This window comes from Helianthus annuus, chromosome 3 (assembly GCF_002127325.2).
Source record: "Helianthus annuus cultivar XRQ/B chromosome 3, HanXRQr2.0-SUNRISE, whole genome shotgun sequence".
Taxonomy (NCBI): domain Eukaryota; kingdom Viridiplantae; phylum Streptophyta; class Magnoliopsida; order Asterales; family Asteraceae; genus Helianthus; species Helianthus annuus.
Window position 1 is genome coordinate 106287226 of NC_035435.2, and position 72089 is coordinate 106359314.

At 38.5% G+C, this 72089-nt stretch overlaps 2 protein-coding genes and 1 long non-coding RNA gene across 3 annotated transcripts; 1 reads left to right on the top strand and 2 right to left on the bottom strand.

The window, feature by feature from the left end:
• Positions 1 to 14739: 14739 nt before the first annotated feature.
• On the bottom strand, positions 14740 to 16209 carry LOC110881790 (F-box protein CPR1). The gene is made up of 2 exons (XM_022129943.2): positions 15101 to 16209; positions 14740 to 15008 (listed from the first exon to the last, which is right to left on the bottom strand). Exons 1-2 carry the CDS (start codon positions 16173 to 16175, stop codon positions 14980 to 14982), a joined length of 1104 nt encoding a protein of 367 aa, XP_021985635.2. The 5' UTR covers positions 16176 to 16209; the 3' UTR covers positions 14740 to 14979.
• Positions 16210 to 33441: 17232 nt separating this feature from the next.
• On the bottom strand, positions 33442 to 36109 carry LOC110881868. Its single transcript, XR_002559916.2, has 6 exons — positions 35740 to 36109; positions 35380 to 35660; positions 34238 to 34357; positions 34064 to 34160; positions 33727 to 33880; positions 33442 to 33640 (listed from the first exon to the last, which is right to left on the bottom strand). It is a non-coding gene; the product is annotated as an uncharacterized LOC110881868 (long non-coding RNA).
• Positions 36110 to 39187: 3078 nt separating this feature from the next.
• LOC110881788 lies at positions 39188 to 41837 on the top strand. The gene is made up of 3 exons (XM_022129942.1): positions 39188 to 40857; positions 40938 to 41004; positions 41088 to 41837. The coding sequence occupies exons 1-3, from the start codon at positions 39188 to 39190 to the stop codon at positions 41835 to 41837; spliced, it is 2487 nt and encodes an 828-aa protein (XP_021985634.1).
• Positions 41838 to 72089: the final 30252 nt, after the last annotated feature.

The following is a 72089-nucleotide window of genomic DNA, read 5'->3' on the forward strand; positions in this document are numbered from 1 at the left end:
AAAGATCGTGCTGGATCTTTCTTGTTGCTGGATTCCCTTCTCCTCTAGCTACCAAGACATCCCACAAATTCTTTGTAGTTGTACAATACGCGAATTGATGATAAATATCTCTATGAAGCGCTTGAGTAAGAATGGCAAAGGCTTTCTTCTCAAGATCATAAGCCTTCTTATCACTTTAACCCATTTCCGCCAAGGTAAGTGGATTTGAACCTGCTTCTTCGAGAGCTTCACTGTACGGTGTAGTAAAGCATGTCCACAACTCGGTATTTTGCCCTAGAACGTATGTATGAAAATAACTTTTCCATGATGGATAATTTTTCATGTGATTTAGCTTTGGTGGAAGATTATTGATTCCCATACTCTCGCTTAAGAGAAGATTTTGAATGCTCTGATTTTGATTAGCAACACATGCCTATTGAGTAGCGGTAATCTCTTGTTTAGGCATTAACCCCTTGATCCATTGTGAAGGATCTTGGCTTGTACTCGAGCTATCACTCCAATCCCAAGGATTTGTACTCATTTTTTATTGTTGTTTTAGGATAATTACTTGAAAATCTAAAATAAACAACTATGACTGAAATACAAAGCTTCTGTGAAAAATTTTCAAACTATTAAACCCACCAAGAATCTTGACCATGAAAGACTATCTACGAACTACCTATTTCAACGAAGAATCTGGTTCTTCGTTGACTTCAGATTTTCGCAAAAGGGTTTTTCGTGGGTGATTAAATCAACAAAGAACTCAGGTTTTTCGTTGACTTCAGTTCTTCGCCAATTTAAGGTTTTTCGTTGGTACAGGTTCTTCTTAAAAAGTTAGGTGAAAAGTTTCCTAAAAAGACAGAATCTTATCTCTGAAACTAAGAAAGTTTGTAGGTGAATCACCAGATATAGTTATTAGACTAACATTCGAAAAATTCAATTTTTGAAAAAGTACAAGAATATCCTTCAACAAAAGGAATATTCCGGTGACTTCTTCGGTCAAACACTTCACCGGAAAAGTTGTCGAGCTAAAGATTTTCAAGAAATTTCAATAAAAAGCGTATTTTAACATGTCTCCATGTATTTTAACAAGGTTTTTGTAAAAATTTTCAGCAAAACAACAAGATTTCCTAAGTTTTTAAGCCATTTTCTTATAAAAACTCAAATATCTTGTTTTAAGCTCAAGAACACTTCCATGATGCTTCACAACTTGCTCAAACACCTCACTATGCTTGGTTTTAAACAAGGAAGAGAGCCAAAGCTCTGATACCACTTGTAGGTCCACTTGGAGGATCAAGAAACCTACTTCCTTGTTGTTAGAACACACTTACGAGTGCGGAATCCACGTAAGAATGCAAACCGAAGCAAAGTAAACACAAACACGTAACCAAATATTCACTATCTTGATTAAATGGAAGAGAACAATTACAAACACATACACACAATGTTTACAGACTCTCACAAAGCTCTCTTAATTGTTCTGTATAACATATGCTGCTATATAAAGGCCCCTGACCCAGTAACATTACGAAGAATGTTACTTGGCTCACGAAAGACTGAAGCCCACGAAGAACTGGGTTCTTTGTGGATCAAACCAACGAAACATCAATACCAGGCAAAGAACATCTTTCGTGATGATGATATCCCACGAAGAACCATTCTTCGTGGGGAGGCTGCATGCAGACATAAATGACAGATGACAGAAACAATAAGAATGCATAACCAAACAACAAACTGCAAACTGCACATACTTGCAGCTGCTTTACATACATAACATTGACAATGTCGTACAAAGTTAAGATAGGAGGATATCTTGACTTGGATGACTCGACCAAAACATTACAGACTCGATAAACAAAAGACCGTACATTACAGACGTAATAAGAATGAGCGACAGACACAAAAACTGCACCAACAGATACAAGAGAAACAAATGAGGTGAATAATTGAGTAATGAAACCCTAACTCAGCCTTTTATATGTCCAGTCTTCAAACAATCCAACTAGCCCTTCACCTTTTACAAAGTTTAATCTTTGGACCCCTCGCTTTAACAAAGTTTCTGTACACTTAACACCCTAATTAATAAAAAACATATGTAACAACTTATAAAAGTAGTTACAAGTATAGTTATAAGTTTATAAGTGTATAAAACCTCCTCTTAGTATACCTTTGCTACGTGAATTAGAATTATACTTTAAACATTATTTTCAACAAATAGTAATTAAAGAGAAAAGAAGTAAAATATATTGGTTAAAACAAATACAACAATAAATTGATAAAACACCCATTTTGGTAAGTATGTTTTTAATCACCCATTTTGGTGAATATGCTTTTTCATCAACACCTTTTTGGATAAAAACTCATCAGGCGATTTCTTGGGGTTCATGTAACTTGTAAGACTATCTCCAATGCTAAGTATGTCCTTAGTCGCCCGTAGCTACCACGTCATCTACCACATAATATCCTTACATATTAGACCGAGATTTTATACTATATTTAAGTTAATGATTGTTTCTATTATTAGATTGTATTGTCCTATATACAGGACCTCCTTTGTACACAATATTCATTCAATACAATAAACAATTACAATACAAATCATATGGTATCAGAGCTATACGCTCTTGGAATACCGAAACCCTAATCAGCCGTCACTATTCGACTTTACTGTTCACCTTTTGCTGTTTCTTTCTTTTTCTGTCGCTCTTTCTCCCATCACACGAGCAGCCATGGTTATTGTTTCTTTTACCACAGCAGACAAAACTGCTCACAATTCTCACAAATTCGGCTTCAAACTAAGCCCCACCAAACATGGATACTGGAAAACCATGATCAAACCCTTTCTTATCACTAATGACATGTACGTTTATATTGATGGCTCCCTTCCCTGTCCACCCCAGACCATTTTTGTTCCCGCCTCCTCGTCTGACAAAGACCCATTACCATCCACACAACAACCAAACCCTGACCACTCGACATGGGTTTCCAATGACGTCCATGTCCGCATGCTTCTGCTGTCCACAATCTCTGAAGCTTCTTTCAAACATGTTCACGGTGAAACCTCTCGTGATCTATGGGAATCCCTGGAACGTGCCAACGCACCACACACATCTTCCCGGGAATACACACTAAGAACTCAACTTCTCAAGATAGAGATGCAATCTGATGAAACATCCGCTACCTATATTACAAGAGCCCAAGAATATAATGATGCACTAGCAAACATAGGTGCAGCCATGCCAGAAAAGGATGTTGTGATGTTGATTATTTCAGGTCTTCGGGAAGAATATAACATCTTGAAACCCACCCTTGTTGCATGACACCCTCCAGTAACTCTCCTGGAATTACCTGGACTACTGTTTTACCATTTTGTAATTCGTGTCCTATGGGAAAATCCTCGAAATTGCATTTATCTTCTTCAAATTATAAAAGTACTAATGTGTTGGATTTAGTATTTTGTGACGTTTGGGGACCGGCTTCCGTTGCTTCCTTTTATGGTCATCATTATTTTTTACTTTGTGTTGATCATCATACTAGATACATGTGGATATTTCCCATCAAACAAAAATCTGATGTATTTGCCATTTTTAAACAATTTCACACAATGGCTGAACGACAATTCAAAACACAACTTAAATCAGTTCAAACAAATTGGGGAGGGGAATTTCGAAACCTATCCTCTTTCTTTGCAAACCTTGGAATTCTAAATCGCCTATCTTGTCCTCATATAAGCGAACAAAATGGCTTTGTTGAGAGGCGCCACCGTCATGTGGTCGAAACCGGTCTCACCCTTCTAGCTCAATCTGGTGTTCTAATGCGTTTTTGGAACTTTGCCTTTGAAACCGCCACATACTTGATAAATCGCATGCCATCACGTACCTCATCCCATGTCTCTCCCTTTGAACATCTTCTCAAACGTAAACCCGATCTTTCTTTTTTACGTGTCTTCGTGTGTCAATGCTTCCCTCATCTTCGTCCCTATAATCCACACAAAATGGATTTCCGCTCATCACCATGTATCTTTCTCGGGTATAGTCCCTCACATCACGGTTACCAATGTCTTGATCTTACCTCGAATCGCATTTACATCGCCCGACATGTACGGTTTAATGAAACATACTTTCCTTTCCTTCATTCATCTTCCCCTACACCTACACCTACCCCACCCTCTCCTGAGCCTTATTTTTCATCCTATCCTTCACCACTTGAACAACCATTTCCTTCCAATCCAACTGAACCGTCTACACCCTTGGCCCAAACCCAATCGATCCAACCATCCTCACCATCGGCCCAAACCAATCCGGCCAAACCACCTTCCGCCCACATCCATCATGTCCAACAATTAACCAAATCTGTTCAACCACCCAACCCACACTACGTCAAAATATGCCTATGGCCACACAAGAAAAGTGTGGCTATAGGCCTTTCGCCACACTTATTTTTTTCAAGTCAAGTGTGACCAAAGGTCGAGTCATCATAGGTATCATATGGCCACACACGCTTTTTAGTGACCGTAGCATCATAAAAGTGTGGCTAAATGGTACCAACATTTTTTTGATGAAATCAAGCTTTCCCGTGGCTAACAAATAGCAACAGCCACATGAATTTACTTTAAGTGTGACTATTTCTATTATATAGTCACATGAATTTACTAAAATGTTTGTTTTAGCCACACAAATTAAAGAAAAGTGTGGCGAAAAGGATTGTTCTAATCAAACATTGTGTCCATTACGTGTGGCTAAAGGGTAGTAACGGCCACATTTATTTATTGTAAGTGTGATCATTTCTAATATATAGTCACATAAATTTATTGTATGTGTAGCTAAAAACGTGTACTAAACACACAAAAAACTTGCAATTTTAAGTGTGTCTAATGTCTAACCTTTAGTCACACATATTTGTTATTCCTATGACATTTGTTATTATTCCGTCACACAAATAAAGTGACTATGGTGTGGCTATTGGTTATTTATAGCCACACGAAATTTTGTAATTTTAAGTGTGGCTATTATCTAATCTTTAGTGACACCTAATGGTTATCTATAGCCACATGAAATTTTGTAATTTTAAGTATGTCTATTGTCTAACATTTGGTCACACATAATTGTTTTTCCTATGACGTTTGGTATCATTGCGTCACACAAACAAAAGCAAAATGATTATGGTGTAGCTAATGGTTATCTATAGCCACATGAATTTTTGTAATTTTTAGTGTGACTATTGTCTAATCTTTGGTCACACATAATGGTTATTTACAGCCACATGAAATCTTGTAATTTTAAGTATATCGATTGTCTAACCTTTAGTCACACATAAATTTTTTTCTTATGACATCTATCATTGCGTCACACAAACCAAATGACTATGGCGTGGCTAATGGTCATCTATAACCACATGAAATTTTGTAATTTTAGATGTGGCTATTGTCCAACCTTTGGTCACACATAAATATTTATTTTTGTAAAGTAATTAAAAAATGTATAAGAAAACTTAAAAACATATAATATTAGCAATAATAAACATAAATCCATACATAATGTAAATAATAAACATATAATATTAGCAATAACCACATACGGTCACTTATAAACGCCGCTCAGCTACAGACACTCACCCCACCCTCCCAGCCTATCAAACCTACCAAAACACTTCACCACCAAACACATCCTCCACCATACCCATTCCACCACCTTCTAACCACACCCAATCCAATTCTACAACCACCAACACCAACATCCAACCTCGCCCTCGCCCTCCAAACCTTCGACAAATCCCTAAGCAAAGGGCTTCTTACAATGCTTCCGCTTTCCAAACCTCCATTGAACCTTCCTCAACCGAACCCTCCACCTTTGCCATTGCTAACAAAAGCCCTCAATGGCGCGCTGCCTTGACAGAGGAGTACAAAGCCTTGATGAGAAACGGTACCTGGACTTTAGTACCACCAGTTCCTAATGCTAATGTTGTTGATTGTAAGTGGGTATACAGGTTGAAACATGATGAAAACGGGAATATCAAACGTCACAAAGCTCGTTTAGTGGCCAAAGGTTTCAACCAACAGCCGGGAATTGATTATCATGAGACATTTAGTCCTGTGGTGAAATCCACCACGGTTCGTGTAGTTTTTTCTCTTGCTGTTACAAGACAATGGCCACTTCGCCAATTAGATGTTCAGAACGCCTTCCTTCACGGAGATCTCAAGGAAACTGTGTACTTGCGACAACCACAAGGCTTCGTTGATTCACAAAAGCCAGATCATGTTTATCTACTCCACAAGTCCTTATATGGCCTCAAACAAGCCCCAAGAGCCTGGTTCAATCGCCTCTCCAGTACCTTATTACAACTTGGGTTTCACGGATCCAGAACATATATGTTTATTTATTCTCGTAATGGTCACTTATTATACACGCTTGTTAATGTGGATGACATAATCCTCACTGGCAATAATTCTCGGCTCATTGATCACATCATTCAACAGTTGGGTACCACTTTTGCAATCCAAGATATGGGTCGTTTGTCATATTTTTTGGGCATTGAGGTAATTTTTCAGGGCCATGACTTGCTTCTCTCACAAAGGAAATACATTGCTGACATTATTCAGAAAGTAGGTCTCTCCCAATCAAAATCGGTTGACTCTCCTATGGCTCCTAACTCTGAATTGGCTCTTGGAGACAGTCCTCTATTTGACAATCCAGTGCAATTCAGACAAACAGTTGGGGCTTTACAATACCTAAATCTTACCAGACCGGACATCACATTTGCGGTCAACAAAGTCTGTCAATTTATGCACTCGCCTACCGAAAATCACTGGTCAGCAGTCAAAAGAATTCTTCGGTATCTTCAAGGAACATCCAGTCTCGGGTTGCTAATCAACAAAAATCAGCCCCAGTAATTCATGCTTACACTGATTCTCATAATCACTCTCTCACTGCCTTTACTGATGCAGATTGGGCTGGTTCTCTCGATGACCGGCGATCCACGGGGGGTTTTGCCATCTATCTTGGCTCCAATCTTATTTCATGGCGTGCTCGTAAACAACGCACTGTCTCTCGGTCATCTAGAGAATCAGAATACAAAGCCCTAGCCGACACTGTTGCTGAGTTAACATGGCTTGAAGCACCTCTAAAGGAGCTTCACGTTTCTATGGCATTGTCACCTATCCTATGGTGTGATAACCTAGGTGCCACTTACTTATCAGCCAACCCTGTTTTTCATGCACGTACAAAGCACGTGGAAATTGATTTTCACTTTGTCAGAGAAAGGGTGGCTCGGAAACAACTCTTCATACAATTTATCAAGACGGATGATCAAATTGCAGATGTGTTCACAAAACCCCTTGCCTCAAAACGATTTCTATTTCTTAGGTCCAAGCTAAAAGTTGCTCACCGGCATTAGCTTGAGGGGGGATATTAGTTCGAGATTTTATACTCTATTTAAGTTAATGATTGTTTCTATTATTAGATTGTATTGTCCTATTTACAGGACCTTCTTTGTACACAATATTCATTCAATACAATAAACAATTACAATACAAATCATATTACAAATCCTTAAAAGCCTCACTTTCATCTCCAACTATGCAGTTAATAGCGGCGCTATAGCGGTTAGCGGACACCTGAGCTTGTAGCGGTCCAAATAGCGGTTGGCTATATCGGAACCGCTATTAGCGGCGCTATAGCCCGCTATTTGGCCGCTATTCGAAGACCTGTATAGCGCCTACTGGACCGATTTTTATCGGTCAGCCCAAATTTAATGTAAAGCCCACTTTTATTAATTAAACCCATAACAATAAAAGGCCCAAATGTTTTATCAAACCTAGATACGACCAATTAAACAATGTTCTGGAGTGCACACTTGTTTGAGGTCGCTGGAAGCACTTCTTCATCATGAAGCTTGTTCATAATCCGAATCGAAGCTAAATTTTTCAATTGGAATGATAAAACTATGAATTTTGATATTACTATTAATATTTTCAAAGACAAGTATATATATATATATATATATATATATATATATATATATATATATATACCTAGATACGACCAATTAAACCTAAATTAATGATGTACGGCGACCAATGTTCTAGAGTGCACACTGGTTTGAGGTCGCTGGAAGCACTTCTTCATCATGAAGCTTGTTCATAATCCAAATCGAAGCTAAATCTTTCAATTGGAATGATAAAACTATGAATTTTGATATTACTATTAATATTTTCAAGGACATATATATATATATATATATATATATATATATATATATATATATATATATATATATATATATATAGGGAAAGGTTCTATGCAGAACACAAAATATTGCGAGAACACGCAGAACACAATAAATCACCTATTTTTTCAATCCTAAAACTAAAAACCTAAAAAGTAAATGAAAATGTTGCAAATGTAAGACTTATTGTTACTTACACTAGAATTCAAAACAAAATATGGAAAATTCTCACTTTTTGTATAACCTACACATATGTAGGTTATGTGTAGGTTAAATTACCAACATGTATGTAAGCTACATGTAGGTAAAAAAATATGGTTTTTTATGTATATGTAATATACATATGAATGTAAGAAACATAAAATTTTAAAAAACATGAAACCTAAATCCCAAAATTTAGTGTTTTTGTTGTGGACTGAAACCATTGCAAGGTATGGGAGTTGTCCCACATCGGTTGTATGGGCAACCAATGTGGGGTTTATATACCAAATGGGTTCTCTCACCCACCAGACTAGTCTTTTGGGTTGTGTTCTCCTGTTTGGTTTGTAACATTGGTATCAGAGCCAAACTCGGAGTGGTGGCCCACGGAGTGGTGGCCTGGAGAAAGCCAGCCGTGACCAACGTGGCCGTGACCAACGAGGACGTTGGCCTTTAAGGAGGGTCGATTGTTATGGACTGAAACCATTGCAAGGTATGGGACTTGTCCCACATCGGTTGTATGGGCAACCAATGTGGGGTTTATATACCAAATGGGTTCTCTCACCCACCAGACTAGTCTTTTGGGTTGTGTTCTCCTGTTTGGTATGTAACATTGGTACCAATGTTATATACCAATGTTATATACCAAACAGGAGAACACAACCCAAAAGACTATTCTGGTGGGTGAGAGAGCCCATTTGGTATATAAACCCCACATTGGTTGTATGGACAACCGATGTGGGACAAGTCCCATACCTTGCAATGGTATTAGTCCATAACAATCGACCCTCCTTAAGGGCCAACGTCCTCGTTGGTCACGGCCATGTTGGTCACGGCTGGCTCTTTCCAGGCCACCACTCCATGGGCCACAACTCCGAGCCTCGTTGGTCACGGCTGGCTCTCTCCAGGCCACCACTCCGAGTTCTGGCTCTGATACCAATGTTATATACCAAATAGGAGAACACAACCCAAAAGACTAGTCTGGTGGGTGAGAGAGCCCATTTGGTATATAAACCCCACATCGGTTGTATGGACAACCGATGTGGGACAAGTCCCATACCTTGCAATGGTATTAGTCCATAACAATCGGACATATACCATTGCAAGGTATGGGACTTGTCCCACATCGGTTGTATGGGCAACTGATGTGGGGTTTATATACCAAATGGGCTCTCTCACCCACCAGACTAGTCTTTTGGGTTGTGTTCTCCTGTTTGGTATGTAACATTGGTATCAGAGCCAGAACTCGGAGTGGTGGCCCACGGAGTCGTGGCCTGGAGAGAGCCAGCCGTGACCAACGTGGCTGTGACCAACGAGGCTCGGAGTGGTGGCCCATGGAGTGGTGGCCTGGAAAGAGCCAGCCGTGACCAACATGGTCGTGACCAACGAGGAAGTTGGCCCTTAAGGAGGGTCGATTGTTATGGACTAATACCATTGCAAGGTATGGGACTTGTCCCACATCGGTTGTATGGGCAACTGATGTGGGGTTTATATACCAAATGGGCTCTCTCACCCACCAGACTAGTCTTTTGGGTTGTGTTCTCCTGTTTGGTATGTAACAGTTTTAGAGTTGTTCTTTTTGTTGTCGCAATAGTTAGTGTTCTATAATAATCTCCATCCTATATATATATATATATATATATATATATATATATATGAGTAGGGTTCCTACGGAAAGTGTGTTTTTCCTAGAAAGTCTAGGAAGCGATCTTGTCCATCCGATTGGTGTGTTTAAGGGTTAAGATTAAATCAATGGCAATCTTGTAACAATTAACTATATTTAATAGATTATTTTAAATGAGTAGGGGCAATTTCGTTCTTATGTGTGTTTTAAACCAATCAAAAATAATCGTCAGAGATATCACATCTCCTTAATACACGCCAATTTCCATCTCTCTCTCTTTCTCGCTCTAAACCCAAATTCGGAAACCCCCAAAATTATACCAAAAATACCTAAAATCATGGATGAAGATAAGAGATTTTCCTTGTTCCATATACGTAAGATCAAGCTTTCATTGTACTGCGTGTTTTACAAAGCGATTACGGGTGATTCTTGTTTGTAATTGACGGTATTTTGCTGATTGCAGGGAAGAGATTCAAAAAGCAGGAAACTTTGGAAATGATAGATAGCAGCGGAACAGTTAACGGAAGCCGATCGAAAGCTGGGGCGAAATCTGCTAATGTAAAACACATTTTTATGAATCTGCTTGCTGTTAAAACACAGCTGTATGAATCTGAATTGCTGTTAAAACACAGCTGTATGAATCTGAATGATAAAACACATTTGTGTGAATCTGCTTGCTGTTAAAACACAGCTGTATGAATCTGAATGATAAAACACATTTGTATGAATCTGCTTGCTGTTAAAACACAGTTGTATGAATCTGAATGCTAAAACACAACTGTATGAATATGCTTGTTGTTAAAACACATTTGTATGAATCTGCTTGCTATTAAAACACACCTGTATGAATCTGAATGCTAAAACACAATTGTATGAATCTGCTTGCTGTTAAAACACAACTGTATGAATCTGAATGCTAAAACACAACTGTATGCATCTGCTTGCTGTTAAAACACAACTGTTTGAATCTAAATGCTAAAACACAACTGTATGAATCTGCTTGCTGTTAAAACACAGCTGTATGAATATGAATGCTAAAACACAACTGTATGAATCTGCTTGCTGTTAAAACACAACTGTATGAATCTGAATAATAAAACACAGCTGTATGAATCTGCTTGCTGTTAAAACACATCACCAAGAACAAACTGTTAAAACACAGTACCAAGAACATGCTGATAGATTCCAGCAAGAAAACGAAGGAATGATTGATATTACGCGAGATCAGAAATCGAAAACAAAAAATTTCGAAATTTATGTATAGTTAGTTATTGAAGATAATTTCCTTAAATAAAAATAGATTGTGAAAGTACATAAATGCCCTTTTAGATAAAATCCTTCAATGCCACATGTCGGGTTCTTATTGCTTCCTAGACTTTCTAGGAAAAACACACTTTCCACCCAACTCTTACTCTCTCTCTCTCTCTCTCTCTCTCTCTCTCTATATATATATATATATATATATATATATAGGGAGAAGACCATGCGAGAACCACCTCTTATTGCGAGAACCGCGAAAACCAATGTGAACACAATCAAAAATGCCTAAAAATAGCTAAAAATCACACAAATTTTTTTTTTATTTTTTTATATTTTTTATATAAAAATCGCTACTTTTCGGTTGTGTTCACATTGGGGGGGGGGTTAGGTTTTTTAGGTTTTTTTAGCTATTTTAGGTTGTGTTCACATTGGTTCTCGCGGTTCTCGCATTAAATAGACTTCTCGCATGAGCCCCTCCCTATATGTATATATATATATATATATATATATATATATAAGTACATAAGTTATGCATGGTATATACCGCTATATCACTGCTATAACACCGCTATAACCTATATATCGTATAGCGGACCTTGACCGCTATCCACTATTTTACCGCTTTAACTGCTTAGATCTCCAACCCTACAAATATTCTTAACCTTTTTAATTTTCACTTCATTACCTACCCATTACACACAATATTTAAATAAAACTTTTCTTTTTTCACTTTGGACCCACCATATTGCATGAACCGAGGCAAAGTCATGCCCTTGTGTAAGGGTATCTAACCTAAGGGCTTATTGAGATGGATGAGTTCCAATAGTAAGGGCTTCTAAAGGTCTCTTAGGGCTTATTCTCTAAGGTCTCATTGGAAATAGTCTAAGAAATCATTAGATTGGACAAACATTGGGTTCTTGCAAGCCATACCATACCACCACTAGGGTCATTAGTAAATATAAACTAAATAACTCGTTACTTGAAATTGTATTTGTAATCGTTGAATGTGAAAGAGTAAAAACTTTGTGCCCATATTGAATGGCATTTTGTTTTTTTTTCAAAACGGCTGAATAGCATTATAAGAAATCTCAGAATACGTGATACTGGAGTACTAGTTAGTATGTGATTAGATCGATTGAAATGTGCCAAGAGTTGATGGTAATATTCATCTCTTACCAAAAACAAGTGATAAAGCATTGATTCAATAAACGGAAGCATGATTCTTCAGGAGTACGAAAAGAGAAGAGAGTTTTATTGGAAAAAAATTAAGGGAGCGGTTGAGGAGCGTGTAGGAGAAGGAAGAAAAGAAAAACGCAACTGAACTGAGATGAGATGTTCGCATCTTATATTGGAGGAGAAGACCCTCCTCTACGTAGATTTAGGGACGTGGGAGAGAATCGCTTAACTGATGCACCTCAAAAAAAAAACTACCAAATTTTGGGGGGTTATTCTGACTGAGATTTATCCTCAGGAATAACTTCCAAGATTAAACGGTCAGGATCATCCCAAAAGGATTTTTTTTTTTGTCTAAAATGGAAGTTAACGAGCGGCGAACAATTTATTAATAATTGAGTTTATATGCGTTAAAGATTTATGATGCAGAAGGATGAATATTATACCACTTAACTATCATTGTGGAAAATGAAGTAAATAAGCTATTTCTAGTATGCTACTATATATCATATGCAGGGGTGGACCCACACTATGTGGGAAGGGTCACCGAACCTTAATGTTTTTTAAAAAGTTAATAGAGACAATATGTTAAAATTGGTGCGGACCCCATAAGAAAAAAATTAGATAAAACCATTGTAACAAGTTGAAGTCTTGTGTGTAGTAAATCCTTTGTCTTATATCTTAAAAGGAAACAGGTTCGATTCTCAATATTTCAATATTTCTGTTTTTACTCAGCCTTATTGCATTCGTCAGATTCAGAGCACAACATCCTTTGGTTAACTGCCTTATGTTTTCTTTTTGCAAGCTTATAAGGTGAATCAAGTTTAGAATACTATAAAAAAGTAATAAATTGAATTATTTTGTATGAAAAAAATCAAAAGTAAAACTAAAATTTATAAGTTTTTTAAATATATTACACCAATCCAATATCAAGTTACCCGAGTTGATCGTTTCTGTTTATTTGAATTTTATATTTTTGAAGCTTAATTTGAACTTATTTGGATATGTCATCTGACCAGACCCACATAGCTACCACGGTGCTTCAGTTACATTACTGTATTATATATATATATATATATATATATATATATATATATATATATATATATATATATATATATATATATATATATATATATATAGAGGGGCTCATGCGAGAACCACCCTTATTGTGAGAACCTTGAGAACCAATGTGAACACAACCTAAAATAGCTAAAAAACCTAAAAAAACCTAACCGCCACCCCCCCCCCAAAAAAAAAAAAAACCTAAACCCCCCCACCCCCAAAGCTACCCCCCCACCCCCGCAAAACTAAATGCTAAAAACTAAAACCCCAAAAAAAAAAAAAAAACTAATTAAACCCCCTCCCCCCTCCCAAAAAAAAAAAAACTAATTAAACCCCCCTCCCCCACCCCCCAAAAACCTAACCCCCCCCCCCAAGCTAAAATACTAAAAAACTAAACCCCCAAAGAACCTAAACAAATCAAAAAAAAATCTAAATTTTTTTTTAATATTTTTTATGCTCAAATCGCTACTTTTAGTGGTAAAAAAAATATTTTTTTTTTAAAATTTTTTTTTTTTGGCCTCGAAAAGTAGTGATTTTTATATAAAAAATATTTAAAAAAATTTTTTTTTTGTGTGATTTTTAGCTATTTTTAGGCATTTTTGGTGTGTTCACATCGGTTCTCGCGGTTCTCACAATAAGAGGTGGTTCTCGCATAATCTTCTCCCTATATATATATATATATATATATATATGGAGAAGATCATGCGAGAACCACCTATTATTGCGAGAACCGCGAGAACCAATATGAACACAACCAAAAATGCCTAAAAATAGTTAAAAATCACACAAAAATTTTTTTTTTAATATTTTTTATATAAAAATCGCTATTTTTCGAAGCCAAAAAAAAAATTTATAAAAGATTTTTTTTTTTTGCCACTAAAAGTAGCGATTTGAGCATAAAAAATATTAAAAAAAAAAATTAGATTTTTTTTTTGATTTTTTTAGATTTTCTTAGCTTTTTTGGGGGTTTGGTTTTTAGTATTTTAGCTTGGGGGGGTAGGTTTTTTAGGTTGTGTTCACATTGGTTCTCGCGGTTCTCGCAATAAATGGAGTTCTCGCATAAGCCCCTCCCTATATATATATATATATATATATCTTTAGGTTTTATATAATATGCGTTACAAATTGGTTGGGGCGACTAGATCAAAAGCAAACAAACGTAGGCAGTAAAATTCCACTCTTAACAAATGCTGCTCATAGTAGGACGAGGGCAAACATTTGAAGCAGAAAGTTATTTCTCTTGTATGTGAGTTTTTCCAAGTGTGTGTTTGAAGCTTGAACCCCAACAAAGCCAAATAAAAACATAGTTAATGTTGTCTGAACACAAAAAGCAACTCATAGAGTAGTACTAGCTTCAAACTCAGAGACAATATCTTAAACATAAACTAGCAAAACTTCCCTGTGTTTTGGTTCAAGCCTTAAGGCAGATGAGTTGTGACCTACGAAACCATCTTTCCTTAACTCCTCAGCGGATGGGAAATCACTACTACATAAATAAACAAAGTTATAAGTTTAAGGACGATCATTTGAAAGAAATAATTAAAAGCAACAATGTCAATAGGTCGAATGGTTACTTACACTGTAGTTGTACACCGCGTGAACTCACTCTTATCCAATTAGTTATGAGCTTAACAAAGCTAGGACAATAAGTCATTATATAGCTTATCCTATATAGGCAGCCCGGCCATTCTAGGTGTAGAATCGTATTTGTGTTAAGACAGTACGCCACGAATTGGTTTGTTTCTTTATCAAGGAGCATCAATACACTAGTACCATTTAAACCATCCATGAGACACAAGGGTTCTGATTTAGGAGTAAGACTTATAATTTCCTGAATTATAGCTATCTCCTTATACCAAGAATCCCCCTTCATCACCCACAGGTCTAATGCTAATGAACACCAACAAATTCGACTTAACCTACCTTTCAGGACTCCCAACATTTTCTTCGATTCAAGTTTTTCCCAGCCTGGAGGGGGTGGAAATAACTCAGATGTTTCTGTAGTCAAGTCAAAATCGTAGATTTGGCCATAAATTCCTAGCCAATACACATGACTATTTAAAAATACACCAGGACCACACCTCATTTTGTTAAGGTCGTCAAGGGTTTGTCCCAGAACTCTCCATTGGTCCGTGCCAAGGGTGTAGACGTCGACTTCATATTCATAAGGCATATAATCGGGTTTCCTCCTCCCGCGAAGTATCACTTTGTATTCCCCATCCATTGAGACTCCGAAACCATAACTCATAGATCCTTCAATCTTCAATTCTGGTTTAGGAAGGAGCATATTTTCTTCCAAGACAGGATTGAATACGTGGATGGAATTATCATATGGGACACAACAGCAGATCAGACCATTGACCGAACCCACCGGGAAACTATCACGATCAAGGGTCTTCACTGGGTCAAGGTTGTCGTGTTCGATCTCTACCCACTGTAAACGTTCTTGCAAATCTACAGTCTTGCCCTCATGAATCATTAGGCACTGACGCGATCTCGAGAGATGAAGTTGAACAAAGTAAGGATCAGAAACAAGATCACGCCACTTTTTGCACACGCACTTGCAGCGGATTATTGTTTTCACCGGAAGTCTTGATAAAATGTCCAGGATGAGATTTTCAGGTAATACTTCTTCCATCGATGGAGAAAACATAACTAGGGTTTTGGTGTTTGTGCAATGCAGAATATATAAGTATTTTAGGGCTAGGCCCAATAATGTATTTTGAGCTTTTAAAAATTTATGTAAATACTTTGGGAGCAAGTTATTTCTACGTTGATCTTGGAGGGTTAAATGTTACTTTGGGAGCAAGTTATTTATTAAATAATTTGGTGGTTACATATGGCTTGGTGATGAGACGTGATTAGTGGGTAGGTATGTAAAGTCCTAAGTTTTCGATGGAGGTGCGTGATGATTATTAGAGATGGTGTTAGAACACCGTAGTTGGGTTTTTTAGACGTTTTTTCTAAAAAAGAAGGACTCTAAAACGTTGCACACCCGCCCTGGGCGCTTTTTTTTTCAAAAAAAAGGCATAAGGCGTCCTTTTTTCCATGCCGGTGTTCTAATTCTTTGGCCAATGATCGTGCATCCCTTTTTATTTGGCCAATATCAATTTTTGATGGGTTTTTTTATTTAAATTCTATTACACTTCTTTTAACATAATACTCCACAATGCCCAAATCCCCAGTACACTCATTTTAGAAAAACGCTTCATAACGCCCTATTGCTGACTGGACTGCCACACGGCGCAAAACCCCTAAGGGTGGGGGCATTATTTGTGTCTTCCACTACACATGGTCTTAGTAAAGGGCATAGGAGGAGGACGGTTGTGTTGATGTTGGCGTTTGGTGGCGGTGATGGTGTCTCGGTTGCGTATGTTTTGTAATGGTAAATGGTTCTGACCGGTGAAGTCGCATGGTGGGTGCGAAGGGGCTCGGTGAGGATGATGGGTGTGGCTGACGTGGTGAGGTTGAAGGTGTACGACTAAGGTGGGCGGTGTTGGTTACAATGATGATAGCAAGCGGTGGCTATTGATGACGGTAGTAGCGGCCGTGGCGGAGACGGTTGGTAGTGATGGTAAGGTACGGCGCGGCATAGATGTCGTTCAAGTAGTGCTGATGCATTTTTTGTGTGTCTGTTACTAGTCTTGTAATTATGTGTATTTTGTACGGTCTTTATCAGTCATCGAGTCTGTATTCGCAGTCGGCCAAGTCGGATATCCTCCTATCCGCTTGTGTCTGACTTGTTTGTCTCCTAGTTTATGTATTGGTCGTAAAACTATGCATGTTGCATGTTAAGGGCATATCTGTCTTTATGCTTGTGTGTGTTTGTGCCTTCTGTTTCTGCAATCTGTTATGCAGAAACAGTCATCTGTTTGCAGCCCTTGACGAAACACTCTGTTTCGTCAAATACTTGTCGACGAAACAGGCTTGGTGTTAACTGTTTCTGTTTCGTCAAGGTGGTCAACGAATCACATGTGATTCGTTGACTGTAGGGCTTGGTTGTTGGGATTTATTGTGTTTCGTCGGCCCAGGTTGTGTTTCGTCAAGCTGTTCAGCCCATCTGCTATAAAAGGCACATATAGTTCACAGTTTAGTTTTAGAGATGAGAGAATACCCTGAAGGTTACTTTGTGTAAACTGTGTTTGTATCAGTTGTGCATTCTCATCCCGTTAATCAAACGATTGTGTTTCTTTGGTTAACCACTGTCTTCTCTTTGTTCTATGTTTGATTTGGCTTAGTTAAGTGGATTCCGCACACTTAACTTTGTTTGTTATAAACAAGGATTTTGTGGTGAAAATCGATCCTCCGATTTAGGGACCTACAAGTGGTATCAGAGCCGTGGCTCTTATCCTTGTTTAAAATCAAACATAGTTCGATTTGGTTGTCTTGTGTTTGTGTTTTGCTCAAAAAGTGTTCTTGAAAACTTTATATTTTCTGAAAAAGAAACCTTAAAATTAGTAGATATTGTTTGCTTGTTAAGAGTTTTGCCAAAAACCATACTAGTTTGAGTGTACACATATAAACTGTTGGTTTTGGTTGAAAGTCTTAAACAAAAATCTGTGTTCGGAAAGTATAAAATTCACCGGTTGTTCTTGTGTTCTTCATATATTCATAAGAAATTCATAGTGTTCTTGGTAAAGTTGCTTTTTAATCCAAGTGATAAGACTTTTGTGTTTTGAAAAGTGTTAAAACATACTCTATTACCCACCATACTTCTAAGTTGGTAGAAAAGCATGGGTTGACATTCGTGTGACTTGACAGACAGTGTATAAACAATTCACCAACTTTCACCAACCTCTGACAACCTTTTTGACGAATCAGTCTTTGACGAATCAAGAAGTCAACGAATCAGAAAAGTGTTTCGCCAAAGTTCCCTTCGACGAATCAAAAGTGTTTCGCCAAAGTTCCCTTCGGCGAATCACAAGTGTTTCGCCAAAGGTTCCTTTGACGAATCAAACATCTGTTTCGACAAACTTCTTTGACGAAACAAAATCTGTTTCGTCACCAGTCGTTTCGTCAAAAAAAACATTCTGTTTCGTAAAAGGTGTTTCGTCGAGAAAGTTGTCAATTTTCAACAGAAGGTTTGCATATTCATCATAACAGTGTGTTTTCAAGTGTTTGTTCAGGTTTTCCACTAGTAGTCATCAAAAATGAGTTGTACAAGTCCTTGGGACTGGAGTACAGACCCACAACCCGGTCAAGATCAAACTTCCGCGGCAGCATGGGCGAGAAGTATGTTTCCACAACCAGCGATCAGTGCAAGTCAATGGGCGTTGGTATCCAATCAAAGTCAAAGTATTCAAAATCTTCTGCTTAGCGAAAGTGAAACGGGCAGCAACAATCGTCCACCAAAGTTGAACCATATGAACGATTTTCCATCATGGAAAAGCCGCTTTCACACATATGTTCAAGGGCAAAGCACCGAACTTTGGACGTGTTTCATCAATGCATTCAATCCTAATATGGAAGTTGCAGCATCCCCTTCGGCGGGTTATGCTAATATGCTTGAAGATGAAAAGAAAGCCTATGACTTGGAGAAAAAGGCTTTTGCAATTCTTACGCAAGCGCTCACCAAAGAAATTTATCATCAGTTCTCTTACTGCAAAGACACGAAAACTTTATGGGAGGCTTTAGTAGCAAGAGGAGAAGGCAATGCAGCTGCTCGAAAATCTCGCCATGATTTGTTAAAGAAAGAATTTGAATCATTTCAGTTTTTGGAAAATGAGACTCTAAATGATATGACTACACGTTTTTATCACTTGATTAGTGAAATGTTTGCTTATGAGGTTATAGCTTCTCAACAGGAAATGGTGACTAGATTTGCTGATGCTCTACCTCCAAAGTGGAGTTCATTTATTGAACTGCTGAAGCATACGGGTACTCTGAATACAGTCAACATCTATGAATTCATTCAAAAGCTGGAACACAAGAATGATGAAGAAATTCGGAAAGCTAAACGAGTTCCTGCTCCTCAAAATACAGAAATGTATCTTCCCGGTTTCGATGCCTTGGCCAGATTCGCTGCTGCTCAGCAATCAAAATTGCAATTTGTGTCCAATACAAATTCCTTTCCGTTTCCTCAGTCAGCTCCTCCACCGGTTTTTGATCCAAGGGCTTATATTCCAACACTACAACCTCCACCTCAAGTTAATCCCGCACAACCTCAATTCGATCCGAGGGCTTACATTCATGTCCCATCACAACCACAACCACAAGTCCAACCACAACAACAAGCTCATTATACCAACAATCCTCAACCTCAAAACCCTAACACTATCCGAGTCGACACTTCAAAACTTTCTCAAGTTAGCATTGAAGTAGCAAAGGAGCATATGGAACTTATCAATACAATGGTCAGTGCTTATTGCGGTTTGGTAGCAGGTCAGATTGGAAACATCAATATGACTCACGAAGATTATCAACAGATCGACAAGGATGAAATGGAGTTGATGGATATCAAATGGGCTTTTGCTAGTGCAATTAGAAGGGCAAAAGACTTCATGGCTCGAACTGGAAGAACTTTGTTGGAAGGGAAGAAAGATACGAAGTATGGGTTCGATATAAATGCTGTCACATGCTTCAATTGTGGCGAGAAAGGGCACTTCAAACGTGAGTGCACCCGACCGACTAAACAAGGCAATCATAACCCATTCAGAAACCAGACGAGTACTTCAAATGTGAATGCCCAGCAAGAGAATCGTGACAGGAGGATTGTGGCAGTCAACAACAATCAGAGCCAGTCCGGACCATCAAATCCCAATCGGGCTTTGACTGTTCAAGCTGATGAAGGATGTGACTGGTCAGTACAGTTTGGGGAAGGTGATCAAGGAGGTGGAACAGCATGTTATGCAAAGATCATCAATCACATTAAGCATGTTCATAAGGAAGAGTTTTCTGAAAGTGACGACAGTTCTGGTTATTCTGGGAGTTCAGATGAAGAAGGTTCTATTTCTGGGGATAATCAATCTGAGCCTGATGTCAAGGAGGAAGCAGGGTCTGATGTTCAAGATTTATTAAATGAAGCTGAGGAGTTAAAATGTCAGAAATCAGTTCTGATCAAGAAGGCTGCTGCTGTATCTAAGGAAATGGAGAAATTCTTTTCTGAAGATGGATCTTTTTCTTTTCAAACAGCCTTTATGGCAAATGTCTCAGCCTCTTCAAGTCAGGTAAATACTGAAACTCCTGCTCCCATTGTTTGTAAATCATGTGCAGATATGAAGCTTGAGTCAGAAAAGCTTCATAGTCATAATCAAAATTTGGTTGTTGAACTATCTAAATGCAAAGAGGCAAATATGGCTTTAACTCGGAACGAAAAAGAATTTAAATCTGTAATCGAAACATTAAAGAAAAGTGTGTCCGAAGTGAACAAAGTGGTTTACCATAAACAAGTGAGTATAAATGAGTACATAAATATTGTTGAGGAAACCAAAAAGCAACTAGCCATTGCCAAGTGCGAGCATGATGCAATCAAACAAAAATTGGAGAGTTATTCTAACTCTCGATTTGTGCTTGATCACATCATCGATGTTCAACAACTGAAAGGAAACAAGAAAGGCGTAGGATATGAGAAGTGTCCGCCCCCTTTGAGGCATAATTATACCAAAATGCCTGATAAAGAGGATATGCCACGGTATGAACCCAGTGTGCCTCTTAATTTTGAGGAATTTTCTACTGGCCTAGGGTTCAAACTGGACAGTTCTTCAAACACATCCTCTAAGCAACAAGAAACCTCAACATCCATGATACAAAGTCCTCCAATTATTGAGGACTATGAGTCATCGGATGATGAATCAGAATTGGATGTAAGTGATCAGGATAAATCACTTGACAAGATGAAAGGAGTAGTAATTCCACTTGAAAATCACATCCTTTGTGATCCTGAGACTCCTGTTGTTCCATCAGTCGTCAAACAAGTGATAGATCCTATCAAAGTTGACAAGACGTCTGTGTCTACTGTTAAAAGCAGTAATGTGGTGTATACGTTGGTTGGTGGTGATAAAATCTACTCAGATCGCGATTTTCCAATTGAAAATGTCAATCAATCTTTGATTGATAAAGTCTTTGAAGATAACACAAACAAATTTTTGGGAAAAACACTTCCGAGAATTGTTGTAACACAATGTGATCCAATTCCTAAGGCTGAGATCAGAAAACAGATTGGAAATCAAAAATCACCAACCGCTCAACAACCTAGTGCTTCTAATGGTAAACAACCTGTCAAGCGAGCTCAAAAGCCTAATGTCTCTCAAATGAAATCTAATACGAAAGGAGCTCGGTTTCAAAAGAAAGTGAAAGATGTCAAATTCGTGTCATCCAAGGGTACTGATAAGATTGAGACTTTTGAGAACAAATCAAACACCGATTTTGTACAACAAGTCACGATCTTAAAACGTAACAGTGATAACAATTACACTCAACATACAAACGGGTGTGATGAAAAGGTTAGTACCTCAGGTTCCACGGGTTCGACATCTTGTGGTCAATCAAATTCTCCTAAATTTGTGGAAAGGAGAACATGCTTTAAATGTGGAGAGTTTGGGCATATCATTAAAAATTGCCCAAACACTCCAAAGGATAAATTTGTTGAGAAAGCACCACCTGAAAAAGTTCACCCTAAACGTCATTCAGTTTCACCAAAACGTGATAAAAGAACAGTTAAAGAACAAGAAACTAAACAACGACGTAAGAACATAAAAACTGTTGAAAAAGCTTTGAAATCTGAAGTTAAAACAGTTAAAAGGGAACCAAGTGTTTCACAACCAGTAAAACCAGAAGCTTCAAAAACTGTTTACAACACTCAATCTGGTAGGCAAAAACAAACTTGGAAACCTAAGACGGGTGATAATTCAGGGGGAGCAGTTGTGCTTGAGAATCATCAGAAATTGAGACCACGTTTCGTGATGCTCAGGGACGACCCAAGACCACTAAGGCTTGGGTCCCCATCCTCAACTGATCTTTAAACAACATGTGCAGGGTGTTCCAGGAGGAACTATTAATAGTCTTTGGATTGTTGATAGTGGGGCATCCAGGCACATGACTGGCGACTTACGGCTTCTGTACGACGTGAGAAATATTAGAGGAGGCTATGTCGCATTTGCGGGAGACAAAGGCAGATACATCACTGGAGAGGGAAGTATCTCCAATGGTATTGTGTGCTTTGATAAGATCAATTATGTTGGTCAAATTGATCATAATCTTCTCAGTGTGTCGCAAATCTGCGATAAAAAGTTCACCGTGCATTTTGATGATGCCGGTTGTTATGTGCTTAAACCTGAGTTCAAAATTCCACAAGAATGGATTCTCTTATCGGCACCGAGAGTTAATGATCTTTACATTCTCGACATGAGCCAAGCAATTACAACTTTTGCACAAGTCACTTGCTTTGTCTCGAAAGCCACAGAAAAGGAGTCTATATCTTGGCACAGAAGAATGGGGCACATTCACTTGAGGAAGATGAACCATTTGGTGAAAAACAATCTTGTGAATGGTATGCCTGTGAGAAGTTTTCATTTACAAGATATCTGTGTCTCGTGCCAAAAAGGGAAGCAAACGAAGAAGTCTCACCCTTTAAAGAAAATCAACACTGTCAGCATGCCTCTCGAACGCCTTCATATGGACCTTTTTGGACCTATGAAGCACAAGACAACATTCAGAGATGCTTATTGTTTAGTGGTTACCGATGACTATTCTAGATTTTCTTGGGTATCCTTCATGGCACACAAGAGTGAAACTCCTGGCATCCTCAAAGATCTTCTTACAATGTTGGAGAATCTCTACTCGTTGAAAGTTAAGAGGATCTGAAGCGATAATGGAACTGAATTCAAGAATCAAGTTATGGATGAGTTCTGTACTTCTAAAGGCATTCTTCATGAATACAGTTCTCGTTACACTCCACAACAAAATGGTGTCGCGGAGAGGAAGAATAGGACGATAATCGAAACTGCAAGAACAATGTTAGTAGAGTCGGAACTCCCTGTTCAGTTCTGGGGGGAGGCTGTGTCGACTGCATGCTACACTCTAAACCGAGTTCTTACAGTAAAGAGATATGGCAAAACTTGTTTCGAACTCCTTCAGAAAAGGAAACCGGATCTTTCTTACCAAGAACCTTTTGGTGCTCCATGTACTATGATTGAACAAGATGGAAAATTTGGGGCTAAAGCTATCGATGGTTTCTTCCTTGGATATGCAACTCCAAATTATCGTGTTTGGAATCTAGCAACGAAAAAGGTTGAGCTATGGAGTGAGGTGAAGGTTCAAAGGTACACGAGTCCTGTTAGGGCTCCGGGTGATCCGTGGATGTTCGATTATGATGGACTGTTTGACTCCTTCAATCTGCCAACCTTTGACGAAGAATCAGCAGCTGCTAGAATCTTATTTGAAAGTGACAATGCTGCTGTCTCGCCATTGGTTAGACCTGTTCTTGTTGACCCACAAGGTTATTCATCGCTTAACAATACTGTTCAAAATGAGGTATTTGAAGATGCTGCTGATTACAATGAGTCTTCAGAAGATGATGAATATCATGATGCAGCAGAAGGATCTTCAGCTCCAGTTTCTCCTGTTCAAGGTGCCTCTGTTGATACACCTCATGTGCAGAATGTAGATACTGCTGAAGGGAATGCATCCACCTCTACACACATTCCTGGTGTGGAGTTGGTTGTTGATCTTAATCTTAACAATTTGGGTATCAATGCACGTGTGCCAGAAAATCCTGAAATGAGGATTCATGATACCCATCCCCAGCAGAATATTATAGGAAATGTCCATCGCGGTGTGCAGACGCGTAATCAGCTGAGAAACAACCAGAATGCTGGTTTGTATTCAGCCATTAGAGAATCTAGTTTTCAGAATGATTGGTCCTTCGCATGTTACGTGTCACAAGAAGAACCTAAATCGTGGAAAGAAGCCTTAAAGGATAATGCTTGGGTTGAAGCCATGCAGGAGGAAATGCAGCAATTTCAAAAGCTTGGTGTTTGGAAGCTTGTTGAAAGACCGGAGAACTATAAGAAAATTGGCACTTGATGGGTTTTCAAATGCAAGAAGGACGACCGTGGAGTGGTTATTCGTAACAAGGCAAGATTGGTCGTTCAGGGATTTCGTCAGATCGAGGGGATTGACTACAATGAAGTCTATGCACCAGTTGCGCGTCTGGAAGCTATTCGGATCTATCTTGCTTACGCTTCATTTAAAGGATTCAAAGTCTACCAGATGGATGTCAAAAGTGCTTTTCTTCATGGGATAGTTCAAGAAGAGGTGTATGTCGAACAGCCTCCAGGTTTCGAAGATCCTGTCCATCCCGATCGGGTTTGGTTGCTCAACAAAGCTCTTTATGGTTTACATCAAGCACCTAGAGCTTGGTACGCAACCCTATCCAACTATCTTCTGGAGAATGGATTTCGACGAGGTCTTATTGATTGCACCCTCTTTATCAAAGAACAAAATGGAGATCTTCTGCTGGTGCAGGTATACGTTGATGATATCATATTTGGTTCTACTAACGAATCGTTGTGCAGGCAATTCGAGCGTATTATGCAGGAAAAGTTCGAGATGAGCGCTATGGGGGAGATGAATTTCTTTTTGGGCCTACAAGTTCAGCAAACCGAGTCTGGGATATTCATCCATCAGACTAAATATGTTGGTGACATCTTGAGCCGGTTCCAGATGTCAGATACAACGCCCATTGATACCCCACTTCCGCAGAATCACGGGATTACCCTGGATTTGAAGGGTGAAAGCGTCAACTCCTCTTATTATCATGCTATGATCGGATCTCTCATGTATCTTACTGCTTCGAGGCCTGACATCATGTATCCAACGTGCCTGCTCGCAAGATATCAAGCTAATCCGAAGGCCTCCCATTTGTCAGCTGCAAAAAGGATTTTTCGCTATTTGAAGGGTTGCCCAGACACTGGTCTTTGGTACCCTAGGGACGATAGCTTTGATTTGACTGCATACAGTGATTCTGATTTTGGCGGTTGCAAAATTGACGGCAAATCAACAACAGCAGGATGTCAGTTCTTAGGAAGTCGCCTGGTTACGTGGCAGTGCAAAAAGCAGACGTGTCTTGCTACATCAACATGTGAAGCAGAATACATTGCTGCCTCCAGTTGTTGCTCCCAAGTCTTGGGGATACAACAACAAATGCGCGACTACGGTTTTGAATTCCTATCTACTCCTATTTTTGTTGATAACAATGCTGCCTTACAGATCACTAGAAATCCTGTGCAGCATTCCAAGACCAAACACATCGAAATTAAATATCACTTCATACGTGACTGTTTTGATAAAAGATTAATCGATGTTATTCATGTCCCCACCGATCACCAACGTGCCGATCTGTTTACAAAAGCATTTGATAAATCACGGTTTGATTATCTACTTTTGTTCAACGGCATTAAGGTGATACCCGAGTAAACCGCTTTGGCTAATCGTTTTTGTAAATATTTTCTTTCAAAATTAAAAAAAAAATACAAAAAGATTTTCCTTTTAGTAATCTTTTAGCTTTTTAGGGGGAGAAAATTTCAAGAAAATACAAAAACATTAGAAAAACTCAAAAAAAATCCAAAAAGATGTCTTTATGATTCTGCCTTTTCCTTTGAAAAATTCAAAAAAAAAAAAATCAAAAAAAAAGATAAAAAAAAAATAGAAAACCCAAAAATGAGTTTCTTGGAAAAAGGAAGGTGATGATATTCACTGGTGTGGTCGGTCAACATGTTTAAAAATCGTTAAACAAATGATAAGTATCTCTTCTAACGATATATCGATAGGCTCACAATCAAACTAAAATGTGCAGGATGATACAAACCTAACAGACTTCAAATCAGGTGGGAACCATTCATTGGCATATGGTCTTGGTACCGAAATTTCGTTTGATAGATTGCCGAGGTTCTGAGATATTCGGTCTTTATACTGCTTATCATCTGGGTATCATGGTTGTATCTTTTACCGAAAAATAACGGGGACGCAAGTCTAGATCTTCCATGATACCATACATACGTGTACATATTGCATCCGACCTCAATAAGTGATAAACAATCACATGTGCAAACAAAATAAGTGATAATATATCACATTTATCCGGGAGTCAAGTTCGTCTCTCTGCTGTACGAAAATACTGACCTGTTCACGGACTTGCTCCTGTGCCCTCATGCATCGAAAATCAAGTTCCTCATCAATAAGTGATTCTATCACATAGGGCTTGGTTTCCTTTGAAAAATCCAAAAAAAAAATCAAAAAAAAAATCAAAAAAAAAAAAAATAGAAAACCCAAAAATGAGTTTGTTGGAAAAAGGAAGGTGATGATATTCACTGGTGTGGTCGGTCAACATGTTTAAAAATCATTAAACAAATGATAAGTATCTCTTCTAACGATATATCGATAGGCTCACAATCAAACTAAAATGTGCAGGATGATACAAACCTAACAGACTTCAAGTCAGGTGGGAACCATTCATTGGCATATGGTCTTGGTACCGAAATTTCATTTGATAGATTGCCGAGGTTCTGAGATATTCGGTCTTTATACTGCTTATCATCTGGGTATCATGGTTGTATCTTTTACCGAAAAATAACGGGGACGCAAGTCTAGATCTTCCATGATACCATACATACGTGTACATATTGCATCCGACCTCAATAAGTGATAAACAATCACATGTCCAAACAAAATAAGTGATAATATATCACATTTATCTGGGAGTCAAGTTCGTCTCTCTGCTGTACGAAAGTACTGACCTGTTCACGGACTTGCTCCTGTGCCCTCATGCATCGAAAATCAAGTTCCTCATCAATAAGTGATTCTATCACATAGGGCTTGGTTTTCAAATCAAAATAAGTGAGTATCTCACATTTTATATGGTCAAACAGATGATAATCGGTATACTCACCGGTAAGATGAAGTCTCGTGCATACCTTGATACGGGAATGTGTCGTGAAGTGGATTCACATCGACTTGTAAGTATAACTCTTACCGTAAAGCGTATCTCCTAAGTGTGACTACGTTTGATAAGCATGAGTTTATGTGGACAACAATATCGATAATCGAGGTAGTATACTTATCAAGAACTTTAAATAGAAATCAAATCATGTTGACTAAGACCGTAAGCTGGTATGATTCCTTATCCTTGAAACTCACAAAAGTTGCTTATGTACAACTGTTTATCTTGTCAATTTCAATTGCATTTAGTTTAGTTTTCAGCGTGTTTTAAAAATTATTTGTCGTGTAGTGTTTAAGTTTGTTTTTGATTATGCCAAAAATGTTGCTTAGTGTTTATGACCGGAAGCCTGAAACCTACTCCATAAATCGTTCTTGTTTTTGAAAACTCAAACTAATGTCTAACTGGTAAATTGCTAAAACCTGTGTGCAGTATGCAAAATCTTTCATGCCTTGGTGATTTTGGAACAGAAGTTGATGAATCAAAAACTGGTTGACGAAACAGACTGCTGTTGACGAAACAGAAATTGGTCAAAGTCAAAGTGTGAGCTTGGTCAACCTTTGGTCAATCTGTTTAGTGTTTGACGAAACAGACTGTCTCGTCGAGATGTTGACGAAACAGGAAGCCCAAATCTGTTTCGCCATGGGCTAAATTCACAGGCCCAAGTCATGGCCCAACTTCTGTTTCGTCAAAGCCCAAAATGTGATTCGTCAAGATCTGTTTCGCCGAAAAGGAGAGTCGGTGTATATAAGTCAATTCTGTCAGTTTCTTTTTCACTTTTTCAAACCACACTCAAGTTCACAACTGTTCATCATCCTCCCAAACACTCAAAAACCATACCTTCGGTTACATCATTTCTCATTCAAATCATCTGTGTTTATTCAAAATCTCTCATAAATCAAAGGTGCAAACATGTTTATGTTATGATTTTCATATAGTACACCGACGGCTTTCACCGGAAACCGTCGGAGACCCCTTATTAGACCTGTTTTGCTTTGATATTTGATATTTGATATTGAACCTGTTGTGATTTGGTTGTATCTGTGATAACTAAATGTTTGTATGTTTTGCTTAACCTTGATTCGGGGGTTTGGGTTGTATTGAAAAACAGGGGATGATAGTTGTGTCGGGTATTAACTTTTTGAACGGAATTTTGACTGAAAATCACATCTGGATAAGTTTCTGGGTATAATCTTTGCTTGGTTTGGGTTAAGAATGTAACCGTTTACAAGTATTGATGATCTGCTCTCGTTCTAAAACCCACACGGCGAAACGCCCAAAAATTCAAAACCCTAACTCCGGCGAATCGCAGTCGGCGAATCACAGTCGGCGAATCAGGTATTTGACGAATCGGAAGAGTCAACGAAACTGAAATGGTCAAACATCATTCTGTTTCGTCAATGATATGTTTGGCGAAACAGAATGGTCAACGAATCAGAACTGGTCAATACCAGACTTTGTTTCGTCAAACTGGTTTCTGTTTCATCAAAGGATCTTTTGACGAATCACAGTTGGTCAACAAAATAGATTTGGTCAACTATCATATTCTGTTTCGTCAAGCCATCTCCTGTTTCGTCAAATGAGTTCTGTTTCGCCGTCCATGCCTTAGAAAATTTCACAGTCTGCAAGTGTTCACAGTGGACATGGTTGGACAGTCTGTTTTTCAAATGGATACATGAACTTGTATCCATACATGGCTAAATGCATGTGTAAGTGATTGTTACTTATTGTGGACGTTTTCAAATTGCAGATGGCACCAAAAGAAGGTAAACGGAAGCCGGCAGCCAAGAAAGAAAATAAGACGGAGGAGGAAATAATGTCCGAAAAACGCCACAATCAGATTGCCTACTTGGATCCGGAGGACAAGCTTGCTGAATTAAAAGACATTACCAAGTGGATCAGGGAGTCTCGTATCAACCATGCTGTTACGTTCGCAACGCCGGTGTACAAGTCTCTCGTGAAGGCGTTCTGGGATTCAACGAATGTCGTTCAAGTTGATGGGAAGGAAGTGATCAGTGAATGTGTTGAAAATGTTAATGTGATCGTGTCACCGGATATTCTTAATGAAGTTCTTCAGTTACAAGATAGTCCGGACGCTCCAGATACAGTCCCGATTATGTGTACGCGAGGTTGTTTATTACGGATGAAATGCACCGGAGATATCTTTGGCACGCAAATTAATAAAGGTGATCTGCCGCTGAGATACAAGTTTCTGCTACATGTTCTGATCCAGTGTTTGAGCATAAACGGGCCGGTTATGACATGGCTGGCAACGATCTGGTGGGTTTTATGGTGGCCTTAGTGCTGAACAAACCGTTTAGCATTTCAAGGTTCATCTTTGGAAACATGAAAGAGAACTTGAGAAGAACTGGAAAGAACAGGACTATTGGAAGCAAGTACTGGATGTATCCACGTTTTCTGCAGATGATAATGAATGTCCAACATCCGAGTCTTCCAAAAGCAGACAACGATCTTCTGAAAATAGAGGCTATGAACTTCAACTCGTTAAGAATCATCAAGAACCTAGCTCACAAAAGATACAAGGAGAGCGTACCTCCAAGAAAGTTATTTGGTGCTCTTCATAACACAGCATACGTTGCTCCGGCAGATAACAAGTGGCGTCATGAGGATAGTCAGTCTGATAATGAAGAGCCTGAGCTAAAAAGGCTGATAAGTGAGAAGTTTGGTCCTGAACTGGATGTGTCTGATGAATCAGAAGGTGATGATGGTGATGATGGTGGTGATGGTGATCATGGTGGTGATGGTGGTGATGGTGGTAATGGTGGTGATGCTGGTGCCACTGGTGCATCAAGTGTAGGAACTACTGGTGGCACATCAGCTGGTGGTACATCTGTGGGTGGTACCTCAGCCGGGGGAGTGTCAGCGGGTGACACATCAGCCGGTGGTGATGACGAGGCTAATTCTGACTCTGATGATGATTTTTTGCTTGAACCAGGATACGAGATGTATCTGGATGAACGTGGTGTAAGAAGGTACAGGAAGATCAGACAAGAAGATGATCCGGAATATGTTCCTTCTGATCCTGAAACGGAACATGCAAGAAAAAGGAAAGCAGAAAAGTCTGCTCAGCATCAGAAAAAGAAGAAGTCTCGAAAATACTTAAGTACCTCCTCACGAGGATCTGTGCCGCAAACTCCTGTTCCAGAACCACCTGTAGTATCTTCACCTCCTGCAGCTCAAACCGTATCTCCACAGCTTATTCCACAGCGATCCATGGCTGCTGCAATCAGAGCAACCACTTCTCAACAACCTAGTGGTGAACATCAAAGGGTCTACTCGGAGATGACTCAAGAAGAAAAGAATAATTTTCTGTTCCTTCAATATGAGGCTGCAGCAGATCGCATTCAAAGACAGACTGATTTTATTCGTATCACGAAGAATGATCAAATCAAGCATGAGGTAGAGATTGATAGGTTGAAAGCTACTGTTGGTGAACAACAAGCTACTATCCAACACCAACAAGCAGAGATCGATCTTCTTAAAGCTGAAAATGAAAGGATGAAAGCTTCCGAAGCTGAAAGGGATAGAAGGAGTTCGGTTCTCCAAAAATTGGCTGAAGACCTGAGAAATAGATGCGATGTCATGAAAGAGTGGTATGACTCGCGAAATACCACAATACTTGAAGGGGCTAGGAAGATGAGTGCTAACTTCGATTTTCTCCGCAAACGAGTTGCTACTTTGTGGGAGGATAGGTGTAAGCAGCAAGAAATTCTGCAGAAAAGGGATGAAGATCCTGAGGATCAAGGGAATCCTTATTCAGCTGCTACAACACAACAGCCCCCAGCTGGTACATCATCTGCCGTAGTCGTTTATCAGCCATCAGTGATAGGGTCATCACAAGGGACATCCAGCGGTACAGTCGGTGAAGAACAGTTACTTGAAGCTTTAGCTGGTACACCCTCTGTCCCTAGTTCAGCTGATTTAGCATTGCAGGTTGTGCATCCGGTTACCGGAGAATCTCTTGAAGAGGGTGAGATTGTTGATGATCTCACGCCTCAACAGTTGATCACTTTGAAAGCAATGCGAGACGTTGATGATAAGGAAATTGAAAAGATGCCGAGTGAACCGGAATCTGCAAATGTGGAGAACATTGATGAGATTGTCTTTGAGGGTGATGTGAAGAAATCATCGTATGTCAGACAGGATGGTACCGAATTTGCTCCGTTTGATGAAGACTGGTTGAAAGACAACGTTGAAGATATTGATGAACATCTGAAGAACCGTGATACTTCAGAGAATGCCTCGGATGCGTTTACTGCGTGGCGTCAACGGTTTCTATCTAAGGTCTCAAAGCCTGTTCCAGAGGCTACACAAGTTGACTTCTTACAGCTGGAAAAGGCTAAGCCTAGTGGGCGGATTCTATGTTGGATGTTTGTTCAAGAAATCCATTGTGTTGCAATCAAGCGGGAGTTCGGGATCCAGTATTTTAGGTCGCTGCTGAGCATCTTATCTTTGCCATTTTATGATGTGGCTGCCTTGACAAAGATAGATCTCATTAATCGCTCAAAATTTGATGGTGCGACGCTATTTGAACGATTGATTCGAATGAACAAGAAATCGGGGTGGAAAGATAAGTCTTACAAGCCTCAGTTCCCCAGACATCAACAGATAAAGTTCACGCTTGATCCGGAAACCAACACCGGGAGATACAGGCTTGTGTACGAGCCGGTGAGAGTGGTTGAGAAGATTCCGTTAATGCCGATGCAGCAGGATTTTCTTGGTGATATGCGCTTATGGTGCTATGATTCAGACACGCATGAGGCAGTTATTGTTTTCAATGATGATAAGAACTTCAGGATATTGGATCCAATGTGGCTGGTGAATATGTCTGCATCCGACATCGCCAAGTTGTACCGGCACGACATCTTTTATGAAGACAAGGACGCACACCAGGCACTGAAGTTTCAGCGCGTTGCTTGCTACTGCTATTACAGGGGAATCCATTCGGGCAGTTCCTGGTCCGAACGTCACTGAAGAAGAAAGATATAAAGACCGAAGACAAGCAACAGACAAGGGGGAGTTTGTTGATGCATTTTTTGTGTGTCTGTTACTAGTCTTGTAATTATGTGTATTTTGTACGGTCTTTATCAGTCATCGAGTCTGTATTCGCAGTCGGCCAAGTCGGATATCCTCCTATCCGCTTGTGTCTGACTTGTTTGTCTCCTAGTTTATGTATTGGTCGTAAAACTATGCATGTTGCATGTTAAGGGCATATCTGTCTTTATGCTTGTGTGTGTTTGTGCCTTCTGTTTATGCAATCTGTTATGCAGAAACAGTCATCTGTTTGCAGCCCTTGACGAAACACTCTGTTTCGTCAAATACTTGTCGATGAAACAGGCTTGGTGTTAATTGTTTCTGTTTCGTCAAGGTGGTCAACGAATCACATGTGATTCGTTGACTGTTGGGCTTGGTTGTTGGGCTTTATTGTGTTTTGTCGGCCCAGGTTGTGTTTCGTCAAGCTGTTCAGCCCATCTGCTATAAAAGGCACAGATAGTTCACAGTTTAGTTTTAGAGATGAGAGAATACCCTGAAGGTTACTTTGTGTAAACTGTGTTTGTATCAGTTGTGCATTCTCATCCCGTTAATCAAACGATTGTGTTTCTTTGGTTAACCACTGTCTTCTCTTTGTTCTATGTTTGATTTGGCTTAGTTAAGTGGATTCCGCACACTTAACTTTGTTTGTTATAAACAAGGATTTTGTGGTGAAAATCGATCCTCCGATTTAGGGACCTACAAGTAGGGGTGTCGACAGTTGAGTATGTGAAAGATGAAGTTGTTGGAGTTAATAATAAAAATACATAAATAAAGGGTGTGGGTGTGGGTATATTGTATGGAGTTGGTTACGATGGGATTATGGAAGCATGCATGGTTATTATGGAATTATTGACCAGTTTCTATTTTGGGTGTATATGAGACTTCACAAAACAATTTAGTATGAACTAGAAGAGTAACCCGCCGCGATGCGGTAGGGGGCTAGATTTATATTTACATTAAGCTAGTTGTCATTGAGTTAAATCCGTTAGGTTAGATAGATTAGCTACAGCCAAGATAGATTATTACCCGCCGTGCGTTGCGACGGCGCGGCGACGTAAAAATATAGATAATAATCAACCCATCTTGTTTCTGAACTACAATGCAGCGCAAGTCCATTGAAAATGGTAAAACTTCTTAGAGAAAAAATGCAAATGGGAAAGCTTCTTAGAAAAAAAAAACAATGAATATAGCAAATAAAGTTGGGAGACAAAATAACCTTTTACGAACTACAGGTTTATAAATAAGGCTCCTTAACAAACACTTCAAAATCAGTACAAAAAACCCTCTGATAATTTTAGATCTTGGCTTTTCCTACTCCTTGAAGAGAGCCAAAAGAGAAACACCAAAAAAATTAACCACCTTGACCCTAACTGCAGGAATATCACCAACAGCATGAGCCTTTCACCCAAATCTTGGGCTCAAAACGTCGCCGTGACACAAAAACAATTAAAGATTATAGATTTAAAAAAAACACCCAACATTATATAAATACTCTTTCCAATACAATATATATATATATATATATATATATATATATATATATTAGAACTTACAGTATGTAGTTCAAGGAACCATCATTGGCAAAATGGGAACAAAAGAGACAATCTTCTTGTTGTTCTTGATAAGTTGAACTCTAATAGCAGAGTTAGGCTACAAACATAATATGACCAATTGTTAAAAAAAAGTAATAAAAATATGTAACTTAAAATGAGCAACAAAGGCCAGACCTGTTAGATAGAAGAACATTGGAATGTAGCCTAATTCAAAGCTCAAGTTCCATACACAATGTTCTAAAGTCCAACATACAGTTCAAGGATAACCAAGTCAGCATTTTCAAATGAAACTACCTGTGAAAGGAATAGGCATGTATTAATATATAAAAATTCATTTCATCACCAGAATTAACGCTTGGCAATTATATAATATCTTATTACATGTTGCTCTTCTTTTCAGAGTTATATTGCTGATGAACAAAGTTTTAACATTAATAGACCTTAAATCAGTAAGTTTACCATACATACAACATATCATGACCTTCAGTCCTTCATGCAACCAACTACTTGTTACATAAAGTGTTGGTTCATGGATTCAGTTTTCATTAATGAGCTATGAACAATTGAAAGTAAAACCTCACCTCCAAACATTGTAGACAAGAAACAAAATGACCATAGCCAAGAAATAAAGCATTTCTCAAGTCTCCATAATCGTAACACTTAGGACTGGCAAACGGGTCGGGTCGGGTCAGAACGGGTTAGAGTCAGAACGAAACTTGTCCGGTTTCTTTAAGACACTAACCCACATTGATCCATTTCTTTGAAGTTGTCGACACGTTTTGACCCGAAAATATATGAGATGGAATTTTAGTTAACCCATTTTGACCAATTGAGTGAAAATATCTTACCCAAACCAACCCATATAATTTAAAAAGCAACCCGAAGGACCCACTTAGAAGGCTTTGGGTCAAGATTGCCCTCTCTAGTAACACTTGAAATATCACACACTCAAAATATTACACATTGGTGAAGGAACACCAGCCAGTTTGATTCGATCAAATCATTGTCGTTTATCCTTCAAATATCCTTCAGAAGTAAACCCCATGATGCCCAATAAAATGAGTTTTAGAGGTTTGAGAAACGGATATGATGTTCAATATGCTCTAAAGGTTCATGTTTTTCAAACATATCACCTTTTAAAAGGCCTAACCAGTTTTGATCCAATTTCAATATCAAGTTGTTTAGGAAAAAAAGATTAAAGTTCAAAAAACTTTGATTTAAGATCGGTAAATTTCATCAATATTGATTAATAATATATTACACCAAATTATCCCTTTCTAAAGCAGAAAAAAGCCTAAGAGATCAAGTAAAATTACCACATAGTCTTCGGGTGACATCCAATTATCTCCCAGAGAAAACTTCTGATCATAAACCATAAAACCAAATCAAAACCGAGCGTTTTCAAATCAATGTGCTTAGCTTTTGGCTACATACAACCCATCATTTTTGTGAAGAAACTGGACAAAGTAATATTTTTCGGTAACTTTCGAATTAATATGATGTCTATAACTCCAAAAATTAGCTTTAACTTTTTATCTTCAATGGTTTTGAGCGTAGATAGTCCAAGAATGGCTGCATATGTTCTGCTGACGGAATTCTGCCGGAGTTTAGACTTGACGGAATTGTGCCGGAGTTCACCAGAATAATTAAAAAAATCCTAAACTGGTTTTGCATACCTTTTAGAGGACCGACCTACTCAAATCTTGAACATACATCCATAAAACTCGATCGCCGGAACCTTGACGGAATACTGAAACATGCAATAGAGTCGAACCTTCCCTGAGTTTGGCCGGAACTGTACCAAAAGACATCGCGGAACCCTAATCTTTGTCTCCACCGCCACTTCTCAACAAAAGAAACACCATCGTCTTCTGTCAAACCCTAGAACCACCACTGTTGTTTATTTCTCCAACCCGACACCACCTAGACCACCACTGTTGTGGCTCCATCTAAAGGCATCATGCCCCGTCATCACCGGCGACCGGAACCCATCGGATCTCTTTGTCTTTGCTACTCTCTCTCTCTCTCTCTCTCTCAGACTTTTACTTTTTCTCTCTAAAGTATGCAGCTCTCTGTCTACAATTGTTACAAGTAGGGGTCATGTGTGTGGAAAAGTGAAGGTCAACACTACAAGAACGGACCACTTTTACCGGCGACACCTTTAGCGGCGACAGGCCACCTGTCGCCGCTATTGGTCGATCCGCGTCAACCCTATTCCCCAGCCGTTGATCAATATTCTGATCTAACGGTTGGGGATTCCAGAAGCAATACCGGCGACCAGATATCATTAATAGCGGCGACGGGCTGTCTCCGCTAAAAGTTTGTGGCCCACTTTAATCCCTAGCCACAGAAATCTTATCCTCTTTAACCCTAGTTAGCTTATTACCGGCGACCTATCTGTTAGTAGCGGCGACGTAGGTGTCGCCGGTATTGCTCTGTCCGTAAAACCACAGACAGCGCCTTTTCCTTCCCTCCTCCTTCATTTTCCCCCCATTTTCTCTGCAACCACCGCCGCTACACCGCGTTTTTTGCCCAAATCGGTGAGTTTAACTTTTTTTTTTCTTAAATCTCTTCTCTATTTTGTTATTTACATGTTATAGGCTTTAATTTTTGCTCGTTTTTGGGTATATTTGTGTTTATGGAAGAATATTCGGATCACCACCATCTCTTCTCCGGTCACAACCGAAACTTCTCCGGCACCACCTCGTCTCAGCGGTCTTAGTCTACTTGAAACTTGAAAAAAACGGTTAGTTTTATATGTATTTTTTTTAAAGATTAGAAATTTTATAATTTTTGGTTTAGGAAGTAAATATGTTGGTGAAAATGTGTATGTTAGTATGTGTAATTTTGACGACTTATGTTAGTATGTATAATTCTAAAATGTGTATGTTAGTATGTATAATTTTTAGTTTAGGATGTAAATATGTTTAGAAATTGTATAATTTTTAGTTTAGGATGTAAATTGTATTGTTTTTAGTTTAGAAATTGTATAATTTTTAGTTTAGGATGTAAATAAGTGTATGAATGAATGTATGTATGTAGGTGTATGTTAGTATGTTGGTGAAAAATGTGTATGTTAGTATGTATGTTTGTATAAAGTATGCAAATGTGTATGTAAGGATGAATGTTTGTATGTCAAATGTATAATGTAGGTGTATTTAAAAAAAAATGAGTATATGAAACTCTATTTATTTGTGTATTTAGGTGTATGTAAGCATGTATGTGGGTATGTAAGTGTATGAATGATTGTATTTATGTAGGTGTATGTTACTATGTTGGTGAAAAATGTGTATGTTAGTATGTATGTTTGTATAAAGTATGCAAATGTGTATGTAAGGATGATTGTTTTGTATGTCAAATGTATAATGTAGGTGTATTTGGAGAAAATGAGTATATGAAACTCTATTTATTTGTGTATTTAGGTGTATGTAAGAATGTATGTGGGTATGTAAGTGTATGAATGAATGTATTTATGTAGGTGTATGTTAGTATGTTGGTGAAAAATGTGTATGTTAGTATGTATGTTTGTATAAAGTATGCAAATGTGTATGTAAGGATGAATGTTTGTATGTCAAATGTATAATGTAGGTGTATTTGACAAATATATATTAGTTAGGAAATGCCCGCCAAAATTGAAATCATCATTTAAAAAATAACGAACATAGAAGTATAATGTAGGTGTATTTAACAAATATATATTAGTTAGGAAATGCCTCTTTATATTAAAATCATCATTTAAAACATAACGAACATAGAAAATACCCGCCAAAATTGAAATCATCATTTCAAACATAACGAGCTAAGAAAACACCCAATCGAAATTGAAATCATGATTTAAAACATAACATTCCGCCCAAAATTTAAAACAATCATTAAGAACATAACAATCTTAAAAAATTGTGCCCGTGTTTGAATTAATCATTTTAAACATAGCGAGCTTAGAAATACCCGCCCGAAATTGATTTAGAAATTAATTTCGGGTTGTCCCCGTTTATCTTGGGACTGCTTTTTGAATACTTTATCTCATTTAGGATGTGAATGTGTATTACATGATTGTTTGTTTAAGAAGGATTCGGTTATCATTTTCTCTTTGCTCCTCGGGTATATTTATCATTACATATATACTTGGGAGCTAAGAGGAAATGCTGCCGAATTTTTCTTAAACAAACAATCATGTAATACACATTCACATGTGAGATAAAGTGTTCAAAAAGTGGGTTTAGCAGCCTACCCTTGTCTTGTTAATCCTAAATTAGATTTTCTTTCAGTTGCATAATGCCTATCGATAAAAGTTGGATTGATTCCCCACGTCATTCACCTCACTACAAGCAAGGACTCGAGTCATTTATCGAGATGTGTGAAAGAGTGATAAAAAACCACAATGAAGTTAGATGTCCGTGTACCCAATGTAAAAATTCCGGCTTAATAACTATGGCAGAAATGAAATACCATTTGCGTATTAACAGTTTTTGGAAGGAATACACTTCGTGGACCTATCACAGGGACACGACTCCAATTGAAAAAGTAAACGATGTTGCGCCACAAGACGGTATGGTAAACGTTATTGAATACATTAGGGGGGAGCGTATGGAAGAAGATACATACCTTAACCAAGAGAACTCGAATGGAGATAGAAGCGGTGTTGTTGATGATTTTGAAGACCTGATAAAGGAAGCTGAAACAGAATTATATCCTGGTTGTACTAAGTTTTCTTCTATCGACTTTTTAGCAAAGCTTTTGAATATAAAGGATACGTACCATTTTCAAAATGAAGGAGTAGATCGACTCCTCTCGTTGTTGCGAGAGTCAATGCCAGAATGCAACAAGATTCCCCCTTCGTATTATGTAGCTAAGAAGACATTTAAGAAGATTGGTTTGGCATATGAGATGATAGATGTGTGCACAAATGATTGTGCTCTCTTTTGGAAAGAAAACGAGTCCTTGCAAAATTGTCCCGTTTGTAATGAGAGTCGATGGGTCGATAAAGACACAAAGGGCACGAAGGTGGCTCGTAAGGTGTTACGATACTTTCCTTTGACGCCTAGACTACGATGTTTGTATTGTTCAAGGCACACAGCGAAAGATATGATATGGCATAGTACCGGATGATCGGAAGATGGGACTATGCGTCATCCAGTTGATGGATCTGCATGGCAAGACTTTGATAAAAAGTACCCAAACTTCGCGATGGAGCCACGAAATGTTCGCTTAGGGCTTGCAGCTGACGGTTTTAATCCCTTTAACAACGGTAGCGGATCCTCGACTCATAGCACGTGGCCGGTTATACTCACCACATATAATCTGCCTCCCTGGCTATGCATGCGAGAGTCCACATTCATGTTGACCTTGTTGATTCCTGGCCCTAAATCACCGGGGAAAGACATGGACGTTTTCCTTAGACCGTTAGTGGATGAGCTTAAGCAATTGTGGCAGACAGGTGTACGTACTAAAGACGCAGCAACAAACACATACTTCACAATGAAGGCGGCGTTGTTATGGACCATAAATGACTTTCCAGCCCGTAGTAGCCTATCAGGTTGGAGCGGACAAGGCTACATGGCATGCCCAACTTGTAACCAAGACACTCCTTCAATACGTGTAACTGGTAAATGTGCTTATGTTGGCCATCGCCGGTTCTTAGATGCCAACCATCCTTGGAGAACAAGTCTCGACTTTAACGGGAGACCCGAGACACGAGACCCTCCGAGACAGTTTAGCCCAGCTGACATAGAAGCTCAACTAGGTCGTTTAATTAATCGTCTACCAGGCAAGCATCCAGATTTTGGAGGTAGGAGGATAACCCGGTCAGATTTCGAGTTGAACTGGTCCAAAAGAAGCATATTTTTTGACCTTGAGTATTGGTCTTCTCTGCAGCTGAAACATAACTTAGATGTAATGCATATAGGGAAAAATGTGTGCGACAGCTTGCTCGGTACTCTTCTGATGAACGATAAGAGCAAAGACACGCCAAATGCGCGGTCTGACTTGGAAAAACTAAACATTCGGCCGTCACAATGGCTGAAACAATCGGGTGGCAAGTTCTTAAGTCCCCACCCAAAGTACTCATTCAAGTCCGATGATCGAAAACTTTTTTGTCAGTTTATAAAAAATGTTAAATTACCAGATGGGTTTGGATCTAATATCAGTAAGAGGGTGACAGATAACAATGCTAACATTACCGGGTTGAAATCTCATGACTGTCATATCCTCATGCAACGTTTGATACCGATTGGGGTTAGAGGGCTTTTGACTAAAGATACATCTACACCAATAGTAGACCTTTGTATGTTCTTTAAGCAACTTTGCTCTAGAACACTATCGGTGGATGATATGAAGAAAGCAAAGGATGACATTGTTACCATCTTATGCAAGTTAGAGATGATCTATCCACCTGCGTTTTTTGACATTATGGTTCATTTACTTGTGCATTTACCTGATGAAGCGATTGCGGGAGGTCCAGTAGCTTTTAGATGGATGTATCCATTTGAAAGGTACATGAAAAAACTAAAGAACTATGTTAAAAACCCGGCAAGGCCTGAAGGTTGTATACCTGAATGTTATGTGTTTGAAGAAGCTCTAACATTTTGTTCAATGTACCTTAAAGATGTTCAGACTAAGTTCAATCGCCCAGATAGAAACGATGATGTCGTTGTTGAAAAAAGAAAGTTATGGGTGTTTGAGTCAAAATGTCGTTATGTTGGCGCAAGAAAGGAGAAATATCTATCATTCATCGAAAAAAGCAAGATGGAATGGTTTGTCCTCGAAAACTGCGCAGAAGTTAGGGAGTACATGAAGTGAGTGCTTCTATCTTTAACATTTCATAATCTGTTAATTGGTATTTTTCGTTCCTTTCTTATATTTGTCATCAATGTAGTGAATTCAAACATACACATCCCCATGATGATCTTAAAACCAAATTTCCGGGATGGTTTCTCCATAAGGTATAATACATATATAACACTCATTACTCTATAATTGCTAGGTAATACATATATAACAAACATTATTACTATATATTTGTTAGGTCCATTCGATGAAAACACAAAATTCTCCAGAATTCCACCCGGAGTTGTATGCTCTTTCAATTTGTGCGAAAATGACTGCTTACACTTACACTGCTTGCATAGTCAACGGTGTTAGGTTTAAAACACTTGAACGTGATGCAAAATGCGCAACGCAAAACTCTAGGGTGGAAGTGGTTGGAGAGAACGGTGTGAAATTTTATGGCCAATTAGAAGAAATTATTGAGTTGCGTTATACAAATGATTATTCCACTGTCCTATTTCGGTGCAAGTGGTTTGATACTCAAAGGGGTGTAAACCATGACAATAATATCACCGGTATAAGCACTGAACATGAATGGGACAAAGACGATCAACTCATATTTGCTTCGCAAGCCAAACAAGTGTTCTTCATCCAAGAAACGTCACGAAACCAAAAAAATAAACATAGGTGGGTAGTCGAAAATGTTAATCATCGAAGAATTTGGGATCGGCCATTAAGTGATGACCGCGTCAATAAGGTTCAAAATGTTGGCAAACGCTTAGAAGATAGTGACGTTGTTGACAACAACTCTTCATCTGACTGTCCACTTGTCATTGACTTGACCCAATACTTTCAAATTGGATCTTCTCATGTTACTGCGGGTGAGCCTTCAATTGAAGTTGATCCCCCAACGGCCACCGTCGATGAAGTGTTTGAAGTCGAGACTGATTCTGATGAGGTCGAGGCTGCTTATGATGAGGATGATCCCGATTATGTGGAGTCTGACTAAAAGAAAAGTTATTGTAATTTTTATTGATTTGTAATTGATTAACACTTGTTTGAAATATTTATTTGAATTTGAGTTACACTTGTTGTACTTTCCCTTAATTTGTATTAGATACACATGCTGTAACATTTGTAACTTTATAGGGAGTATGTTTTCGATATTGTTGATATTCGCGTATCTGATGGCTGATGTTGCCCCCTGGGGACATGGGGGTGACGGCGCTGGTGATCCACCGATTCCTCCTGGTGGATTTCGTGGCACACATGAGACAGACGGTAAGTCTTTTACTAAATTATTTTGTAGTCCTTATATTTTATATATTATAAATGTTGTTACTAATTATTAATTGCAGCGGTTCCCCCGAAGAGGGTTAGGGGGAAAGCAAAAAACGAGAAACTAAGGCGTCTGGTAAAAGCGGGGGGGCCTGTATCGCTTACGTTTGACAGGCAGGTGACGTATACCCCTGTTGGTAAAACAAGGGATATGTTTTCACGGGAGGCCGACCTGTATATGTGGCGGTCCATCCCCTTCGATAAAATTGGATGGGATAACGTTGAACAATATTACAAGGATGCCCTCATGAACCACTTACGGGTAAATAACTTATATGCATAAAATTTTATCAAATATTTAAGCACATGCAAATCTAATTTATATATGATATTTTAACTTTTTTATTTAATTTGTAGGAAAATTTCAATTTTGATGAAGTGGAACGTGATATAGAGGCCAAAAACTTGACGGGTGGCATTAGGGCTGTGCTTATGAAGCGGTACTCTGACCGCAAGTACGATGCCAAAAAATTATTTAAGAGCAAGGGAGGTTACAATGATCTTGAGAGTGCAAGGGCATTCCATCCCAAGGATATGCCCTATGATAACTGGTTGAGAACCATCGAAGGTTTCCGGGAAGCTAAATATATTAAAAGAAGCGAGGCCAACACACTAGTACGCGAGAAACAACAATTCCCATACCGTGGGGGGATATCTTCGTACGGTAGCACCGCCTATAAAAATGTAATGTTTTATGTATGTGTGCGTGTGTGTAAGCTTTTGTTTATTTAATGTCTAATCTAAGTTTAATGTTAAACAAGATATGGATTGGGTACCTACGTATGCTAAAACCCACACGGACAATCAAGGGAATTGAGTTGATCCGGTTGCTGAACAAAATTACGTAAGTATTTCTTTTAAGTATTATTTTCTATAACAAATATATATATATATATATACACACACATATATTTAATCATCTTCGTAAAATACAGCGGAACATACAACATGCCACTAGTGAATGGAGCGGTGAGGGTCTGCCAATTGCCCCGTATCAGGAAGCGTTGGGTGAGCGGCGAGGATGGTACCGCGGGATGGGGCCTAAACCTTCTTCCAACACGTCCTCGCACTCGTCATCTAACATGTCGTCTTCGCAAGCTCGGACGCAAGAACCCTTTTCCGAGGTAAACTGCGCAATTTAAAAAATGACAAACGAACGCATGTTTCCTTGTTAAATATATGTTGGTAGCGTTAATTAATATGCTAATATACGTTTTGCTATCTATTATTGTAGGATTTTGTTAACAGCTTGTTCCAAACCCCGTCATTTTTGAACCAACTTAACAAATATCTTGCTTCACAAGGAAAAGGAAAAGGAAAGTCAAAAGACTACGATTCTGACAACTTATTCGATAATGAATCCGATGATGAACCCAACGATAACGATGACGATGAGTGACTTGTTTTTAATGTATGCTTTGGATTTAATTAAACGTTGTAGGATATAATGTAGAACTTAATTAAACGTAGTTTTTAATTATATTACCTTTAGTATATGTTGATTATGTTCATTGCGTATGCTTGCGTTGTTTAAAAATAGGCAGTTTTTGTTTTTTCGGCCGTAAAACTGGCTGGGCAGCTGTATATACAGCTGCTGTATAAAAAAAAAAGCAGACTTTTAGCGACGACACGTGTCGCCGCTATTGCTCTTCTGTCGTCGCTAAAAGTGCAGCATCAATACCGGCGACACTTTTAGCGACGACATCTGTCGTCGCTAAAAGTGCAGCATCAATACCGGCGACAGCTTTCATTACCGGCGACAACCGGTCAATAGCGGCCCAGCAATACCGGCGACGCTTTACCGGCGACATGTCGCCGCTAATAGTCAATAGCGGCGACAAAAGGGGTCAATACCGGCGACAACCGTCGCCGCTAAAGGTGCCCTGTTCTTGTAGTGCAAGTACCAACAAAAGTGGTATATGAGTTTAAGCAGGGTGTACAACCTTGACTGCATAAGACATCAACAAAGCTTGATGTACAACCTCTAATGCAACCAAATGTTGCAAATTAGAGTATTTATAAATGGTGGGTATGATTTAAGTCATGATGATGTTGGGGTTTGCATGTATGTGCACGTAATGCATGACATGATTTGGATGGATTTATGGCTAGCAATAATGAAGCTGGGCGTAGATGCCGTATGGTGAAGATGTTTATGTGTGAAGTAAGTCTAAATAATTTTAGTTAGTGACAGATGGAGAGATGTTAGACGGGTCAGGTTACGTGTTATTTATTAAATGACATGTAATTGCGAGTTATTTCCTTACAGGTTAGGGGATGCTGTATGAGACAATTAGCTCGTAGACTTGGAAGCTTTGCAACCAGTGAGTTCTAACTCCCTTTTTTAAGTGCTTATTTTTGGGGCTAGCATACATGTGTAATGATGTGTTTTACGTATATTTTTATAAGAGCTTTCTTGCTAAATTAATCGACGAGTTTTGAGGTAAATATGTTTAATAAAAATTTTCGCATAGCTGGATTGATTTCTTGGTGTATGAGTTGATAGTTTTTTGTAGCCTTTCTTAGGCGCGCCATGAGGGTATGGTGATGCTATGGTTCTAGTATAAATGATTATAGATGTGAGTGACGAGGTTAATCTATAGTCTAGTGGGTGTTTTAAACATTGTGTGTGTCGATGTGCTTTTGTGTGATATAGCATCCTAGAGGTGCCTGCGGGATTTCTCCTGATGGGTTCGTTACCTTCGGGGTGGCGTCGGGTCATGGGAAGCACCCTTGTGGTGCTTGATGCGGGATTTCTCGTGATGATGCTTAGTTGATGGTCACGGTTTGTGACAATGATGTAGCCCTAGTGGCAATGATGGTTTATGCGAGAGACAATGATGGCTGCAACTTTGTAACCGGACCCACAGAGGGGGATTACATGCGGCAAAATAAGACGAGCTATGGTCACATTTTAGTGATTTTACCTAGTTATGTGTTAGGTTCCCACCTTATGTGTTCACGTTAGATGAACTAGTGGGTATGTGGTGTAATTGTGGTATCACGCTTAATTAGTGTACTAAGGAGTCACTTATACGGTTTTGAGATGAGTATATAGGTGTGGTAGTACATAGTGATGGATGGAAGTAATATGTTCCATAGAGGAGGATTACGGGTAAGAGTTAGGAGTCGTGAGTCTTGAATAGTGGGTCGTTTAGCGTAGTACGGAGTGGCTTGGAAGTTAACGTGTTTTAAAAGGTGGTGGTGATATTTTATAAATACTTTGTATTGGCAATAAACTAACATGATTTAATGTATCGTTTATGTTTAAACTAAACTGTTAGAACTCACTCAATGTAGCTGACTTTTGCATGTATGTTAGTTTGTTCGCAGGTCTGTAGTTCGGGTCGATAGCACTCTTGGCAAACGAATGGCGTAACTCGTGACTTGGAAGGCAGGAATTCGTGATATTCTAATCATACAATGGTTTTTAATTTTTCAAAGAAACTGGTACTATTTTTAATCTAATTTCCGCTGTGACTCTCTGAAAGAACTATATATTTTTAAACAGTACCCTGTGATGTGATCTGACTGTAGGATACCCGGTTTGGGGTCTTACATAATTAGAGTGTGTTTAGGCTTTGAAAGATATAACTCATACTTGGTTACTTATTGACAATAAAATTGTGCCTAGAAACAAAGTGATTTTTTACATACTTATAAGCATTAGCTAATGGTTTAATAGATGATGGTTTTTTTAGGGTGAGGTTATTGATACATACCCCAAAATTAGGTGCACATCCCTCTAGAAGCATACGTTAGAAAAAGTGAATCTATATGCCTCTCATTGCCCTATTAGCGATGTGTAAAATGGTGGTAGTTGAAGCCATAAACACTATACGCCTCTCATTGCCCTATGAGCGGCGTACAGGGACGATGTGCGAGGAATTTAATATATAAATACTGACATGCAGCGAGTTCAGACTGAAAAGTCTGAAAAGGTAACCCGTATAGGCGCTGATTGACGTATGCACGACTTATCGTCCGAGAAAATGTTATTAATCCAAGCATACGAGAATTATTTCATTCAAATGTTGAAGACTCATAAAATAATGATGAATATGATGAAAATTCACAAATAAACACGTCCGATCAAAACGTGAAGCATAAAGATGTCGTCTTGGGACATTGGTTATGTATTTGGCAAAGATTCGAACCAGTCATAGGTCTCCGAAAGCGTTTGGTTATCCGACGTTAATCGAGGTGAGGAGGAGGTTGTGTTCGTGCTTCGTTGTGAAGACGAGGGTGTGCGTCCCGTGTTGGCTGATTTGAACCAAGGTTTCATAGATGAGGCAGAACCATCTCACGTGGCCCAAAGTTATCCGCAACACGTATATAGGACTTACCATTCGTATGCAGAAAACCAGCACAAGTTAGAGTACGAGGAAGGTGCTAAGGATTTTGAGGAAAATGATAACGAATTCTAGGAAGGCGTAATGCACTTTGAGAAATGTGATCACGACGATGAGGAAGGTGTTGACGACGACGAAGGTGCTAACGAAGAAGGTGTTGACGACGACGAAGGTGATAGCGAGGAAGGTGCTAATGACCAGAAAACAACAAAAAAAGTATGACATAACCGTCACTTACATGTTATTCGTTATATATAATGTTTATTAGGTATGAAAAATTGAAAATGTATGACCTGACCCGACCCTATCCCGAACCCGACCCGAAATTTCGTACAAACCTTACCCGAAATTTCATACAAACCCGAAAATTGTGTCATACATATTAACCGAACCCGATGTTCAACTCAATTTTTTTTTTATTTTTTTCCCAAATTTATATATTAATTTTATTTATGTGAATTTTTATTTAATTCAACCAACATACATAATTCTAGTGTACCGTTGTTTTAGGTAATTGGGTCACTTGAAGAGTTGAAGAATTGATTTACAAAAGAGAAGTTGTGAAAGGTTACGTCATTCTGACCCAACGAACTATAACAAAAGGTGAAGGTTCGTCAGCAAGGACAGTAAAGATATGGTTGCAATGCGATCGTGGAGGCGAACCCAAAAGTAAAGCAACAGTTTGGCATTCTGGTAGCAAAAAGGTTCGCTGTCCTTTTAGTCTGATAGAGAAACTAGACGCAAGTAGTGGAAATTGGAGTCTGGTGGAAAAGAAAAAGAATCATAACCATGAGCCTGCATAATTTTTCAAGGGCCACGCGTTTGCGAGAAGGTTGACCCCGAACGAAAAATCACTGGTGGAGAGACTTTATCTACAAAACATGGAGCCTACGAATATACATTTAACCATAAGAAAACAAAACTCACGTAGCGTGTGCATTCTACAAGATGTACAAAACATGATAAAAAAGATTAAATTCAAAATGTTCGGTGATCGAATTCCAATGCAGGTACTAGGGAACATGTTGTAAGAAGAAAGGTACGTTTATTTCATCAGGGTGAATCCCTCCACAAATGTGGTCAAGGAGGTTTTTTTCGTTCATCGGTACTCGTATAACATGTGGCGTGCGTTCCCACATGTGTTGATTATTGATGCTACCTACAAAATGAATGAGTATAAGCTTCCGTTTATTCAAGTTGTGGGTGTGAGATCGACACATAAGTTGTTTTGTGTGGCTTATACGTTTGTCTCTAAAGAAAAACAAGATAACTTCTTATGGATCCTCTAAAGGCTCAAATAATAGTTGATAGATTGTATGGAGCCACGAGTGATAGTAACAGAAAAGGATCAAGCTTTGATGAATGCTTGCGATACAGTATTCCAAAAAGCTTCCAAATTGCTATGTAGGTAGCACATCTCACGGAATATTCTAAAACACTGTCAGGCAAAATTTAGGGAAGAAGACTGGAAAATATTTAAGCTTTCTTGGTCTCGATTGTGTAGCTCTCCCACTCCGGCGCTATACATTTATAACTTTGAGCGGCTTTACATGCGATTGACTGACAACGGTCAATCAGGTACATATTATATTAGTTTACATACATTTATCCATACATATATACATACAAACATTAAAAATCGCTATATTCTATTTTTTCAGAAGTTTTAGAATATTTTATAATGTCTGGCTCAAAGAGTATAAAGAAAGGTTTATTTCAGCTTGGACTAACACAATCCCCAACTTTGGTCAAAATACAACCAATAGAGTTGAAAGCCAACATTCTAAGTTTAAGAGATACATTAATGGGCCAAACAACTCGCTCCATAGACTTGTGTGGCTTGTTGACAAAGTTCTAGAGTCACAACACATAAAAATAAAAGTTAGTTTTTAGGAGAGCAAGTCCGTGCAAATGGGGCGCCAAAGAATATTCTTTTTTGATAACCTACGCGGTAATGTTTCCAAAAAAGCCTTAGATTTGTTGCTTGTCGAGAGGAAAAGCTACGTGCCTTGCGAGCAGTAGGGGGGCTGGTGGCCACCACCTTTTTATGGCTTGTGGGTTGCCATGTGCTTCTCAGATGGAGTGGTGGGAAAGTAAATGTAATATTTTTTTTTTGAAACGTAAAGTAAATGTAATATAACAACTATAATATACATTACATACATATAGTTTTTTTCTTTATATAAATAATAATATTATAATTTGTATATTGTTTTATTCATATACTTCAAACCATACAATATATAATAATCATTGTACTTCATATTTTAACTATGATTTTTGAAATACAGATTGCAAAATTTTCTTGCCACGATAGACAATTCTAGACAACACTTGATTTTTCGACAGAAAAACTTAATCAAGACGATTGTAATCTCAGGCGGAAATTGTAACGCCTTGAAAATTTATTGTTGGTGCATGCATCTGTCGACTTCGTCTTGTATCGAGTCTTACATTATATTGTATAGATTAGGGCACATTTTACGAGAAAATAGGAGATTGTATATGGCTTAGATCCTGATTTCGCTCATAGGGTCTTAGTTAAGTGATTTCGCTTATATGAATAGGTTGATTTCGCTCATGTGGTCATGGTGTTCAATGGGGCGAAATCACAGCTCTATATATAGTAGTCCTGAGCGAAATCAGTAGAACAATTGTCGAATTCCATACCGAAGTATCAGCTATTTCTGATCAATACTATTAGCAGTTATAGTGAAGAATCAGCTATTTCTACCTTTGTTTCTTGTTATTCCGCACCTGAAACAGAGTAAAGCTCCTCTGAACGACTCATGCGGGTCAGATCACGATCCTACAATTGGTATCAGAGCTTCAGGAGGAGGAGTTCTGTAGAGATTAGCTGGAATTCATCTTGTTTTCTTACTTCTACACCTTCTTTCTTCACCAGATCGAAATTTAACGGTCAAATTTCGCTCAAAATTTCACAGACTGTGTGTTATTGGACATAGACAAAACCCTGAGAGTTTGACACTGAAATTCGGACTAGAAATGGACCAAATTAACCTCCGATTAGATTTTGCTCGAACAGGACAATCCTGATTTCGCTTATAGCTGCCAGAATCTTGATAATTTCGCTCGAATTTGTAATTGATTTCGCTCCTGGGGAACAAAATCTGAGGTTTCGCTCCAAAGGTGACCTAATTTCGCTCCTGTGTCATTCTAATTTCGCTCCTGAGAAATATTAAAGAGAGATTTCGCTCAAAACTACTCTGAGATTTCGCTCATCTATGCACATCAAGTAATTTCGCTCCAAAGTATCTTTTGATTTCGCTCAAAGGAACCAATGATTGAGATTTCGCTCCAAGTTACTCTGAGATTTCGCTCCTAACTGCATACATCAGGATTTCGCTCCAAATTGAAGTCTGATTTCGCTCCTTTGTTACAAGTTTCTGAATTCGCTTCAGGAGGACATCAAGCCTGATTTCGCTTCTGAGTATAGTGTTATTTCGCTCATAAGTCACTGTTATTGGAAAACTTGTTGACAAATCATGGATACCGAGTTCTACAACGCGTTTGCGACACCGTCTGCTCCAGCTGCTATTGCTCAAGCTATGAACCTTGAAAACGAGACTGGAACTACCCAAAAACCCCCGAAATTGATGAGTATTGAAGAATACTACGGGTGGAAAGACAAATTCGAGAATTGGGTTCAAGCAAACCATCTTAGGACATGGGAATGTATATTGAAGAAATACGTGTTGCCCCGAACGGAGTTCCAGGTTCTCAAAGAATTATCTGAGTTTACTGATCAAGAACGGGTTATGTACAAAGCTGAGAAGATGATGATAAGTCTGCTTCAACAAGCCATTAAAGAAGACATCTTCATTCTGCTACAGCACGATAAAACTGCAAAGTCAATCTGGGATGCTCTACGTGTTAAATTCGAGGGTAGTGAGAACATGATAAAGAGCAAGAAGGCGTTGCTAAAGAAAGAGTTTGATCTGTTTAATAGCTTACCAGGAGAGGATAAAAAGAAACTGATCGAACGTTATTGTCACTTAGTGCGATCAATGTCAATGTTGAGTATTACAAAAGATCATGAGGAGTGGGTGGACAAGTTAGCTGATGCCCTACCGCAGAAAGAGTGGGGAACGTATTTGATGATTCTGAAGAATACGGGTGTTTATGATGGGCTAACTATTTCACAATTTATAGAAAAGATCGAGAGTCAGGATCTGGAACTACAAAAGATCGCTAGGATGAACAGTCCGAGTGGTACAGGACGTAAAGATGTACTACAAAGGCAATGTTCCGGTTCCTGAAGCTGAGAGAAGTCCGAAAATCCAAACTGCATTTAGTGCTGGGGATTCAACAGAAAAGAGTGATCAAAGTTCAAAAGGCAGTAGCAGTGGATTTTCATCATTTCCAAGTGTCAATACGAAAGAGTCAAACACAAGCCTTCATTCTCAGAGCATTAAAACAGGAAACGATTATGTGATTCAGTGCAACATAGCTTTGAATCTCCCAGAACGTCAAAGTTTTTCTGAGGAAACCGCGAAAGATCACATGGCACTTCTTGGTTCAGTGTTGCTATCTTATGAGGGTCTTGTGGCTGGACGGATCGGGAATCCTATGCTTACGAAGGAGGATTACGATCAAATAGACGCCGAAGAGATGGAACTGATGGATATCAAATGGTGTCTTGCTAGTGTTCTCAGACGAGCTGAAAAGTTCAAGCTTATTACTGGGAGAAATGACTTTCTTGATGCTCACGTATCTACTTTAGGTTTTGATAAATCTAAAGTTACTTGTTTTCGATGCAGGGAGAAAGGTCATTTCAAGCGGGAATGCAAGGGTAGAGAAGCTAGTGGTGCTCAGAATCCATTCGGTAAAGACGACTACTACCGGAAAGCCATTTATCAGCAAGTTGGTCAACAACAAGAATCACAGACGGCTCATGGTAGGAAGATTGAGGATTCAAAGAGAGCGTGTTTAGTAGACTTCAACTGGAACAACTACATATCACCTGAAAGCAAAGCATGTTTAGTCGATCAAGATGATGAAAGACTACCTGAAGGCTTCAGCTGGGATATGTTTGTTGATAAAAAGGGTGATTACAAAGCTTTCATCGCTAAGATTGTTAGAGAACCAGACATGTTTGCCACATGGATGAAGTCGATTGGTGAGATGGTGAAAAGTGTGGAGGAACAGTCTGTTACATCTGACGAAAGCTCAGAAAGTACTGATGAAGGCTCACAGAGTTCAGATGAAAGTGTACAGAATGATATTACTTTAGAAAAAGAAGTTGTTTTTTTATCAAACACCAACTGATTCTGATCTATCAGATGTTGATTCTGAAAAATCTGCACAGTTTGATCAATCACCTCCAGACAGCTGCAGTGATGATGAGGAAGAAAAACACATTAATGTTGCTAAAACTCATCTTTCTCCTGAAAGTTTTCATTTTTATTTTGCATATCGCATGGAAAAGTTGAAGGCAAAAAGAGCTGCAAAAGAGCAAATGGAAATAAAGATTGAAAGTATTGCTGAGGAGAATGATAAGACTGAGCAGGTGAGTGAAGAAAAGATGTCTGATGCTGAGAAGGTGATAGAGACAGAAAAGGTGGTTGAAGTGGTGAAAACAATCGAAGTTGAGAAGATTGTTGAAGTTGTCAAGCCTTGTGAAAAGTGTCTTGAAGCTTGCAAGGAATGTGCAGCAAAAGATGATATCATTGCTGAGTATGAGAAGAAGAAGGAGCAGTTACTGTTAATCTCAACTATGTGAAAGAATCATATGATGTCTTGAACAAAACAGTGACTGGTCTCCAAAAGACAAATTCAGAAAGAGAACAAGCACTTACGATGATGAATGTTGTTATGATGTCAAAGCAGAAAGCAATAAACTTCTACATCGAAGAGAGTGCAAAGTGGAAGCAAGAGTTGGAGACGGAGAAGACCGAGAATGAGAGAATCAGACGCTTATTGCAGAGTTATTCTAGTTCTGATTATCTTATTGATCGTATTTACTCAACTGTTGCAGGTATGGAAGCTTTTCAAGATGAGAAGCCAAAGAAGAAAAAGGATGCTGGTAAGAAACCGACTGTTAGCTATAACAAGTGTCCGCCTCCGATTTGGGAAGGGTATTCTCCTAGGAAACCGAACGAGGAACAACTTGAAAAAGCAGTCAATATAAAGCTTAAAACCGACACAACTGATGAATTACCAGAAAACATTGACGTCACGTTTACCTCGTCTGACACTGATCATGAGTCTGAGTTAATCAAAAAGGTGGTCGATCAGGTGTTGGATACTGATGAGGAGTCCGAGTCAAAGTCTGAGTCTAGAGGGTCAAATTCGTCGGTCAATGGTTCAAAGTCGTCGGTCAAAAAGGCGTATAGTAAAGGGTTTTTATTATCAAAAGCAAATTTGAATGATGAAACATTTGAAGTAGCATACACTTTAAATGGTTCGGACAAATTATACTCTGACAAAGAGTTTCCAATAAGAAGTGTTCGTTTTGACATGATCAAAAAGGTTTTCAAAATGATAGAAATTAATATCTCTGAAATAAAAGATTTAAATCTTACTGAATAACCTAAAAAAGACACTTCAAGAGTTCAACAACGTTTAAACAAGAAAAAAGGCTTCAATTCTGGTTCTGGTTCGCAAAAGAAACAAAACCAAAATCGTAGCAACAAAAAGAAAGGATTAGGTTATATTCCATCAGAAAATGATAAAAGTATAAAAAATTCTAAAACAAATACAAAATTTGTTTCAGGTGGAAGTTCAGAAGACGAACAGAAGAAACCATTTTGGAGACAGTCAAACCAAGAGTTTCTTGCTAAGAGGAAGAAGAATGGAACTGAAAAGAACTATTCGAGAGAGACTCGAACCTGTTACAAATGCAATGAAGCTGGTCACATTGCATGGAACTGTCCGAAAAATGCTAAGACAAAACAGGGAGTTTCTAACAAGTTGAAAGAAAAGGTTGTTGATGTTGAACCACCAACCGAAGAACTTAAAGTTTTTGAAAACTCAACTTATGAAGTTGGTGAGTGTTCTAAAAGGAATGTTTACAAACAGAAAACTGAGAACAACCAAATGTGGGTTGTTAAAAAGGTAAGTGAGAAAGTCGGCGATGAATCTGGTTCCACAAAGCCAGAAGAGCCACAGGTTGAAATGAAGATTTCAGTGAATGATGATGAATTTCCATCATTGAAATTTGAAGAGGTTAAAAAGAAAGTTGGTAAAATTGAAATCTCGAATCAGTTTTACAAAGAGAAAAATGAATTTGATGTTGAGAAAATATTCAACGGGAGTGTTAAAAAGATTTTTGGAAAAATGTTGAATGGGAAAGCAAAGTGGGTTAACGATTTTTATGCAGCTAAAAAGGCAACTTACAACCCCACTGCGCAAGAACTGAAAGCCATCAAGTCTGAGAAGACTTGGATGGAAGTTTGTTTCCCTTGATAGTCTTATGACTACGCCGGAGATCCCAAGTTTTAATCGTGGATCAGGAATCGGCATCTTTCAAGTTTTGATAAGTTTGTATGAAAGTTGATTGAATTGTTAAATTTTACAGATTGAAGGACTACGCCGGAGCTTCTAGGTTGGTAAGTGCGAAGCAGGAATCGGCATCCTGATTGGTAAAATGGTGATGTAGACGTAACATTCCTACAACTGGTATTGCTTGGTTGTACCTACAAGTGGTATTGTGTGTTTTTACAAGTGGTACAGAAGTTGCTTAATTGCTAATGGTAAATCAGGGACATTAATTTATACTTGATTTACTACATACAAGTGGTTGATGGACATAATGATGAACCATATCCCTGTGCTTAACAAGTGTTTTGAAACAAACTCATTTTCCGGAAAAATCATTTTGATTAAAACAAACTTAAGTGTTTTGATATCTAAATGAGAAAATGGTTTGTGATAGGGGGAGTTCGGATTGTTTATGCCTAGTGAATGGCGATTTGATGCGATTCGATGTCGGTTGTCAAGTTTCTGTATAGTTTGTGTTGCGTTTTATGTTGTCAAGTGGGTCAAGAGTTAGTTGTTTTCAATTTTTCTTTAATGTGTTTGCATTTTAGGGGAAGTAGAAATTTTCAGAAAATCCAAAAAAATTAGAAAATTTGAAAAAGCTAAAAACATGATAAAATTCAAAAACGAGTTTTGTTGTATAAAAGAGGAGATGATAGTACATCAGTGGGCTATCACAACATGCTAAAGAAATGTAATGGTAAAATGTGATAAACAATCTCACTACGGATGTGTCAGTAGGTTTCTACACACTTAGTAAATTGTGACGAGATATAAACCTAAAAATCAAACTTGCTTATTCTGTGGGTAACAACATCTTGGATATATAGGTAACCCCTGAAATCTTGTTTGAAAGGTCCCTTATTCTGAGATACTAGGTCTTTATGCTCAGTGATATCTGGGGTATTATCCCGGGACTTCTGCTGAATGAAAGTTCTGACCTAGTCCCCGGATAATACTTTCCGCAAATGCTTGAAACATAGCATCGCCCTCAGCAAGCTGATGAAACAATAAAATTGATAGTCGCTGCTGTTGAAATCAAAAGATCCTCTAAAGGGGACACACCAAAAAGTCGAAGCCGTCATCTCTCTGCGTATACGGAAGTATCGACCTGAGCTCTCACGGCCCTCGCATCTAACCCCTATACAGATATCATCTGTGGTATACTCACCTGTAAGACTGAATATTGGGATCTGGATATGGGAGTATATACAAGATGTGGGACACATGGATAAGTTCAAGAGTTTAAACCATTAACATCATATCTTGAAACATTTGAACTTTGTATGAAAATTTAAGTGGACAAACATACTGACAATCTAGGTGAATTGTTTAGAACTTAATATGTAATCAGCTTAACGGTGTTGGTGACATGTCTCATAAACTGATATGATCCTCTTACACGAACTCACAAAAATATTGTCTGTAAATATTTCATTTGTGTAGTCTTTTCTATTTCTACAGGTGGTGTCATTTACTTTCTTTCAGAAAATCCAAAAAGATTTTTTGTGTGTTTTTAGCATAAATTTTTTGAAAAAGTCAAAAAGATTTTCGACAACTGATATCGGAGAGCTGATTTTCAAAATTCCAATGGCTAAACATGATGACATTGTTGTGAGGGGGAGTGTGCTTTGAACTGAAAAATATCTTTTTAATCAACAAGTGGTTTATCATAGAGAAGTTATTTTTGAGGGAGAGTATGTGTTGATACATGCATTTATATTCTGAGGGAGTTGTTGTTGGTGTATACGTTTATGAGAGGGAGTCATCTGATTATATCAGATTGTTGGTGCATACGGTTATTTTCAAATTGTTAAATTTAGAGAATTTATTTCTGGGTTAAGAATGTGCAAGATAAGTTGAGCCAGGTTTCGATTTTATGGACAATGAAGAGCCAGGCTGATTGATCCTGTAAAGCTGTGAAGTGGAAAGCCAGACAAAGATCCTGATACAGATGTTGCTGAAGAACAAAGAAATACCAGCAAATCATTAGGGGAAGTCTGTTGATGAAGAGAGAGAGAGAGAAGCCCAGAGACTGTTTAAGACTGAAGAAGTGAAGACACAGCATTGTCATGACTCGATAGTCGACTCGTCAACATCTGATGGGGAGTCTGTTGGTGCATGCATCTGTCGACTTCGTCTTGTATCGAGTCTTACATTATATTGTATAGATTAGGGCACGTTTTACGAGAAAATAGGAGATTGTATATGGTTTAGATCCTGATTTCGCTCATAGGGTCTTAGTTAAGTGATTTCGCTTATATGAACAGGTTGATTTCGCTCATGTGGTCATGGTGTTCATTGGGGCGAAATCACAGCTCTATATATAGTAGTCCTGAGCGAAATCAGTAGAACAATTGTCGAATTCCATTCCGAAGTGCTGCCGGTGTGAAGACTGCATGTAATTCAGCTCTGATCAATACAATTAGCAGTTATAGTGAAGAATCGGCTATTTCTACCTTTGTTTCTTGTTATTAAGCACCTGAAATAGAGTAAAGCCCTCTGAACAACTCATTCGGGTCAGATCACGATCCTACATTTATAACGAATAATATGGCACCACGTGTCCAATCAACTCTCAAATATGCCAAATTATTTGGATGAGAGGGACTATATATGTAAAATTGTGGAAGATTGGATGTGGAGGGGTCATATGTGACAAAATGCCAAATATTGGCTTCTGAAGGGTCCTTATGGACCGCAAGGTATATGCCTTGATGACTCGTTACGGACTGAAAGGCTTATGCCTTATAGACAGTAAGGTATTTGAATACCATGGGCACGCTGAGGTCCTTACAGACCGTAAGCCACCACCCCTTACGGTCCGTAAGGGGTGCAACTGGCAGAATGTGCAGCTGGCATGGCAATAGCCTGCTTTTGTCATCTAGCTTGCGAATTGCCACCATTTCCTTGCTTCTTCCACCTCAATGGACACTAGTTAATATTTGAGAATCATTGCTAACTCTTGGCATGATCATGTAAGCTTTGTGCAAGTATAAATAGAGGTGCTTATGAACCATTTCAAATTGCACCTTCACATTTCTCATTCTATAATCTTTTTGGAGAGCTTCTGATCTATAGAGGCCTCCTCTCTGGAGGTTAATATCTGCCTTGAACACTTGTAAGTGTTCTATCTTAGTCTTATTTCATTTATAGGCTAGATAATGGCCGAGAGTAAAACAAATTGACTTTTGCGTTAACTTTCGGTTATGACCATTTCGGTCAAGCTAATGTTCGAATCGAACATGGCTACATGATCGTAATAATGTAAGTGTTAATCCCTTATGAGGGCACCTTCTAAAGATCACGTTAAGTTGGTCAAATGACGGGTAAATATTATATTAAAATAAAGTCAAAACGCAAATTTTCGTAAATTATGTTGAACTTCTAAGAATCCAAACCCCATTTTTTACATTATATCAGTTGGTATAACATATTAGGACATGTTAGATCTTATCCAACCCGTCATTTCCTGCTTATAGCTAGGTTCGCAACCGAAAGTCAAACAATTTGCCTTCTGCGTTGACTTTCGATTCTGACCCATTTAAGCTAAGCTATCTACTGATTTGAAGTTGTATTATGATCATATTGTTGTATGGAATAACCCTCTGAGGTTATACCATTTGATCATATTGTTTGTTGGGTTTTGTGCAAGTCCATGTAATATGCCTAATTAATGACCGAAATGCCCTTTTGTGCATAGAATAGTTTTGAAACATATGATCTGACTTTGAAAGTGATATAACATGATATTAAACATGTTTTGGCATAATGGACTTGACATTGACCCATCCGATCATCCGATGTCGCCTATGCGCATACGATTGACTTATATAACTTAGTTTATATAAGTTAGCCGAATCGGGTCAAACCCTTTCCAAATAAGTCCTAATCAGAATGTACTTATACGATTCAAAGTACTCGTGAGAGTACAAACCACATTCTATCCGGTCTCCACTTAATCTAGTGAACCATACCGATTTTATTATAAGTTAACCGGTCCAAGTCATATCACTTGAATAAGACCCGTTAATATTCTAACGGATTATAATTCCGTTCGTTCCATACTAAGGGCCTCCAGTAATTACAACTGTGTTAGTTATTTTGATTTAATGGTTGTGCTTAAATATATTTTTGGATTGTAAAGATAAAGCTCAGGTAAATACTCTTAATCTATTTTCCCTATACGAGTTAGGGACACGGTAAATTATTACCGCTTGATCGAGTATGGGATCAATGACCAATGTGTCCAGAATCCAAATAACCGGTTTTAATCCATTATGCTTGATAACTTAAACATTGGGGTTAATGCGACCGTGTCCTGGATATCTACGCCTCACTTGATTGCAAACGGCCACGACCTAAGGACGGGGTGTAGCCATACACCTGACAAATGCTAATGATATGATAAAATACTTTCTTACCCAATATGGGGATAAAAGTGGTGTGTCAGTTAATCATGTATCAAAGTTTAGTTCCGATCCCCATATGTATTGACAAGCATGTAATACTAGTAACAAGAGATGTAGTTTGTCCCAAGTTATTTATGAAAGTTGATATACGAAATGATATATAAAATGGTTTTGAAAATATTTTCAAAATGTGTAGGTTAATTGTATTTAGCAGTGAAAACTAACGTATTTTCAAAAGACTAAGCGCAGGTTAGCAAGTACGGAATAGGCTGGAAGCTGCCCGGTAATTGCATAATTGAATTTGCGACTCCAAGCAAAAAGCCTAGTAGTCTTATGTAATCATTTGTTATTTCGATCCAACTGAGGATCTTTTAGTACACATTTGGTCTGTATATTATTTTGGACTTTCGAACATTTGTACTTTGTAATAATTATATTAAACTCCCAAGACTTCCGCTGTGTTAAATGTGAATATCTATATTAACCGTCACGTCATGTATACACCACAAGTGCGGGCCCACCGGGAAATCAGGGTGTGACAGAACTGGATAGAGTCACACAACAACTACAGGCGCACCAACCTATAGTGTTAAAAAGTATGTTGTCGAAGATAAAAGCGGTGGTGAATCCAAGTATGACTGACCATCAACCGCCTGAGGTACAACAAGATACCCGGGGCCGCCCAACTACGAAAGCAAAACAACAAAGGAATGAGGAGGTTGAGACGTAAAGATAAACAAACCCAATCACAGAGGAACAATGACAATCAAAAGCCAGTTGTGCGACGTAGTCGTTCAATGAAAAGTAAAGCAAAAAATACAATTCCGATTCTAGATGAAGACTTTCCACTATTGGCGGGGGACAGGTACATATGTTCATACATACATATATGGATGGCAAAATGGGTGGGTTGGGTAGTGTTGGTGCATATGTATGTTGACTTCGTCTTGTATCGAGTCATGTATTTAGTTTAGAAAGATCAGAGCTCAGTATTCGAAAAAGTACAATTCGAGTGTCCAGTTCTTGTGAAGTGGAGTGTCCAGTTCATGTGAAGTGGTGAAAGCTACTTCATGTGGACTAGCTTGCCTATAAATACTAGCTCTTGATCATTCATTTGGAACTTCTGATTACGGTAGCGAAGCTCTGCCGAAGTGTCTCCAGCCTTGTAAAAAGTTCTGATATCAATACCAGAGACAGTTAAAGTGATTCTAAGTGCAATACAAGCTGATTCAACATCGATACGACTGATTCTGCCTTTCGTATTGATAAAGAACTCTTCTGAATGACTCGTTAGGTCGACTCTCGATCCTACAGGTAGGTTTGGGTAATGAGTTAGGATGGGTTTGGGTTAACATGAATTTAGGTTAGAATGGGTTTGGGTCAAGATGGGTTTGTGTCAAAATGGGTTTAGTCATGATAGGCTAAAAGTAAAAAAAAAAAAAAAAAAAAAAAAAAACAATTTTTTTAAAATAAAAAAAACACCTAAAAAACAAAAATTCTAAAAAATCAAAAAACAATTATAAAAAATAAAAAAAAACATAAAGAAACAAAACAATCAAAGAATTCTAAAAATAAAAAAAAATCAAAAAATTCTAAAAAATAAAAAGAATCAAAAAATTCTAAAAGTTCTTAAAAATTAGAAAAATTTTAAAAAAATTTAGATGTTTTCTAGATATTTTAGAATTTTCTGAATTTTTTTATTTTTAGAATTTTTAAGAATTTTTTTATTTTTTTATTTTTAGAATTCTTTTAGAATGTTTTGTCTTTTAAAATTTTTGAGTTTTTTTTTATTTTATTTTTTTATTTTTGAGTATTTTTTTTGAATTATTTTGAATTATTTATTTATTTATTTATCTTTTACTTTTTATTTTTTAAATTTTTTTGAATTTTTTAATTATTTTATTTTTTTTAGAATTTTTTGATTTTTTGATGTTTTAGATTTTTTTTGGATTTTTTCGATCATTTTTATTTTTAAGAATTTGATATTTTTTATTTAATAGAATTTTTTGAGTTTTTTTTTTTATTTTTAGTGATTTTTTTAGTTTATTATTACATTTTTTAATAGGGATTGATCCGGATGGTGATCCATCCATTTAAAATTATTTGAGTTTTTTTTACTTAATTAAGTGATTTTAACCCATTCTGACCCGCTTGGGTTTTATCTCATACCTATCCTGACCTGCTCACTTTTTTCCTCTATGCATTTGCCAATTACAGGCACAAAAACATGATCGAGTTTTAAGGATTGACTTCCTTCTATGTATCGGAGATACATAACACATATCGAAGTTGCCCAGCCCATCGGTAACTGTGGGTTTTGTTCCGTAGCTATGGGTTTGGGGTTGGAGCAGAATGAGTGGAAGTGGGTCCACCAACAGCTACTCGACGAGATGTTGTTGGGATTGAACCCTACCAAAGGAACAGATAATTAAAGCCAAAACTGGATCAAAGCAGTGGATCCAGAATAAGCAGATGATATGCATATAAGTCTCTCCCCTTGAAAGTGGTTTCAACATATGCTGACCTCCTATCTACTGATCATACAAACTGCTGACCTAAACTGCTGATCAAGTCAAAGACTGATGAAGAACTAAAGCCCTGCTGCCCAATCTACTGCCTTGAGTCAAGCACTGCTAATCATGACAAGTACTGCTGGGTTCACAGAAGTGGAAGGATGCAGTAGTAGTTTTGTTTACTTTATGTAATGAATTGTAATATCAGTTGTTAGCAAAGCAGGGGTTGTATAGATCAGAGGTTAGAGATTGTTAGGAGGTTAGATATCACTTTCATGGTGACGTCAGCTTAGGTGCTTCAATGGTTTGCTCGTGCCTATAAATAGAACAGTGCTATGTACTGTTCTATTAGCTCTTTCACTATCTTCTTCCTGCACGAACAAATACTGTGAGCTCAGGCTGAGGGTGAGTTTGTTGCATACTTGCAAAATTGTAATCGTTGCTTGAAAATAAGTTCAATCATTCGGTTCAATGTTAAACTTGTATGTTAAAAGCATTTCTCTTGTTTGATTGTGAAAAGTTTGCTTCCATCTAAATTCCGCTGCACAACTCATTCATCTTCATCTTTATTCAAACGTAAAACACAATCAAAACCAAACTCAGATCCTAACAATTGGTATCAGAGCTTGGACAGTCAAATTTGATTTAACAATCATTTGGACATAAATAGTTCAGCTCGCAATCGTTGATACTGATAGTTTGTTCGTTTCGTTGAAAAACAGAGCAAGGTTTAACCACCATTAAAGTTGATTAATCAGTGCCTGTAAAACAACCAGGATGATGTCACAATCACAAGATGATAAAAATAACATTGGCTCTCTTTTCAAACCACCCATGCTTAAATGTAATGAATACAACATCTGGGAGAGAAGGATGGGTCACATCCTTGCTCAACAGAATACTGGATGTTGGAGGTCTATTGTTTTTGGTCCTCATGTTCCTATGGTGCCAAGTGCTGAGGATGCAAAGAAGTTCGTACCAAAACCAACTGAAAACTATACCGAAACTGACTTTCAAAAGTTCGAACTCGATACCAAAGCATTTAGCATCATAGCATCTGCATTACCAAATGAAATCTATGCTAGGTTGTTACATTGTAACAGTGCCAAAGAATTATGGGATGCATTGAAGGAACAATTTGGAGGAATGGAAGAGGTTATTGAAAACAACAGGGAAATTCTGAATCAGCAGTATGAAACATTTTGTCACATCAAGGGTGAATCATTAACCCAATAATTTGAACGTTTTAGCTGTCTCATTAGTGAACTAACGCTTGTTAAAGTAACATTTCCGAATGCAACTCAAAATAGCAGGTTTCTTAGATCACTACCTGAAAAATGGGACACAATTGATTTTGTCACTAGAAATTCAGCTAAGTTCAAAGATCTGACCCTGACCCAACTCCATGGTAGACTTCTGACCTATGAAAGGGAGTTAAACTAGAAAAGGAAGTTGCAAGAGTCTGGTAAAGTTGCTGATGACTATTCATTTGGCAGCACAGCTCTTTTTGGTCAGGAAGAATCTGGTAGCATTAGTAAGGATCAGAGTTATGATCATCTTATTGACATAACTGCTGGTGGAAATTTTAAAAACTCTGATTCTCACTCTGCAAATTATGCTTTCACTGCAAATTGTGAAAACCAGATGTCAGATAACTTGTGCTTTGAACTCAATGATCTGCAACACTTTGATCCCACTGACATAGAAAAGATGGACATCTTGCATCAATTGGCTTTGCTTAGTGTTAGAACAAGCAAATTCTAAAAAAGAACAGGGAGAAAATTCCCAGGACTTCATGGGAATTTGAGGGTGGGGTTGGATAAATAAAAACTGAAATGTTACTAGTGCAATAGGCTAGGTCATTTTTCTAGGGAATGCAGGAGTCAAACCACTGGTCCAATAATAACTCATCCCAGCTCAAACCCTAGACCACAACATCAAAGCACTATGCAATATACCCAATATACCCCTGCAGCACATGTTAACACTGCTCACTATGCTGCAACCCCTGTGCCTGTGCATTATGTTCAAACCACTGTTCCACAAATTCAGTATGTTCAAGCCCCTGTCCCTCAAGCACAAGTGTAACCTGCTGCACCTCAACAAGCTGCTCCAACAGTTGTACAACCAGATCAACAAAGTTTCTTTACCCAAGGCTTTGTTGACTGGAGCAGCATGCCTGATGAGCTTGGTGATGAAAATTTTGCACTCTTTGCTTCTAATGATAATTTTCATGATGAATTTTGTTTGATGGCATTAGAGTCAACACCAGAAGGGGTTGAAACTGAAGGTGAACAGCTAAGTGCTGAAACCGTGGATGAAGTTACTTAAGCAGTGGTTACTGCAGTTGCTGGTGAACTACTGCTGGGAGAAACTCAGAAACCCTGATTGAACCACTGTTTGACGCCTGGTCCAAGGAAGACAAAGAGAAAGAGGAAAAGAAAAAAGCTGGTGAGGAAGAAATTAGAGCTGATGGAGAAAGTGATCATCAATGTGATTGTGCCATGATGGCTGCTGCCAAGGTATCACCTCAAGTTCTTGAAAAACTGTGTTCAGACAAATGTATTATTGCATTTGCTAACATTAAAGAGGTAAATGAAAACCTTAGGGATAAAGTCTTGTCTGATGAAGTCAAATTTGAAAGTCATTAAAAGAACTTAGAAACAAATTGGCTGAAAAAGATAAAGAGATCAGCAGTCTCAAAGAAGAGCAGAGCATAAACAAAGCTCAACTCCAAACTATGGTAGAAAAGTACCAAGTTTGCAAAAAGGAGTTGGAGTCCACCCAGATCACTTATTAAAGATGGGTGGAATCTTGTAAAGGGTATGAGGTTATGCTTGCAAAACATCTTGAAAGCAATGTCAAGTTTGGTATAGGACATAGAAAATATGATGATCTTGTAAACACTGCTGAAAAACAAGCTGGTTCAACTGAAATAATACCAACCAACAAGAATGGCCAAGAGGTTAAAATAACTGACAAACTTGGTAACAAAATTACTCTAGAAAGATCTGTGGGATCCTCAACCTTTGAGGAGATTGAGAAATATCAATTCAAACCCACATGGTCTGATGAGTGTGACATCCTAGAAAACTTCAAACCAATGGATTTCACAACTACTGATGGTGTAAAAGCTCCAAAAGCAAGGGTCATTCCTATCAAAGATATCCCAACAGAGGTTCAAAACTCTGTTGCTAAGGAATCTGAGAAAAGGAAGAAAAGAGAAAAGATTAAAAACCTGTTTTGTGATTTTTGTGAAAAGAGTAATCATCTAACAAAAGACTGTTTTCATCTAAAAGCATATGATCTAAACAAAACAAGTATCATTGTACCTGCTGAAAGCTGTACCATCTGTGGTAAAGATAACCACAAAACTAAAAAATGTGTGTATCTCAAGAACTTTGATATAAAAAATAATGAGTATACCGCAAAAACATCTTTGAGTCCATCAACATCATCTGTCAAATTCACAAAGAAGCAACCACTGTTTGTGCCAGTCCAAACAGCTGTCACAAAACAGCTGAATCAAACATCTGTCCAAAGAGATGTTCAAGTGACTGATGCACCCCCTGCCAATCAATTTAAGAGAGGTAAGGGATAACCATCATACCAAAGGATTCCACATGTTTATGAGGCTTACAAAAAGCCCTCTAAACCAAGAGTGAACAGGCATCCTTTTGGTTATCAACAGGTGATTAGCCAAGACCCCCAACAGTGGTTAGAGTAAAACATTCCCAAAAATGTTCAAACCACTGAGCTAACCACTGTCCATGCATCTGCCACCATCCCAGACACTGTTGAGACCCCATCCAAAGCCTTATTGGCTTTGGAGACCTTAATGAACTAATCCTTTTACTTCATGTGCAGGGAGCTTCTGCATGCTTAAATAGTCTTTGGTATGTAGATAATGGAGGCTCCAGGCACATGACAGGATGTAAAGCCCTTCTTCAAGACTTCAAAATTCATGGAGGGGGTGATATATCCTTTGGTAATAATAGTAAAGGGAAAGTTCTGGGGTCTGGTACAGTGAAATCTGGTAATGTAAAATTTGAAAATGTCAATCTTATAGACAATCTAAAATTCAACCTCCTGAGTGTTTCCCAAATGAGTGATAAGGGGTATGGATCATTCTTCACAAAGGAGTGTTGTAGGATTGTTGGAACAGAAATGGTTGAAAAGATTGAAGCAATAATCAAAAATGGTAAAACTAAACTAGTTGCTCAAAGAAGTGGCAATGTTTATGTTGTTGATATGTCAAAAGAGTGTCCCAGAACTGATGCCTGCCTGTTCTCAGCTGCATCAAACAAAGAGACAGAACTATGGCACAGAAGATTGGGGCACACAAACCTTAAGACAATCGCTGCCATTTCAAAATAGGGGCAGGTAAGGGGTTTACCTCAAAAACTGTTCACCTGTCCTGAGCTTTGTGTTTCCTGCCTAAAAGGAAAACAACATAAAAGCTCCTACAAATCCATTAATGAGTCCAAAACAACCAAATGTTTGCAAATGCTTCATATGGATTTGTTTGGCCCAGTGAAAGTCATGAGTCTCAAGAAAAAGAGATATTGTTTGGTTATTGTTGATGACTTCTCTAGGTTTACATGGACTTACTTTTTACACTCAAAAGATGAGACTACAGGCATTCTGCAAGACTTTGTGAAATAGGTTGAAAAGCAGTTTGACGTTCCAGTAAAAATCTTCAGAAGTGACAATGGCACAGAGTTCAGGAACAAGGAATTGGATGATTTCTGTGTGTCAAAAGGAATTGTGAGGCAATACAACATTCCAAGGACACCAGAATAAAATGGGGTTGTTGAAAGAAAGAACAGATTTTTGATTGAGGCTTCTAGAACCATGCTTGCAGATTCAGGTTTGCCATTAACTTTTTGGGCAGAGGCAGTAAACACTGCTTGCTATGTTCAAAACAAAGTTTTAATCAACCCCAGGCATCAAAAGACTGCTTATGAACTGCTGTATAAAATAAAGCCATTAATCTCATATTTCAAAGTTTTTGGCTGCCCATGCTTCATTTTAAACTTAAAAGATTCTATCTCAAAGTTTGCAGCCAAAATTGATTGTGGATATCACCTGGGATACTCAACCACTGCTAAGGCCTACAAAGTGTTAAACACACGGACCAAAGCAGTGGAAGAGACTTTGAATGTAAAGTTCAATGAACTTTCATCAATGAAAATCCCAGCAAACCCTGCAGAATCTTTTGATCTTGATAAGTTCACTTTTGAAAATACTGCTGTCAAGACTAACAGTGCAGGTTCATCAGAGAATTCATCACTAGACTATGGGTATGAGATCATCACTCCTCAACAAAAGTCTGCCACAATGGGAAGAGCAGCAGATGTCCAAAACAGCTGTCAAAGCTCTACCACTGCTACCTCAACAGTTGTTGACCAAAGTATACCCTTAACCACTACTTCCACATCATCAAACACTGTTGATAAAAGTCCTCAAACAGTGGATCAAAGTCAACATGTGTCCACACCTTTACCCCCTATGCCACCACCTTTTGAAGCCACTGCTGGGTCATCAAAGTCACCAGCAGTGGCTGTCTCAGATGATACATTTGCAGCCCTCACCACTCAATGCCATTGTTCCATACCAAGGAGAGCTCATCTTCTTGAAATCTCATCCACCAAATCAACTTATTGGCAACATCAATGAAGGGGTGCTCACAAGAAGTCAATCCCAAAACATTTGTCTTTTTGCTAGTTTTCTATCACTCCATCAGCCAGTCAAGTACCAAGAGGCACTGAAAGACAACAGCTGGGTAGAAGCCATGCAGTACACCCATTGCAACCAATAAATTAGTCATGTCTGATGAAAAGGATGGTTTGGTTGATCAGACCTTATATAGAAGCATGATTGGGTCTTTATTGTACCTTACTGCATCTAGGCCAGATATCATGTTTGCAACATGTGTCTGTCCAAGATCCCAATCAGCCCCTAGAAAATCAAACCTTTTGCTGTAAAAAGGATATTCAGATACCTAAAAGGTGCTCCCACACTTGGTATCTGGTATCCAGCTGATGGTAAAATTGAGCTTTCAGGTTTCTTAGATAGTGACTTTGCTAGATGTGACAACACAAGGAAGTCCACTTCAAGGGGAGTGCCAATTCCTAGGCAATTGCTTAGTGTCTTGGCAAAGCAAAAAGCAAGCAGCTGTTTCCACATCCACTGCTGAGGCAAAATATATAGCTGCTGCAAGCTGTACAGCCCAACTGCTCTGGCTTCAAAATCAGTTCCTGGATTTTGGTATCACTGCCTTGAAGACACCACTCATGTTGGACAGCTAGGCAGCCGAAAATATCATCAAAAATCCAGTTTCTCATTCAACCACCAAACATATCGACATAAGACATCACTTTGTGAGGGATTGCTATGAAAAAGGTTTGATATCTCTGCATCATGTTCCAACTAAGGATCAGCTGGCAGATATGCTGACCAAAGCATTGGACACATCCACCTTTGAAAGCTTGATCTCTAGGATTGGCATGCTAAACATGGAATAACAGGCAAAATCCTGTTTTTCTTTGAATAAAAACATTAAAATGTTTTCAGAAAATCAAAAATCCATCCTTAAAAATAGCTAAAAATGAATTTTTCATTAAATCCTTAAAGGTCTACCATAACCACTGATGAGTTCAAAAGTCTGTTCTACTTCAAAAGTCTATCCACTGCTAAAAGTCATCCCATGTTCCCAGATTCCTTTGATAAGCACTGTTGTTCAAAATCAGTGTTGTATCCACTGATATGCTATCCACTGATAGTAAAAATCACCCACTGTCTTCATTACCGTTGCAACCACTGCCTTCATCAGTAGTTTTCACAAAAGTACTGTCCTTCACTTCATCAGGGGATGGCACGTGGACAGTACATAGTGGTCAGACGTTTTGTAACCGTTGCCACGTCAGCATTCACTTTTTCTCCATAAAACCCCTTTTCAAAACCCCAAACAGGGTTTCACTGTCGAATTGAATTCTTAAAAATTCTCTTCTCAAAGCAGTTTTCATCACATTTCAGCAAATTTCCTCACAATATTCTTCGATCATCATCTCCAAAATGACCAAATCGAAGTCTTCCACAAAATCCACCACTAAATCATCTTCAAAAGAAGCCTCTCAAAAGGCTAAAACTAGAGAAATCTCACACAAACTATCTCACAATCTTCTGGGTCTCCTCACAAAACCCGGCACCACCGATGCTTTCGATTCCATCATTGATACCATCTTTGCATCAAAGTACAAAACTTTGTTAACAGCAGATGCACCAATTTACTTGGTGACCCAAAGAGAGTTCTGGAACAACGCAACCCTTGACAAACAAGGTGAGACTGTCATAGCCATTAACTCTTCTCTAAAGGGTAAAGCTGTCAAAATCACACCACAATCCATCTCAGAAGTCTTTGAACTCAAGGATCAGAAAGGTAAAAATTTTTTCCCAAAAATGAGTTAAAAATTGACTTCATTGAAAGAGGGTATGCAGACACAATGATGAAGAGGGATACCTTACAAAAAGGCTTCTTCCCTCCCACAACAAAATTTTTATTCCATACCCTCCTAATGTGTGTTTCAAACAAAACCACTGTTTTTAATGAAATACCATTGAATATTCAAAACTTGGGATATGCTATTCTTCAAGAAGAAGATTTTAATTATTCCAAGGAAATCTTTAATGATCTGGTTAAAAATGTTGAAACAAAATCATTCTTACTGTTTCCAAGGTTTCTAAGCTATTATTTTGAAAAGAAATTCAGTAAGGATGATATTTTTGCAATAAACCAAGGTGACCATCTTAAAATGCACAACTTAACTGCTGAAACTTTTACTAGAATGTCAACACCTTGCAAAACACAAGCAAAGGTGCCTGAGCAGAATTTAGCAGCTACCACTGTTCCTCAGGTATCTGCTGCTGAGCCCAGTGCTCAAGGTGATCAAAGCAGCAAAACAACTGCTTTGAAATCCACACCTACAATCACCAAAAGGCCACAGAAAAAGAAAACTCAAAAACCCCCCAAACCTACCAAAAAGGCAACTCTGGAGGATGAGATACCAGAGCAACTGCCAGTGACAGCACAAAAGTCACAAGAAACCACTGTTGCTACTTCCTCACAGCAGTTGGTAGAAATATCTCAAACCATGGGTGAAACTCCTCCTGCTTCTTCTAAAAAAGAATAGGTTGTACAAATAGGGACACCACAATATGATGCTCTGGAATCACTTGCTTCCATCATCCACAGCCCATTGCCCGGGGCAAATTCTCTTTCTACACCTGCCCTCACATCCACAATTCCACCAAATACAAAGATTCTGTTGGATGCAATTGATTTGAACCAGGCACAAACCAGTCCTTCTCAATCACCTGTTCATGAGAATATGCCTCAACAAATGACTGGGCCTGGTGTATCAATCCTTGCTAACCCACCAACACAACCTGAGGAGGTTACACCTCTTGAGTTACAAGTAACTCTTGATGGTAATCCAAGTGAAACAGCCACTACAAGTGTAACCCACTGGTTTACACTTGGACAGTGGTTACATCAATAAGACTTCCTTGGAGGCAATTCCTTCCATAGCACTGCTGACATCCACCAGTGGATTCATTTTGACCACTGGCAACGTTAAAAGGTTGTCAAGTGTTGAAGGAAGAAGACCCCAGTACCAAGAAAAAGGGGCATCAGTGGTTAATGTTTGGAGTACACTCCCTACCTTAACCACTGATAAAACCACTGCTAGTTGGAAATCAAATGATCCCATTAAATTGAGTGATGGTTTAAAGTACCAGGAATTGACGGCCAGAGTCGAAAAACTAGATACCTCTGTTGCAGAAATCAAAGAAATGCTGCATTAGTTGTTGACAGTACAAAAGGTGCAATCCACTGTTGTTCCACCTCAAGCACCTGCTCCACCACAAGTACCTTCTACAAATGAGCTATAGAACCTCTTTCAACCTTTTCTCCAACAACAAAAACAAATGGCTGATCAGCAACATGAGATGCATGTACAAAAGCTGAGAAACACCATGGAGTCTAGGTTCAAGAACACACAAGCAGATATTAAGGCACTCAAGGCCCACATATTAAAAACCACTGGCCCCTGCTCCTCCAACTGTTCTATTTATTGATCAACTGCCCCCAGATAATGCCAAAAAGAGGGAGAAATTTCAGGAGTGGAAAAAAAGGGTATATATGATGGGTTATATGTTGAACCTGAAAACGATGCAATGACCAGAAACATTCCCTTGCCAGATGGTAGTAAAAAGGTTGATGTTACCCAAAATGCACTTGATGAAGCTGTAGCAAGTGTAAAAAGGGACAGAGCGGCAAAGGATAGGTCAAGGTGGAATGAGGAGAAAAGAGCTTACATGGAGCTGAATGCGCACGGTTGTTCTGGGCTAAAGGATGTTCAAAATCCTATGCCAGAAAGAAATCCTACTAGAAAAGTAAGGGAACCCAAGTCCACACCATCCAGACTCACAAAACATACTCCAAAACCACCGTCCAAAAGCCCCCAACATCAAACCTCCACCCAAACAACTGTTGTAACTCCTGCTGTATCAACATGTGCTGGTACTTTAGTTGTTTCAACAGTTGCTATCACTTCAACACACACCACTTCAACACACACCACTAGCACTGCCTTACCACCACCATCTCCACATGCCAAAATGCAGAAGACATCAGATATTACAACATCTGTTGTAAAGACAACAGTGGTTGAAACACCAGTCGTTTCAACAACTGTTAGCCAATCACAAACCACTGTCACTCAAATCACCACCACTGATCCACCCAAAACATCATCAGTCTCTCCTCAACCAAAAAGGAGAAGGTTAATCTTGAAAGATAATGACATCTCACCACCACCAACATCCTCAAAATCTCTATCACTTGTCACAATTTCAAAACCCATTCCTCTTTCTTCAGCTCAAATTCAAAAGCCATTACCTCCGGCAGGTGTTCAATTCCCTCTTGAACTCATAACAGTTAGAGAAGAAATCAAATCTTTCTATTATGAGGATGACCCTGCTAAAAGGAGTTTGCCATCAGTTGAAGGATATCCTAGGCCAAACAATATTGAAGAATATTTGAAAGTCAAGGCCAAGCAAGCAGAGGATATCTCAAAGAAAAATACACAAGGGAAATCTGATAGCGAAATTCAATAGAACTATCAATACTTGCTTACACAAGTCAGATCCCTAGAGCAATTTGCAAAAAATGTGTGTCAACAAATCTCAGAGAGAGCAGATGAAACTCTGAGAAAAGACTACATTGAAAGCATCATGGCTACCAAAAAGTACAAGGGGGAGAAACACATGTACAAAGACTGGACCATTCCTGAGCTTGAAAGTGAGGCAGCCAGGATTCAAGAAATGATCAAGAATAAGGTCAAGCATACTCCTCCTAAAAAATTCAAAAAGAATATCGTTGACAAAGCTTTAGAGTTGAAGAGAATGAAAGAGGAGCTGGTAGCAGCTGACTATGGGTCAAAGAATTCTGTGTCAAAGTGGAGAGAATACAGGGTCAGGGCCACCTACAAAAGGTTGGAGGAACTTAGAAAGAAAGATCCAAAAGTTCCGCGGAAACCTGACTATTCCAAAGCAGAGGTCTCAACAAGACCACCAAAGCTGCAAGTCAAAAGAACCATTGCTCCAGCTGGTGCTGCCATCTACAAAAGAAGGAATCAAAACCAGATGGGTGCTGAAACAATCCAAGAATTAATGGTTGGTGATGCCCTTGTAAAAGAGGGCATTAAGATAATGATTAAAGAAGAATCTGGATTGGAACAATCTGCAAGTACTGCTCAGACAGTCATGAATAGGCCTGCATCACCAAACTCCTCATCCAATAAAAATCTCCCAAGAAACCCACCAGGCTCAAAAGTACTAAAGTGGAAAACTGATAAACAGACCCACGTATTGACATTGTTCAAGTCTAGTGGAGAAGTGAAGAAATTAACAAGGGAACAAGCTCTTGGCTTGAGTCTTGAAGATTTGCAGGATCTCCTTGATCTTCCACTTAGCAGGGATGATGATGACACAGATGCCTTAACTTTTGAGTTACAACTCAAAGGGCAAATAAGGGAACTGTTGATGAGGCAATAAAGATCTATCAATAATGAAGAGTTTTGGC

Excerpts from the sequence above, each read along its gene's own strand:
- LOC110881790 (XM_022129943.2), bottom strand. The coding sequence starts at position 16,175 with ATGTTTTCTCCATCGATGGAAGAAGTATTACCTGAAAATCTCATCCTG. Across the intron at positions 15,009-15,100 it reads ACGCGGTGTACAACTACAGT|TAGTGATTTCCCATCCGCTG; the intron begins GTAAGTAACCAT and ends TTATTTATGTAG.
- LOC110881788 (XM_022129942.1), top strand. The coding sequence starts at position 39,188 with ATGCGTCATCCAGTTGATGGATCTGCATGGCAAGACTTTGATAAAAAG. Across the intron at positions 40,858-40,937 it reads GAAGTTAGGGAGTACATGAA|TGAATTCAAACATACACATC; the intron begins GTGAGTGCTTCT and ends TCATCAATGTAG. Across the intron at positions 41,005-41,087 it reads CGGGATGGTTTCTCCATAAG|GTCCATTCGATGAAAACACA; the intron begins GTATAATACATA and ends TATATTTGTTAG.